This window comes from Hevea brasiliensis, chromosome 18, assembly GCF_030052815.1.
Source record: "Hevea brasiliensis isolate MT/VB/25A 57/8 chromosome 18, ASM3005281v1, whole genome shotgun sequence".
Lineage (NCBI taxonomy): Eukaryota > Viridiplantae > Streptophyta > Magnoliopsida > Malpighiales > Euphorbiaceae > Hevea > Hevea brasiliensis.
In genome coordinates this window covers 27,428,696-27,500,784 of record NC_079510.1, presented here as the reverse complement: position 1 = coordinate 27,500,784, position 72,089 = coordinate 27,428,696, and the positions used below count along the sequence as shown (strand labels likewise).

At 37.5% G+C, this 72,089-nt stretch overlaps 1 protein-coding gene, 1 long non-coding RNA gene and 1 other non-coding gene across 3 annotated transcripts; 1 reads left to right on the top strand and 2 right to left on the bottom strand.

Annotated features, from left to right (window-relative positions):
- Positions 1-30,878: 30,878 nt before the first annotated feature.
- Positions 30,879-31,770, bottom strand: LOC131175961 (uncharacterized). The gene is made up of 2 exons (XR_009146070.1): positions 31,713-31,770; positions 30,879-31,144 (listed from the first exon to the last, which is right to left on the bottom strand). It is a non-coding gene; the product is annotated as an uncharacterized LOC131175961 (long non-coding RNA).
- Positions 31,771-36,196: 4,426 nt separating this feature from the next.
- LOC131175838 (uncharacterized) lies at positions 36,197-38,526 on the bottom strand. The gene is made up of 2 exons (XM_058140511.1): positions 38,472-38,526; positions 36,197-37,202 (listed from the first exon to the last, which is right to left on the bottom strand). The coding sequence occupies exon 2, from the start codon at positions 37,196-37,198 to the stop codon at positions 36,197-36,199; it is 1,002 nt and encodes a 333-aa protein (XP_057996494.1). The 5' UTR covers positions 37,199-37,202; positions 38,472-38,526.
- Positions 38,527-64,359: 25,833 nt separating this feature from the next.
- On the top strand, positions 64,360-64,466 carry LOC131176224 (small nucleolar RNA R71). The gene has a single exon (XR_009146348.1). It is a non-coding gene; the product is annotated as a small nucleolar RNA R71 (small nucleolar RNA).
- The last annotated feature ends 7,623 nt before the right edge of the window (positions 64,467-72,089 follow it).

The following is a 72,089-nucleotide window of genomic DNA, read 5'->3' as shown; positions in this document are numbered from 1 at the left end:
TGTTGTTTATATATGAGAACCCTGAGAAAGGGATGTTTGAGAAATGAAAAAGGTTGTTGAGACCTGAAATTGAAATATTGTTGAGATCTTGATATTGAGTTTTGTGATGATATTGGAGTTGAGAATGAATGAATTTGTTTATTGGAAGTGTTTTTAACAGGTTCCGAAGAACTGTTTTCTCCATTTTTAGCCGGTATTCCGCCGGATTTTCTATAAAATTTTCGGAACCTCAAATAAATAAAAAATTTTGCTAAATGGCTTAAATAAAGTATATTTCTTAAATTATATGCAAAAGCATGATATAAATTAATTAAGGTATATTAGAGTGTGCCAATATACCGTGTGACATTACTTACTTGGGTATACTGTACACGGGTAAGGGGTGTCACATTTAGTGGTATCAGAGCACGGTTTAGGCGTTTCTGGGCCTAGATTGAGTCCATACCATGCATTGCATTTGTAAGAGTCGAGGTGACACTAATGCAGATCTGTTTATCTTTCTTATTTTAAATAGGATATGGACCATTCATCTCAGAGGGCAGTTGAGGAGGAAGTGAAGAGTCATGCTCCACCTGCAGCAGCTGAGACTGGGGGTATGGGAGAACCTGCTCGCCCGGCTCAAGCGAGCACCTTTCGGCCTCCACAGGCCATGTTCCAGCAAATGGCCGATTTCTTTAGACAAATGGCCGGGGTAATGCCAGCACCACCACCACCACCTCCACAGCAGAAATCACACCTGGAAAGGTTAAGAAAGTTTGGAGCTGTGGACTTCAATGGCAAGAGAGAAGATGACTCATTGCGGTAGAAATTGGTTGAGCAGAGCAGAGTACTAAAACAACTCCACTGCACTCCAGAGCAAAACCTGGAAGCTGCCATATCTCTGTTACAAGATGATGCCTATGAGTGGTGGGACACGGTATCCAGTGAAGTGCAGCCAGAAGTTATGACATGGGACTTCTTTCTCTCTGAATTCAAGAAGAAATATGTGGGTACTGTATACCTGGAAGAGAGAAGAAGAGAGTTTATTAACCTGAGGCAGAGACAGTTGTTAGTGGCTGAGTATGAGAAGGAATTCATCCGATTAAGCCGCTATGGAAGGGAGATAGTCCCTAATGAAGCTGAAAGATGCAAGAGATTTGAAGAGGGACTAAATGACAACATCAAGATCCAGCTCACTGCCTTGGGAATCATAGAATTTACCAAGTTAGTGGAAGCTACAATAAAGGTTGAAAAAGTAAGAATCAGTGAGCAGACTAGAAGGGAAAGACAGCAGAAGAGGGGCCCAGGTCAGTCTAGTTCAGCTCCTGCGTTTGGGAAGAAGTTCAAGGGTCCTCCTGCTCAGAGTTCAGCTCAGCCACAGGGTCAAGGTCAGTCTCAGGGGCCCAGGCCACAGTTCACCCCTAGGAGAGGTCAGTCCACACCATCAGTGGGTAGCTCTCCAGGGATGGGGTTCAGGACCAGCCCGGCAACTTCGCATGTCCACCGTCGAGAAATGGCATAAGGGGAGTGTTGGAGAGTGGCGGTGCTGCTTGAGGTGTGGGTCAACAGAGCATCGATTAAGGAACCGCCCACGCAGAACTACTACAATGCTCCAACACAAGCGACATGCACTGCTCTGCACCACAGAGGGTAGAAAATGCGTAAATCGAGGTCATTGGACCATCACAGAGGCCTGCATCTGAGCCAGCAGAGAGGCCTGACAATAGACCACCTGCAAGAGCTTATGCTATTAGAGCTCAGGAGGAGCAAAATGCCCCGGATGTCATCAGGGGTACGTTCTTCCTCTACACTACACCTGTGCATGCATTGGTGGATCCAGGATCCACTCATTCATACATCTGCATCAACCTACCCGTAGAAAGGGGGATACTAGTAGGGGAGAGTGACCAAGACATTCTGGTCACTAATTCATTGGGCCACAGTGTAGTGGTGAACAAGGTATACAAGGGTTGCCCGTTAAAGATTCAGGGGTATGAATTCTTGGCAGATCTAATTAAGTTGCCTTTCCACGAGTTTGACGTGATTTTGGGAATGGATTGGTTGTCACGTCATCAGGCAATGGTTGATTGTAAACTGAAGAGGATTTCTTTGAAAACCCCTGAGGGTAATGAGATCACGGTTGTGGGGGAAAGGACAGATTTCTTGTCCAATGTCATCTCAGCCACAGTTGCAAGAAGAATGATGAGAAAAGGTTGTGAAGCCTATCTAGCACATGTGGTGGATACTAGGAAGGCTAAGCCAAACCTGAGTAACATACCCACAGTAAGGGACTTCCCAGATGTGTTCCCTGAAGAGTTGCCTGGTTTGCCATCAGAAAGGGAAGTCGAATTTGCTATTGAGACAACTGTAGATCTGACACCCATTTCCATTGCTCCTTATAGGATGGCACCCACTGAATTGAGGGAGTTGAAAACTCAGCTGCAAGAGTTGCTTGATAAGGGGTTCATACGCCCTAGTGTGTCACCATGGGGAGCTCCAGTACTGTTTGTGAAAAAGAAGGATGGGACTTTGAGGTTATGTATTGATTACCGGCAGTTGAATAAAGTGACTGTGAAGAACAAATATCCGTTGCCTAGAATAGATGATCTATTTGATCAGTTGAAGGGAGCAGGAGTATTTTCTAAGATTGATCTTAGATCAGGGTATCATCAGTTGAGGGTGAAGGATGCAGATGTGCCAAAGACTGCATTCAGGACCCGATATGGGCATTATGAGTTTCTAGTGATGCCCTTTGGCCTAACAAATGCACCAACAGCATTCATGGACCTTATGAACCGTATCTTCCATCCATACTTAGATCGGTTCGTAGTGGTCTTTATTGATGATATTTTGGTGTATTCCAAGACCAGGGAAGAACATGATGAGCATTTGAGGATTGTTCTGCAAACCCTGAGAGAAAAGAAGCTGTATGCTAATTTGTCCAAGTGTGACTTTTGGTTGAATGAGAGTGCATTCCTTGGACACATAGTGTCAGCTGATGGGATTAGGGTGTATCCCAAGAAAATAGAAGCGATCTTTGGAATGGAAGCCTCGGGAATACAAGCGAGGTCGAGAAGTTTCTTGGGGCTAGCTGGGTATTACAGAGATTTGTGAAGGATTTTCCTTAATAGCTGCTCCAATGACCAAGTTGTTACACAAGAATGTCGATTGTTGGAATGATAAATGTCGGACCAGTTTGAGAAGTTGAAGGCTATGTTGTGAGGCACCGGTGTTAACACAGTCGTCGGGAAAGGACTTTGTGGTCTCTGATGATGCCTCTCATAATGGGTTAGGGTGTGTATTGATGCAAGAGGGGAAGGTGGTCGCTTATGCTTCCAGGCAGCTAAGGCCACATGAACAGAATTACCCTACCCATGATCTAGAGCTTGCAGTAATTATCTTCGCACTGAAGATATGGAGGCACTACTTGTATGGTGAAAAGTGCTACATTTACACAGACCACAAAAGCCTGAAATACTTGCCAACCCAGAAGGAGCTCAACCTTAGACAGAGGCGATGGATTGAGTTCCTGAAGGATTATGACTGTGTAATTGACTACCATCCTGGGAAGGCAAATGTGGTTGCTGATGCTTTGAGCAGAAAATCCATGACAGCTTTGAGATCATTGAATGCTCGTCTAACTTTGATTCGAGATGGAGCTATTTTGGCTGAGTTGCAAGTGAGGCCAAACCTGCTACAGCAGATTTTAGATGGGCAGAAGGTAGATGAGAAGCTAATGGCTATTATGAGCAAAATCCCAGAGGGAAAAGCAACTGACTATGAGGTGAAAGCAGATGGGTGTCTGTATTACAAAGGAAGACTGTGTGTACCAGATGATGGGGAATTGAAAGCCAATATTCTAAAAGAGGCACACACCAGTGTATATGCTATGCACCCAGGAAGTACAAAGATGTATCATGATCTGAAGCTTCAGTATTGGTGGCCTGGTATGAAGAAGGACATAGCTGACTATGTGACTAAATGCTTGACATGTCAGCAAGTCAAGGCAGAACATCAGGTTCCATCGGGTTTGCTACAGCCTATACGCATACCTGAATGGAAATGGGATCGGATCACCATGGATTTTGTAAGTGGTCTACCTCTCACCCAGAAAAAACATGATGCAGTATGGGTGATAGTTGATAGATTGTGAAGTCGACACACTTCTGCCCGATTAGGGTGACTACTTTCGGAGAAGTTAGCGAGTGTATATCAGTGAGATAGTTAGACTGCATGGAATTCCACTTTCCATCATATCTGATCGAGACCCAAGGTTTAGATCGAGATTTTGGAAGAAGTTGCATGAATCCTTGGGTACACAACTCCATTTCAGCACAGCTTTCCATCCTCAGACGGATGGGCAATCAGAAAGAGTAATCCAGGTAAATAATTGAAACCAATGAAATTGATACAACTATTGAATAAAAATGATAATAATAACATGAAATATATGTCAGGTCCTTGAGGATATGCTGAGGAGTTGTGTCATTGAGTTTGAGGGAAGTTGGGATAGATACCTCCCACTGGCAGAATTTGCATACAACAATAGCTACCAAGCTAGCATTCAAATGGCCCCATATGAAGCACTGTATGGGAGAAAATCTAGAACTCGGTGTCTTTGGACTGAATTGAGCGAAGACAACCGGTAGGGCTGGACACGGTGAAACAGTCGAGGAGAAAGTGAAACTAATCAAAGCCAACTTGAAGGTTGCATCGGAAACAAAGAAATCTTATGACTAACATAATATAAAATAAATAGAATATGTGGTTGGCGACAAAGTGTTCCTCAAGGTGTCACCATGGAAGAAAGTGTTGAGGTTTGGAAGAAAATGTAAGTTGAGCCCTAGGTTCATTGGCCCATATGAAGTCATTGAACGTGTGGGTCCAGTGGCCTAAGGCTAGCTTTACCACCAGAGCTGGACAAGATCCACAATGTGTTCCACGTGTCCATGCTCAGAAGATACCGCTCAGATCCTTCACATGTCATCTCCAGAGAAGAAATTGAAATACAGCCAGATTTGACATATGAAGAAGAACCTCTACGGATCCTGGCTCGGGAAGTAAAAGAATTGAGGAACAAGCAGATTCCATTGGTGAAAGTGCTTTGGAGGCACCACAACACTGAGGAGGCAACTTGGGAAAGTGAAGAGACGATGAGGCAACAGTTCCCTCAACTGTTTGCATCAGGTAAATTTCGAGGACGAAATTTAAATTAGAGGGGAAGAGTTGTAACACCCTCCCGATAACAACTCCGTACATTCTACTGTTCCGGTGACCGGTGTCGATCCGGACAGCTAGAACGTCCGGAAAAATATTTAAACTAAAGTGAAGAACCAAAATCAACTCAAATATTAATAAGAAAAATTTAGTAAAAATTTTAGAAATAAAATACAACCAAGTTAAACGAGCCGGTGCCCTAGCGAGGGGTAACCCAGAGGGAAGTTGCGGTTCTAGCAACGAGGAGCCCTAGACCCGGGGGAAAAATTATAAAATAATTTTTGGGACTCCAGAGAAGGGTTACTGAGGTCCCTATGGCATTAGAATGCCAAGAAAATACCTAGAAAAAATTTTCAATCGGTACAGACAATTTTGACCCGTTGAGCCAAACGGAGGGCATTTTGGTCATTTTGCCTTCAGAGGTGATTTTTGGCCGACTTGTCCAGTTGAGTAAATAATTAATATGACTTAAAATATGAAGAAACATTACTAAAAATTAGATTGAAATTGAGTAGTAAAGAAAAGAAAAGAAAAGAAGGTAAATTTGATTTATTAAGTAAGCATGAGGTCATAAAAAAACTCTAAGCCAATCATAAAGCAACAAGGCTTATTATAAAAGTTAAAAAGGGATTTAATTAACCTAAATTCTGCTCCTTCTCCTTTGTTTCTCACCATGGCCGAATTCCCTTCACCATGCTCCTCCATTTTTGGTTCTTGAAAGCTTCAAATTTTCATGCTTTCCTCACCCTAAAACCCATAAGTCTCTTCATCAAAAATTAATCCCACACCTAGACAAAGCTTTTGGCAGCCAAGAAGAAGAAGGAAAGTGAAGTTTTGAGCTTGGGAAAAATCTCCCTACAAGAGGTTAGTGCATATATGTAGTTAAAACTCATTAATTCCATGATTTAGGCTTGTAATGGATGAGAAATTGTGAAATAAATGAAACAAATTTATGTGTATGTCTACCATAGAATTCAGCAGCCCTAATAGAGGAATGGTTTTGATTGTTTTAATGGACTTAAAGTGAGCTAGAAATGGCGGTTAAGGTATGAATATGCATGGATGTTGAACTAGTGTGCTAATTGAGGTTTATGGGTATAATTAGTTGGACATTAGGGTTTTGAGAAGTGAAACTTTGACTTGGCTTATCAAACTATTAAAGAACACTCTAATGGTCAATAAGTGACCATTTTAGGTAAGTTGACCACAATTTGGACTGAAAAATAGTATGGCAAAGTGAAGGTGTAAGCTGCCCTAGGACAGCAGCAATGGACTGAAATTTCAGTCCAATTACACAGCCATAACTTTGGCTGTGTTGATCCAATTGGTGTTTGGCCAATTGGACATGAAACTAGGCTTATAATGGCACATTTTTGCTGAAGAAACCATGCCCAAAAGACCAAAGCAAGAGGACCAAAACTTGGCCCCAATCCGGATACCCTACAACTGATTCTGCAGAATTGACCAAATGAACAGTAACTGTTTATTTGGCCATAACTCATTGTAGATATGGTCAATTGACCTGAAATTTTTACACCAACAAGTTAAGACATAGACAAACAACTTTCATGAAGGAACCTACCCCAAATTATGGCCAGAACCTAACCCAAATGGCAGTGGCAATCACTGTTCATGTTACTGTAGATATGGTAATTTCTGCAGAATGGTAATCCGGCCAGCTGTGGTTTTTGGACCATATCTGGAGCTACAAAACTCCAAATGGAGTAATTCAAAAAATGAAATTCAACTAGACAAAATAAGGAACAACTTTCATGTTTGCCATTTCCTCAAATTCCCACAGCAACAGGGCCCAATGGAATAGTAAAGTTGGGTCTCAAAAACTGAAATTTCTGCCCTCCTAGATTTAAGTTGAGAAATGGAAATGGCAATCAATTCCAACAAGTTTTAAATACAAAATGTGGTATGTTTGGGGTGTTAAAACCAATACACCTATTTTCTATCCAAAAGTCAACATTTTTGTTGACCAATGAGGTGAATAGTGACACCAAAACTTGAAATTCACAAATTGAAGAATTTAAAAGTTTCAAATGCCCTAGTATAGCTAACAAGATAGGTTTGGATAGTTTGACATGCCAATAGGGTTCAGTTAGCAGTACTGCACATGGCAATATGCCATTCTGTGATTTTATGGCTTTTAGCCATTCTGACTTTGTGTTGAGCTTTGGCCTTGTGCCTGATGTTATCACAGCTTGTTAGCTGTTCTGTTGCACACCTGGAGATGCATATGTGACCGATGGTGTGACGGCCCGAGGTACTTGATACCCAGTGCCAGTTTACCCGTTTATCCAGTCCAGTCATCTAGTGTAGGTTACTTGGGCAACTACATGAATGAAAGTGGACAAAGTTAACGAAATGAATGGATATACAAATACAAAACAAACAAAACATGCACATGCAATACATATTTAATTTCTGTTATTTCTTGTTATTTTATTATTGCACCACTAAGCATTATTGCTTAGCGCGTTGCTTTTGCCACGCGTAGGTTCTGGAGATACAGATCGTGAGCCCAGTAGACCGCAGACTGGGTGAGTCCATCCTGCAGTTCTGCACAGTGTCCGTGTCACCTCGTCACCTGCAGTGCATTGGTAGGACACTAGATGTCATTTTGTCATTTTGTAATTAAATTTTTATTTTCTCATATGTATTTGGAATTTATGTAATGTATTTTGAGGTTCATGTAAATAATAAAGATTTATGGTTATGTATGGAAGTAATTTGAGTATTTAATTGTTGTTTATATATGAGAACCCTGAGAAAGGGATGTTTGAGAAATGAAAAAGGTTGTTGAGACCTGAAATTGAAAAATTGTTGAGATCTTGATATTGAGTTTTGTGATGATATTGGAGTTGAGAGTGAATGAATTTGTTTATTGGAAGTGTTTTTAACAGGTTCTGAAGAACTGTTTTCTCCATTTTTAGCCGGTACTCCGCCGGATTTTCTATAAAATTTTCGGAACCTCAAATAAATAAAAAATTTTGCTAAATGGCTTAAATAAAGTATATTTCTTAAATTATATGCAAAAGCATGATATAAATTAATTAAGGTATATTAGAGTGTGCCGATACACCGTGTGGCATTACTTACTCGGGTATACTGTACACGGGTAAGGGGTGTCACACCAATCACATTGGTCTTTTATAATCCATGATCATCCATCATGCATATCACTATTTAACAATTAAATAAAACATACATACTTAAATTAAATTGAATATCTTATATTCAACTTAAAAATCTAGATTTGAATATGATTCAAACAAATTTAAAAATTCAGATTTGAATCACATTCAAACAAATTTAAAAATTCAGATTTGAATCACATTCAAACAACTTTTAAAAATTCAGATTTGAATCATATTTAAATAAATTTAAAAATTCAGATTTGAATCACATTAAAACAACTTTTAAAATTCAGATTTGAATCACATTCAAACAACTTTTAAAATTCAGATTTGAATCAGATTCAAACAACTTTTAAAATTAGGATCTGAATCAAAATTTAATTATGTGATTAAAATACCTAATTAAACATTTTAATTAGTCATAGGATGAACCTTAGATTATACAACAATTGTAGATTCAAAAAAAAAACAAAATCTTGCGCACACCATTGGAGACCACAAAGTATGCGCACCATTGGTGTTCATCACCATGCCGCCACTTTTCCATTGCAACCAGCAATGGATCTATCATCTCATGATCAAACCATGCAATTAAATAATAATCAATAATCTAAATGGCAAACATAGTGGCTCTGATACCAAATAAAGGAGCAAAAGCATGAAAACCATAAGTTTATATCATTCAATTAAAAAATTTTTCACCTAGGGTCACATGCATCATGCAAGATTCATTTTTATCTATTTTATTTCAATGATAAAAAGTATATTAAAACTCTTTTAATATGTTTTTGGATCTACATTTGCTATTTAAGATTTTAGAATTAATCAGATTAATTCATTAGAACCCTAGATTAGATCAAGAACAAGTGCACTAACCTTTTAATGCACTGCAGTGTGTTTGGCACCTTTGGGATGCGCCTTAGGACACCAGGTGTTGTCCCTCTAGCTTGTCCACACCAAGATCACCAATGGCAGCCCTTGAGCAGCTTTAAAAGCTTTCCCAATCAATTGGAAAATTAAGTTTTGCCTTTTAAGAGATTACAGATGTAAACAGGACACTAGAAACGATTTCTAGTATTTTTAATTCAAGAGATTGTTGTCTAATCTCTTTGAATTGATGAGAGATGAAGAAGAAGAGAAGGAGAGGCAGCCAAGGGTGGCGGCACCAAAGAGAGAACAACAGCTTGTTATTTTTTCTTTTCATAACAACACATTATATAGCTAGGTCACCACTTAAAACCCTTGCCACATGTCACCTTTTGATTAGCTCTAGGTTTAATTGACCCAATCACATTGTGCCAAGTGTCAAACCTATATTTAATCTTGACTTTGATTATCTTACATGATTAAAAGACATATGGCAAGCTTATGTGTAGTGCCATGTGTCACCATCTCATGGTGTCACATGTCACCCTGTGAAATGACCAAAATACCCCTGTATCTTAATTTTGAGTTTTCAACCCAAAATAATTATTTCTCTTCTTCTAATCAATTTATATCAAATATAAATTAATTAATTAATCTTTATTAATTAATTTCTCATTAATTAAATTCATATTTAAACACTTTAAATATAAATTTAACTTATATTATACATCCAATAACCTAGATTTGGTTTCAAGCCATGCTAGGGACTTTGCAATCTAATTGCAAACCAAACCTATTTAATTAATCAATTAAACTCTTTAATTAATTAATTAAATCATATTTAATTTGGTGATTACTTGTGTATGTGTGTGACTTACTAGGCTCATCACTAATTGACAATGAGACATGATATCAACTCTTAATATCATCAGAACTCTTTCTTATCATAAATGATTTCTCTAAATCATTTTATGCATCTCATAGACCATGGTTAACACCTAGCATAGCATGCCATGACCACCCAATTAGTAATAAGGTTTACCTTAAATGAACCTATAATCATATGTTACCATGCACTAGAATCTCTCTGTTACAAAATCCCAATTCGAGCTGCAGTCATGGTTTATGTCAAACCCCATTTGCTATGAATATTATGTTCTCTTTTAATTCCAGTTCTTGATTAAAAAGATTTTTCTCATGAAAAACTCTTTTCTGATTAAATCTATCTGTCCTTGCTAGGAACTTTAAACATCAAGAACAATTAAATGAATATAGGATTTTATCCCTATTTACTTAGAGGAACATATTCCATCTTGATCAACACCTACCTCCATATATAACTAGTAGGAGCAAACACATGCCCATATACCCATACACAGTACAAGTATGAAAGTAGTATCAAACTCAAACCACCTATATACAAGATAACTGTGCTATCTCAGGTCTAAAGATTATATGCACTAATATGATTTATAATAATAAATTGATAAGAGTAAACTCCATGTACTTGTCATAAATGTCACTAGTTCGGCCTACTTTTCATGTATAAGTGCCTATCATGTTTGTTATATGGCATGAGACTCACCATTCCATCTTATTTACATCTTATATAAATAACTTGAGAATAAACATGATTACAATCTTTCTGGATAAGTCATGTCCTTATTGTGAAGTATCCTCGATTGTGAACCAATTTATGATACTTTGTGCTAGAAATACTGTTACTCATATTCTTAACAACTTAATAATAGAATTTTTAACAAAATATCAATAGACCTTTTCTATTACACATAAATATATTATGTAAATGAAAAATTGAAAATGCCTTTTATTAATAAAATATGTACAAGATACATACTAAATGATATGCTCTAGGGCATACTACTAACAGATAATCTTGTGTATGTGTGTGACTCACTAGGCTCATCACTAATTGGCAATGAGATATGATATTAACTCTTAATATCATCAGAACTCTTTCATACCATAAATGATTTTTCTAAATCATTTTAGGCATCTCATAGACCATGGTTAACACCTAGCATAGCATGCCATAGCCACCCAATCAGTAACAAGGAATACCTTAAATGAACCTATAATCATATGTTACCATGCACTAGAATCTCTCTATTATAAAATCCCAATTCGAGCTGGAGTCATGGTTTATGTCAAACCCCATTTGCTATGAATATTATGTTCTCTTTTTAATTCCAGTTCTTCATTAATTAGATTTTCATGTCAGAAACTCTTTTCTGACTAAATCTGTCTATCCTGGCCAGGAACTTGAAACATCAAGAACAATTAAATGAACATAAGATTTTATCCCTATTTACTTATGGTAACAAATTCCATCTTGATCAACACCTATCTCCATGTATAACTAGTAGGAGCCAACACATGCCCATATACCCATACACAGTACAAGTATGAAAGCAGTATCAAACTCAAACCACCTATATACAAGATAATTGTGTTATCTCAAGTCTAAAGATTATATGCACTAATATGATATATGACAATGCATTGACAAGAGTAAACTCCATGAGCTTGTCATATGCGTCACTGGTTCGGCCTACTTATCATGTATAAGTGCCTATCATGTTTATTATATGACATGAGACTCATCATTCCATCTTATTTATATCTCATATAAATACCTTGAGAACAAACATGAATATAATATTTCTGAATAAGTCATGTCCTGTGTGAAGTATCCTCGATTGTGAACCAATTTATGATACTTTGTACTAGAAATACTATCACTCATATTCTTAACAACTTAAGAATAGAATTTCTAACAAAATATTAATGGACCTTTTCTATTACACATAAATACATTATATAAACAGAAAAGTGAAATTGCCTTTTATTAATAAAATATGTACAAGATACATACTAAATGATATGCTCTAGGGCATACTACTAACATGACAATCACTACTATTCTGATGCAAACTTTAATGATTTACTCTCTCTGTACCCTCGGCTTCAGTACCTGCACAAGGTAAAACCCATCGTGCTAAGCCTATAACTTAGTAGTGCATGTCTTGCTTTAGATGACCAATTAATAGTCGTTTATAACTATACATATTGTAAGCCTTTAACAATTAATTAAAATAATTTCAAACAAGCAACAATTTAAAACAACTCTTGCAAAAATGAATAAAGCATTCCACTGTAACTATTTAATTGAAATTAACTGATCTTGATCATGAAATATGCATATAGAAACATGTTATCCATTAATAGAAATATTATTTAAATTTTCAAACAATTGAAAAACTTATCTAACAAGGATGCTTGTCATTCTATTATTTCCACATTTCCATTAATAACCCAATTCCTACCTAGTATAACTTTCCTTATTCCAGATACTAGGGTTTTAATGTGACATCTTCTTTCAAATGTCGTCTTACATTTTCTTTTACCACTGCAACATCTTCTTTCGGATGTCGTCTTATGTGTCCTTTTTACCACTACATCACTTTCTTTTAAGTATCATCTTACATGCCCTGTTTAGAACCAAAACATACATTGTAACACCGTCTTTCAAATGCCATTTTTAAATTATTATAGATATAGATTTAATTCAGTTTGCAGATTTGCTAACTTATCTCCTTATTTGGCATGCCAAACTGTCTGATTTCTATTTTCAATCTAGGTGGAACTTTGGGCCTTAACTATTTTATAACATGATCATATATATTTCCAATATTCTTATATCTACAAAGGATTGGCATTCATCATTTTAACATCATTTGTCATCATCATATAATTGTTTATATATTCAAAATAAGGAAGGATTGACATTCATCATTTTAACACCAATTGCCTTCATCATATAATCACTTGCATGTTTAGAATAAGAACATAACAATGTAACATGTCATTTCATTTAAGCCAAGTAGTGACACCTTATCACATAGCTTTTAGAATCAATTATATTACTTTCCAATAAGGCAGATTTTTCAGCTCATTTTACAATCATAATTAGACCTAGAGAAAGACATTTTCAAGACCAATTCCTTTCATAAAACATGTTAGTTTATGTCTTAACTTTATTAGAAATTAATTTAATCTAATTTAGACACGTAGGAATTCATTTATGGCCCTTCATTTATAAACTGTTCAAAAAGGCAAGTTACCATTTCAGGATGAATGCCTATTTGGTACCTTATTTTCCATCAATTCTTTGAGTACCCTTAAGACAGAATTAGCTTTTATGGTCTTCATACAATTTATAGCTTGAGGTCTTACCTTTCATTTAAATCAAGAATCATCCCATTCCAAGGTCTAAATCTCAAGTTATTCTCCAATTTCTATACACTGTCTAGTTTTTACCTAACTAGTTTCAGCTATAGACAAGATTCATAGTTCCTGTTTATAGGCTAATTTTACCATTTTAAAGCCAGATTCAATTAAAGTAGTCTCCATAAGATATCTTTCTACATGTTTTAAGTTTTTAACAGTTCAAGAATCACCTAATTTGGAGGCCTACATTATGAGTTATAGCTAAATTATCAACTACTATTCCCGAATGCATTTTCCTAAAAATTTCAGGTTTCCAAATTACCAATTCAAGTTTGCACTCAACATTTAGGTACTTTACACTCATAATTTGTATAGGGTCTCTAAAGTAAGATTTTAGGCCTATATCTTATGTTTGCAATGCATCTTATCGCAACTCAATTGGAGGTGTATGGAGGGAGATATTCCCTATTTACTACAAAAAGGTCACAGGACTAAATTTGCTAGAATTCCTAAAATTCCAGATTTCCACACCAATTTCCACTAAAATTTCAACCACTCTACCCTTAAAATTAAGTCCAGGTCAAAATATAAAAATTGTAAATCTATGTCTTAAGAAAATTTTGATTCAAATTGCTTCTCAATTGGAGCTCAAGAATTTGACTTATAGATAAATTAGTATAGGCTAGTCACTAGATTCACTAATCCTAGTAGTTCACAATTCAATAATTCATAATGTAGCAATTTTGACAACAAGCTTAGATAAGTACTTTCCTTAACTTAGTTCCAGTGATTTACTCCCAATTACAGTAAATTTTTACTAAAAATTCCAAGTTCAATTCAATATATAGGTGTTAGTTATCCACACCAATAATTTCTGCCTCACCTAATTTGCATTCAGCATCACTTTCCCACTAATTCCTACACATAATTTCCTTAAATTATCAGCCTGCATTGCACTCCATGTCCTATTTAACCAAAATCCTAGCCAATTACCTCAACCTCCATGCAATTTCTAGAGTGAATTCTGTTTGCTAGTTTTTCAACCTCGCCAGTGCACGAATCGCTAACAAGTAATAAAGTAGTGAGAGAAGTATCGTCTCATGAGGAATTTAGTTAGTAAGTACCAGACTACAAAGCAATTCTGACTGTTTAGGCTACCGAATATGAATGAAGAGCATATTAAACTTATTTTGGATGCTGAAAATAGACTTTGAATAAAACTTATCTATTGAAATAATCCTAGAATTAAGATTTCACACTGTAATATTATTATGGATTTTAATCTCATCTATTCGTTAGATTAAGGATTGTCACTTTGATGGAAATTAATCCTAAGATATCCTAGGTCCTCTTTCAAGGCACCTAAGCTGTGGTGTGATGAGAGCCAAACCCTACTTTCGTTGGTGATTAGTCCTAATAAAACCCTTTAAGATTTATGATTAATTTTGGAACTCCACAAAGGTCATCAGCCTATCTCTAGGTCAGATTTCCTAGGCTCAAAATCCTGATTTTCTAATATTAATTTTCACTTTATAGTCCTTCAATTAATATTTGTAATCAATACTAAGTGGGTACCAACACATAGCATGCATTAAAATCACAAGAAATTGAATGAAATAGCAAAACTCAAATCCAATAAATAAAACTCAGTATTCATCCATAATAATAATTACAAGCGTTACTCTCCCAATTTCATAATCAAGGATTTACTCACTGTAACACCCCTCACCCGACTGCAGTGTAGCTGAGCAAGGCATGCTATATTCGGTGCCGGAGAACCCTAACTTATCTTACTTTATTCCTTTAAAAATTTTGAATTTGTTTAATTTAATATCAATTATTTTTCGACGGAGAAATTAACGGAATTTCCCCTATTTTATTATCATTTGACGTGTTTTACTATTCACCTATTTGAAATTCAACAATATTTTCATAATAAAATCTTATCTATACTAATCATAATTACCTCATCAATCATTCTCATAGTCATCTCATATTTCAAATCTCATCCATATATTTCAATTTCATAATCATTTCCGTACATTTTCATTCATACTCAAATTACATAAGCAAAATTTTCAAATTTCATTAATTTACATAATTTGCAAAATTATTACATAATCTCATAATTTACATGATGTATAAATTGATTACATATGAAATAGCAAAACTAATGTGAGCCTTATCTACATGCATTGCTGAGGAGGTGACAACCTTGAATACTTCAGACACTTCTGCAGATCAGAACTCCAAAATCTCTGTTTAATATTCGCTGGGCTTTACCTTTAGTACTTGCACGAAGGAAACAAATCCATCGCGCTAAGCATTTCTGCTTAGTGGTGCAATAATATAACAAATAAAATAATATATACAAAATACAAATGGAAATAAAAATTAATTTGCGTAATCAAGAATTATTTTCATTTCATATGGAATTCCTAATATTAATTATCTTTTGTCATATTATATTGTTCTTTAGAATCGCTTGTTTCCTAAATTTACTGTAGTCATATACAAAATACGAAATATATTAGTATATTACTGTGACACCCCTTACCCGTCTACAGTATAGCCAAGTAAAATATGTCACACAGTGTACCGAAACACCCTATTTTATTTTAATCCTTTTTATCCTCCCTTATTTATTTTTATCATAGTTATGAAGTACAATTGGTGAAGTATAATTTATTTAAGTCATTTATGGAAAACATCAATTTATTTGAGGTTCCGCAAATTTTATAGAAAATCCGGCAGAGTACCGGCTAAAAATGGAGAAAACAGTTCTTCGGAACCTGTGAAAAATACTTCCAAAATTTTCAATCAATCCCAAACTCCATTTCATCAACAAAATCTCAATGTTTTTCAACAACATTTTCATTTCTCAATCATTCATTTCATATGATATTTATGTAAAAGTCATCAATAAATATTCACTTTTTCATTCAAAAGCACAATTTCCACTATTTACATTAATACCAAAATACATTACATAAGTCTTAATTACACATGAGAAATAAAAGTTAATTACAAAATACCCAAAATGAAACCTAGTGGCCTACCAATGCACTGATGTCGGTGAGGTGACACGGACACTATGCAGAGCTGCAGAAGGTCTCACCCAGTCTGTGGTCTACTGGGCTCTCAGCCGGTCTCTCCAGAACCTACACGTGGCAAAAAGCAACGCACTAAGCAATAATGCTTAGTGGTGCCAATAATAGAATAAAAAGAAATAACATAAAATAAATATGCAGAGCATGTTCTGATGTTTTATGCAAACAATTTTTCGATCATTATTGGTAATCTTTTTTATTTTGTACTTGTTATATTCATAATTTCATTAATTTTATTCACTATCATTTTTGGTTGCCCAAGTAACCTATACTGGATAGTAGGCTGGATAAGCGGGTAACCGCCTTTGGGTATCAAGTACCTCGGGCCGTCACACCATCGGTCACATATGTATCTCCGGTGTGCAATGAGCGACTAATGAGTGTAATAAATATTAGGCACAAGGCCAAGTATCATCACAATGTCGAATGGCTAAAAGCCATAAAATCAGAATGGCATAATGCCATGTGCGATCGCTAACTGAACCCTATTGGCATGCCAACCTATCCAAACCAATCTTGCTAGGTGTACTAGGGCATGTTACACTTTTGAATTATACAATTCTTGAAATTTAAGTTTAGGTGTTACTATTCATTTCATTAGTCAACTAAAATGTTGACTTTTGCATAGGCAATAGGTACATTGGTTTTAATACTCCCAACATACCACATTTTGCATTCTAAAGTTGTTGGTATTGGTTGCCAAAACCATTTCTAAGCTTAGTGCTAGTTGTTCAAAATTTTCATATTTCAAGCCTTGTGTTTACTGTTTCATTGGTCATTTTTACAGTAGGAATTTGGCAAAGTTTTCAACATGAAAGTTGTTCCTTATTGTGTCAAGTTACATTTCTTCTTTTGAATCACTCCATTTGGAGTTTTGTAACTCAAGTTATGGCCTAAACACCATAACTGGCCGGATTGCAAACTTTCCAGATTTTCTAGACTGACCAAATCTACAGTGTTTTGTGTAGTGACTGTAGGTCACTTTTTGAATATGTTATGGTTAAAATTTGGGTTAGGTTTCTTCATGAAAGTTGTAGGTCTATATCTCAGATTTCTGATGGTAAAATTGAGGTCAATTGGACCTTTCTACACTGAGTTATGACTAAACGAATAGACACTGTTCATTTGGTCATTTTGCCTAGGCAGAATGCAAGTCACCCGGATTAGGACAATTTTTAGGTTAACTTGGTTTGGTTTTCTAGGCAAGGTTTCTATACCAAAGTTGTGCCATTATGTGTCTAGTTTCATGTCCAATTGGCCTTGCAACAATTGAACCTCTACAACTCCATTTATAACTGCCCAAACCTGCTGGACTCATGCTCAATCCTGCAGGTCAGCCAAGGCAGCTTATCCACACTCAAATGCCAAGCCTCAACTCACTTCATTTCCTCATCATACACATTCAAATGGTCACTAATTGACCATTACAAGGTTAATGAACCATCACATGAGTTGAGGGAACTGTTGCCTCATCGTCTCTTCACTTTCCCATGTTGCCTCCTCAGTGTTGTGGTGCCTCCAAAGCACTTTCACCAGTGGAATCTGCTTATTTCTCAACTCTTTCACTTCCCGAGCCAGGATTCGTATGGGTTCTTCTTCATATGTCAAATCTGATTGTACTTTAATTTCTTCCATGGAGATGACATGTGAAGGATCTGAGCGGTATCTTTTTAGCATATATACGTGAAACACATTGTGGATCTTGTCCAGCTCTGGTGGTAAAGCTAGCCTGTAGGCCACTGGACCCACACGTTCAATGACTTCATATGGGCCAATGAACCTAGGGCTTAACTTACCTTGGGCTTAACTTACCTTTTCTTCCAAACGTCAGTACCTTCTTCCATGGTGACACCTTGAGAAACACTTTGTCGCCAACCGTATATTCTATTTCTTTTCTCTTCAGCTCAGCATAAGATTTATGTCTGTCTGAGGCAACCTTTAGATTGGCTTTGATTAGTTTTACTTTCTCCTCAGTCTATTTCACCAAGTCTGGCCTTACTATTTTATCTTCGCCCAATTCAATCCAGCACACTGGAGTTTTACATTTCCTCCCATACAGTGCTTCATACGGGGCCACTTGGATACTAGTTTGGTAGCTATTATTGTATGCAAATTCTGCTAGTGGGAGGTATCTATCCCAACTTCCCTCAAACTCAATGACACAACTCCTCAGCATATCCTCAAGGACCTGACATACATTTTATGTTATTATTATCATTTCAGTTCAATATTTGTATTAGTTTAATTAGTTTCAATTATTTACCTGGATTACTCTTTCTGATTGCCCATCCGTCTGAGGATGGAAAGCTGTGCTGAAGTGGAGTTGTGTACCTAAGGATTCATGCAACTTCTTCCAAAATCTCGATGTAAACCTTGGGTCTCGATCAGATATAATGGAAAGTAGAATTCCATGCAGTCTAACTATCTCACTAATATACAATTCTGCTAATTTCTCCAGTGAGTAGTCAGTCCTAACTGGCAGAAAGTGTGCTAACTTCGTTAATCTATCTACTATCACCCATACTGCATCATGCTTTTTCTGGGTGAGAGGTAGACCACTTACAAAATTCATGGTGACCCGATCCCATTTCCATTCAGGTATGCGTATAGGCTGTAGCAAACCCGATGGAACTTGATGTTCTGCCTTGACTTGCTGACATGTCAAGAATTTAGTCATATAGTTAGCTATGTCCTTCTTCATACCAGGCCACCAATAATGAAGCTTCAGATCATGATACATTTTTGTACTTCCTGGGTGCATAGCATAAACACTGGTATGTGCCTCTTTCATAATATTGGCTTTTAATTCCCCATCATCTGGTACACATACTCTTCCTTTGTAGTACAAACACCCATCTGCTTTCACCTCATAGTCAATTACTTTCCCTTTTGAGACTTTACTCACAGTAGTCATTAACTTTTCATCTACCTTCTACCCATCTAAAATCTGCTATAACAGGTTTGGCCTCTGTAACACCCCTAATTGTATAGCCTGGTATATTTCACTGTTTCGGTAACCGGTGTCGGTCCGGATAATTAAGGGGATTAGAACCACGTCTAAGACACCTAGTTAAGCCCTGAACACAAATAATTAGAAATTGTCAAATAGTTAAGTATAAATAAGAAAAACAGAACATAAGAGGTTAAATGAGCCGAGAGTCACAGCGATGGCTAACCTTCTCGGGAAGGACTGCGAGGTCGATTTAAACTCAAATTTCGAACTGTAAAATATGACGCTGCGGTCCTTAGGATTATTGCGAACACAGTGGAAAAGAGAAAATCACAAAAAAAGAATTGTTAACCTAGTCAAATAATTAGGTCAGGGATCCGAAAGAAATATTGAATTATTTACAAACCGGGTCGAACCAGCAAGGGGCAATTTGGTCAATTGACCCCTAGAGCTGACTCCTGACCTAACTGTCAAATAAAATTAGAGAAAAGAAAATTTTAGAGTCGGGAATTAAATTAAAGAACTAAAGAAAAATAAGTGAAAAAAAAAAGGAAAAAAAAAGTGAAAAAGTGATGACATCATGCATGATGCAATAAACATTATGATTAAAAATTTAATTTTTGGATAATTTGTGGTCTTCCTAAAGGTTAAAAACATAAAAGAAAAAGAAAAAAAAAAGAGTTGTCTTCTTCAAAACCGTGACCTCTCTCTCTCATCCCTCCCTCACCAAAACCTCCATTGAAGCTCATTTTTGAGCTTGAAGAAAACCAAATCCTACCATAGAAACTTCATTTACCATAACTAAACTTTGTTTGGGCAACTAGAAAAGAAGATTAAAGGGGAAAAAAAGAAGAAAAAATTGAAGGAAGTGAAGATTGGGAAGCTACCCCAAGGTTAGTAAGTTAACTTGAAACTTTTAGTTTAATCCTTGTGTTTTTAGCTTAATGAATTTAGAAATTAACATAAAATAAAATAAAAAAACAAGTGTTGGGGGATAAAAGGGAATTTTGGCCAGCTAGGGTTTAAGTTGAGAATGCATTAATTGATTGAATTAAATATGTTAGGAAGCTTGATTGAGTTGAGGAAGTATGTTTATATGTATTGAATTAGTAAAATGTAACAAATTATGGGAATTAGGGTTTAAACCTAGGGTTTGAGAGACAAAATTTTGAGAATTGGTCAAATGGAGTGTTTGACCTTGTTTGAGCTGAAAAATGGTCATATGTGACCAATTGTGGTATGTTGGAAGTATTAGAATTAGGTTTAAATTCGAATTGCTTAGGGACATTCTGCAAGCAGCAGGACCAAGGTCCCTTTTAGGGATAAAAACTAAAAATTTACCAACCCAATTAGTGTGAGGTCAATTGGAAATGAAACTAGACACAAAATGACACATTTTTAATTCAGGAATCATGCCTAGAAAGTGACTAAAACCTAGTGAACAAATTGACCAAATCCGGACTTAAGTATTCTGCCCTGTACAAAAATGACCAAATGAACAGTATTTGTTTATTTGACAATAACTTGAGCTAGGCAGGTCTAAATGACCTGAAATTTTACCAGTAGAAAGATGAGATATAGACCTAAAACTTTCATCAAGAACACAAACTCAAATTATGCCCTTAACCAAGTCATTTAGCCACCCAAAATTGGTGACCTAAAACTGCCAGAACCAGTTTGGTGCCCAGAAAATCTGGGTTAGGCCAATCCGGCAGCCATGTTCAAATGGCTATAACTTGAGCTACAAAACTCCAAATGGAGTGATTCAAAAAGGAAAATAAAGTTAAGACAATAAGAAACAATTTCTATGAAGAAAACTTAGCCAAATTCTAATAGCAACATGACCAATGGAATAATGCAAAATAGGACACCAAAACTGAAAATTTGCAATTTTGCCTAAAGGACTTAAAATTTGAGAAAACAACCAAAACTAACAAGTTAGGTAACTAAAATGTAGTATGTGGATGAAATTATAATTCCCATACCTATTAAGCCTTAGAAAGTCAACAAATTGACTTGAATAGTGTAGTGAATAGTAACCCTGAAATACAAATTTTAAAGAACGCCAAGTTTAGCATATTAAAGCTAGGTAAAAGTCAATTTGAATTTATTTTTGGATTTATGATAAGTTATGATACTGAAACACTATGAAACTATGTGTTTCAGTTGAAAAGAATACCGAGAAAGAACCCGAGGAATCGAGTTAAGGCCAAGAGGCGAGTCGTATAAGGTTTGTGCACAACATTAATATTCTTTAAAATTCATTCACAAAATGCATGTAATGAATTACTTATATTGCAAAATGTGTATTATGCTTTTGACTTAAATTGTTGAAAGTTTATTTGTTTGTGTTTGAAATGGCAATAAGTGTTTGATAAATTGTTAAGATAGTTTTGAAACCATAGTGTCATGACCATATATTTGAATGCCTCACTAGCATGACTAGTGGAGGAAATCAGTTTCGAATTTTGATTCCTTCTTTGACTGAAGTGTTGAGGTGTGTGTGCCAGTAGAAGAAGAAAAAGAATGGGTTCCCATATATTTGAGCTAGCTAGCCTTGTGATGTGACTTCTCCTTAGCCTCTAACTATTGAGATGATATTTGTTTCGAATGGCATGATATAACTGTGTATTTTTATGAAATTTGTTTTGAGACTTTTGAAATGAAATTGTTGGAATAAAATCTTATAAATCATGTTTTGAATTTATATTTCATGTTCAGATTAATTTTTGAATAAGTATGATTTAAATTCTGCATAAAGGTTATTTTAGTATGTTGTGCACCACTGAGTCATAGTACTCAGCGATGGTTGTTATTGCTATCGCAGATATTGAGACTAGAGGAGCAGCAGAGTGAGCTGCTAAGGATTGTGGAGCCACATCCCTGAAGTTCTATCGGGTATATTTTATACCCTGATTGTAATATTTATTTTGATGTATGTAAACGTATATACATGTATAAAATGGTCATGAGCAGTTGTATAAAGCTTGTATTAAATTTTAGTTTGGATTTTTCCTAATGTAAATTTTTAGAATGGTGTATCTAAATTGTTTTATCTTTATTGAAATATGAATAGAAATATTTTGTTTTAATTTGAATGAATTGAATTATAGTATTTTGATGATGTTGAATTTTGGAAATTGAGAAATGGTGTTGAAATTGATTGGGATGGATGTTGAATTGATGAAGTTGTTGAGATAAATCATTTGAAGTGCTTTTTACAGGTATTTGAAGAACTATTTTCTCAAAATACAAACGGCACTCTGCCAAAATTTTTATAAAATTTGTAGAAAAATAAAATGGGATAAAGATTTTAACTAGTTTTCAAACTCTAATTAAATGTTTTAATACCTAGTAGAAAATGCTCACCACTTATGAAAGTAAGAAAATTGTTTTAACATCCCTTGTAGGATACTTAATGAGTTATCAGTAGGTGAAGTTCGGTATTTCATTAGGTATTCTACAGAATCATGTTATGCCTTACAGAGGGGTAAGGTGTGACATGTTTTAGTGGTATCAGAGCAAATTTTTGAAGTATATTTTAACTTATGAATTTGTGTCTTTTCTTTGCTAAGTACAACTGCTCAATGTCTTTATTTGTTACATACAGTGCATTACATCATAAATATGAACTAACGGAGGAAAATCTCTGTGTTATTTGTTCAGGAGATATCCTAACTTTAGACTGAAATGGAAGAAGGGGATCGCTCAGTTGAGCAATCTGTTGAAGCTGAGGCACAAGGGAAAGCCCCAGCTCTACAAAATGTCAGTGGGTCAGTGGCACTAGCCCCACAAATGCTGTAGTTTCCTGCACAGTTCGCACAGCAGATGATGGCAATGTTTCAACAAATGGCTGGAAGCATGCCTGCTCAAGCTCCACCCCAGAAACCTGTGATACAACCACAGCCTCCAGCTAGACAGTATGACAAGCTATTGAAGTATGGGGCTACAGAATTTAAGGGTACAGTAGACCCTTTAGAGGCAGAACAGTGGCTAGAAAGGATGGATCGAGTGTTCAAGAAGCTGCACTACCCTGATGAGCTAAAATTTGAATACTCAGTATCGCTACTACAAGGGGATGCTTATGATTGGTGGAAGACCATCCCCCACAGCTTGGCTAAACCACCAGTACTGACCTGGGATGACTTCATCAGAGAGTTCAGACAGAAATACGTTCCAAATGCATATGTTGATCAGAAACTATAAGAATTTTTGAGTTTGATGCAAGGTAACAGAACAGGGGCAGAATATGAGAGGGAGTTCTCCCGCTTAAGCCACTATACTGGGAGTCTCCTTTCTACCAGCAAGGAAAGGTGCAAGAGATTTAAGACTAGTTTGAAGCCCAGTTTGAGGATGCAAGTAGTGGGATTCAGACACAGTAACTTCTCTAAGCTCATCTCTCAGGCACTTGAGTTGGAAAGAATTGAATTAGAAGCGACCCCAGCAAAAGAAAAATCAGAAAAGATTGAGAAATCAGAGAAAGATAAAGGGGAAAAATCAGTTGAACAAAGTCCTAGTGGTACCTCTGGAAAGAATAAGAAATTTAGGGGACTTAGCAGAGGTCGAGGAGGAAGGTTTGGAAGGGGTAGATTCTCTGGACAGAGACCCCCTAGGCCTGGTCAGCAGTTAGGCAGGGGTTCACAACCTCCCCGCCCCTATGAGACTTGTGACAAGATTCATGGGGGAGAATGCTATTGGGCAACAGGAGCCTATTTTAACTATGGAGGCAAAGGCCATGTTGCTAAAGACTGGACTAGTGCTCTTAAATTTGGTCCAGCTCCTACTACTGTAGAAGGATCTATTCAAAGTCCTGCTACTAGAGGTTCACAACCGGTTGGCAGAAGAAGAGGCAGAGGTAGAGGTAATGTTTCGGGCAGTCAAGGTACTGTTGTTCAGTCAGCACAAGGAAGTGCTTCAGCCAGGGTTTACACGATGAGACAACGAGAAGAGGCTGAGACTTTCGATGTTGTAGCTGGTATATTCTCTATCTCTGATCAAGATGTATTTGTACTATTTGATCCGGGTTCAACCCACTCGTATGTTAGTGCTAGCATAGTCAGTTCACTTGCTATTCCGTGTGTCCAAATGGGTTTTGAAGTGCTAGTAACTAGTCTGTTAGGACAAGAGGTTTGGGTCAACAGAATCTATAGAGACTGTCCTTTAGTGATCCAAGGATATGTTTTTCTGTCAGATTTGATTGAAATGCCCTTCAAAGATTATGATATTATCTTGGGCATGGATTGGTTAGCCAGGCATTACGCCATGATTGACTGTAGACTGAAAACAGTCACTTTTGGTCTCCTTCTGTACAGTGATGTGGTAATACATGGGGAGAGGTAGTTACTGCCATCAAACATCATTTTGGCTGCACTAGCCAGAAGAATGATCAGAAAGGGGTGTGAAGCATACTTGGCACATGTGATAGACACCCAAGTGGGGAGTCCAACACTCAGGGATATCCCTACAGTATATGACTTTTCGGATGTGTTTCCTAATGAATTATCGGGATTACCTCCAGAAAGAGAGGTGCAGTTTGAGATTGATGTTATGCCTAGTGTGGACCCAATCTCCATAACACCATACAGAATGGCACCTGCAGAATTGAAAGAGTTGAAAGTGCAGTTGCAAGAGCTGCTTAACAAGGGCTTTATCCGCCCTAGTGTGTCACCTTGGGGAGCGCAAGTGTTGTTTGTCAAGAAGAAGGATGGCACTCTCCGCTTATGTATTGACTATTGGCAGTTGAATAAGGTGACAATAAAGAATAGATATCCATTGCCCCGCATTGATGACTTGTTTGATTAGTTGAGGGGTGCAGCTGTGTTCTCCAAAATTGACTTAAGATCAAGTTATTATCAGCTAAAAGTACAAGAGCAGAGTATTCCTAAAACTGCCTTCAGAACCCGCTATGGCCATTATGAGTTCTTGGTCATGCCATTCAGGTTAACTAATGCTCCGGCTGCTTTTATGGATCTGATGAACACTATCTTCAGACCATACCTCGATCAGTTTGTGGTGGTATTCATAGATGATATATTGGTCTATTCGAGGAGTGCAAAAGAGCATGATAGACATTTGCGGTTTGTACTACAGACTTTGAGGGAGAAACAGCTATACGCCAAATTGTCGAAGTGTGAATTTTGGCTGAAAGAAATATCTTTCTTAGGGCATGTAGTATCAGTAGAGGGCATCAAGGTAGATCCAAGTAAGATAGAAGTTGTCCTTAATTAGAGGCCACCCAGAAATATCACAAAGATTCACAGTTTTCTGGGTTTAGCTGGATACTACCGTCGTTTTGTGAAGGGATTTTCTATGTTGGCATCTCCATTGACTAAGCTACTTCGAAAAGATGTGAAATTTCAGTGGACGGATAAATGTCAACAGAGTTTTGAAGAATTGAAGAGGTGTTTGACTGAGGCTCTGGTCCTGACTTTACCTACTCCGAGTAAAGAATACACAGTTTACAGTGATGCTTCTCACAATGGGTTAGGCTGTGTATTGATGCAAGATCGAAATGTCATTGCCTATGAATCATGCCAGTTGAAATCGCATGAGAGGAATTATCCAACACATGACTTGGAGCTTGCAGCTATTGTGTTTGCTCTTAAGATCTGGAGACACTATTTATATGAGGAGAAGTGCTACATCTACACAGATCATAAGAGTTTGAAGTATCTGGGCACTCAAAAGGAGTTGAATTTGAGACAGAGGAGATGATTAGAATTGATAAAAGACTATGATTATCTGATAGAATATCAGCCAGGGAAAGCTAATTTGTGGCTGACGCCTTAAGTCACAAGACTATGGCAAGTCTACTGGTTACTCCTTTGTCTATGGTACATGAGTTGAGATCATTACATGCCAGCTTAGAGATTAATAATGAGGGGCAGACAGCAGTTGTATGGCATGTATAGCCAGTGTTGATTGATCAGATCGGAATGGCTACTCAGAATGATCAGAAGTATCAGAAGAAGTCAGAATGGGCAAGAAACCAGAATTCTCAGTAAGAGATGATGGTCTACTGCTACACCAGGGCAGAATGTGTATTCCTAATGATGTTGATTTGAGGCAGATCATTTTGAAGGAAGCACACAAGTCTCCTTTTGCCATGTACCCTGGTGGCACAAAAATGTATAGAGGGCTAAAGGAGCATTACTGGTGGATGGTTATGAAAAGAAATGTGGCAGAATTTGTTTCCAAATGCCTAACTTGTCAGCAAGTGAAGGCAAAACATCAAGTACCAGCTAGTTTGTTACATCCACTACCAGTACCAGAATAGAAATGGGAGAGAATAACTATGGATTTTGTGATGGGACTTCCGAGGACATAGAAGAGTCATGATGTAGTATGGGTTATTGTTGACAGACTGATCAAGTCATGATGCAGTATGGACTACAGTTTAGAAAGATTGGCCAAGTTGTACATTGACGAGATAATAAGACTGCATGGAGTGCCAATATCCATCGTATCAGACAGAGATCCTAGGTTCACTTCTAGATTCTAAGATAGTCTTCAGAGAGCCCTAGGAACTAGATTGAACTTCAGTACAGCATTCCACCCACAGACAGATGGCCAGTCTGAGAGGGTAATTCAGATCTTCGAGGACATGCTACGGGCTTGTGTGATTGAATTTGAGAGCAGTTGGGACACACACTTGCCTTTGATTGAGTTTGCTTACAACAACAGTTACCAATCAAGCATTGGGATGCCTCCATATGAAGCTTTGTATGGCAGAAAGTGCAGAACTCCCCTGTGTTGGGATGAGGTAGGTGAAAGAAAGATGATTGGGCTGTAAATTATTCAAAGAAATCAAGAGAAAATCGACATTAGAAACCTCGACTGCATCAGACCGTCAGAAGTCCTATATTGATTTGAAGAGAAGAGATATTGAGTATACAGTGGGTGAGAAAGTATTTCTCAAGATTTCCCCTTCGAAGAAATTTATGAGATTCGGCGAAAAGGGGAAACTGAGTCCTCGTTTTATTGGGTTATATGAGGTTCTAGAAAGAGTGGGTTCTTTGGCATATCGATTGGCACTGCCTCTAGAGTTAGAAAAGATACATAATGTCTTTCATGTGTCTATGTTGAGGAGGTATTGATCAGAACCATCTCATGTACTACTAGCAGAAGAAATTGAAGTGAATCCAGACCTCACATATGAGGAAGAACTCATAGAGATTCTGGCTTATGAGGTGAAGCAGCTACGGAACAAATAGATACTGTTAGTGAAAGTGTTGTGGAACCTTCATTTGGGCCAAGAAGCTACTTGGGAATGAGAGGAGGATATGAGGAGACAGCACCCACAGCTATTCAGAAATTGATGCCAGGTAAAATTTCGAGACGAAATTTATTTTGAAAGGGGAGAATTATAACACCCCTAATTGTATAGCTTGGTATATTTCACTATTTCGGTGACCGGTGTCAATTCGGATAATTAAGGGGATTAAAACCACGTCTAAGACACCTAGTTAAGCCCTGAACACAAATAATTAGAAATTATCAAATAGTTAAGTATAAATAAGAAAAACAGAACATAAGAGGTTAAATGAGCCGAGAGTCACAACGATGGCTGACCTTCTCGGGAAGGACTGCGAGGTCAATTTAAACTCAAATTTCGAACCGTAAAATGTGACGTTGTGGTCCTTAGGATTATTGTGAACACAGTGAAAAAGAGAAAATCACAAAAAAGAATTGTTAACCCAGTCAAATAATTAGGTCAGGGATCCAGAAGAAATATTGAATTATTTGCAAACCGAGTCGAATCGGCAAGGGGCAATTCGGTCAATTGACCCCTAGAGCTGACTCCTGACTTAACTGTAAAAAAAAATCAGAGAAAAGAAAATTTCGAAGTCGGGAATTAAATTAAAGAGCCGAAAAAAAACAAATGAAAAAAAGGAAAAAGAAAAAGTGAAAAAGTGATGACATCATGCATGACATCATGCATGATGCAATAAACATTACAATTAAAAATTTAATTTTTGGATAATTTGTGGTCTTCCTAAAGGTTAAAAACATAAAAGAAAAAGAAAAAGAAAAAAAAAAGAGTTGTTTTCTTCAAAACCGTGACCTCTCTCTCTCATCCCTCCCTCACCAAAACCTCCACTGAAGCTCATTTTTGAGCTTGAAGAAAACCAAATCGCACCATAGAAACTTCATTTACCATAACTAAACTTTGTTTAGGCAACTAGAAAAGAAGATTAAAGGGGAAAGAAAGAAGAAAAAATTGAAGTGAAGATTGGGAAGCTACACCAAGGTTAGTAAGTTAACTTGAAACTTTTAGTTTAATCCTTGTGTTTTTAGCTTAATGAATTTAGAAATTAACATAAAATAAAAAGAAAACAAGTGTTGGGGGACAAAAGGGAATTTCGGCCAGCTAGGGTTTAAGTTGAGAATGCATGAATTGATTGAATTAAATATGTTAGGAAGCTTGATTGAGTTGAGGAAGTATGTTTATATGTATTGAATTAGTAAAATGTAACAAATTATGGGAATTAGGGTTTAAACCTAGGGTTTGGGAGACGAAATTTTGAGAATTGGTCAAATGGAGTGTTTGACCTTGTTTGAGCTGTAAAATGATCATATGTGACCAATTGTGGTATGTTGGAAGTGTTAGAATTAGGTTTAAATTCGGATTGCTTAGGGACATTCTGCAGGTAGCTGGACCAAGATCCTTTTCAGGGACCAAAACTAAAAATTTACCAACCCAATTGGTATGAGGCCAATTGGGAATAAAACTAGACACAAAATGGCACATTTTTCATTTAGGAATCATGCCCAGAAAGTGACTAAAACCTAGTGAACAAATTGACCAAATCCCAACTTAAGTATTCTGCCCTGTACAAAAATAACCAAATGAACAGTGTTTATTCATTTGGCCATAACTTAGGCTAAGCAGGTCTAAATGACCTGGAAGTTTACCAGTAGAAAGCTGAGATATAGACCTAAAACTTTCATGAAGAACATAGACCCAAATTATGCCCGTAACCAAGTCATTTAGCCACCCGAATTTGGTGAACTAAAACTGCCAGAACCAGTTTAGTGCCCAGAAAATATGGGTTAGGCCAATCTGGTTATTTTAGTATTTGAATTTATATTTCATGTTCGGTTTAATTTTTGAATAAGAATGATTTAAATTCTGTATAAAGGTTATTTTAGTATGTTGTGCACCACTGAGTCATAGTACTCAGCAATGGCTGTTATTGCTATCGCAGATATTGAGACTAGAGGAGCAGCAGAGTGAGCTGCTAAGGATTATGGAGCCATATCCCTGAAGTTCTATCGGGTATATTTTATACCCTGATTGTAATATTTATTTTGATATATGTAAATGTATATACGTGTATAAAATGGTCATGAGCAGTTGTATAAAGCTTGTATTAAATTTTAGTTTAGATTTTTCCTAATGTAAATTTTTAGAATGATGTATCTAAATTGTTTTATCTTTATTGAAATATGAATGGAAATATTTTGTTTTAATTTGAATGAAATTGAATTATAGTATTTTGATGATGTTGAATTTTGGAAATTGAGAAATGATGTTGAAATTGGTTGGGATGGATGTTGAATTGATGAAGTTATTGAGATAAATCATTTGAAGTGCTTTTTACAGGTATTTAAAGAACTGTTTTCTCAAAATACAGATGGCACTCTGCTAAAATTTTTATAAAATTTGCGAAAAAATAAAATGGAACAAAAGTTTTAACTAGTTTTCAAACTCTAATTAAATGTTTTAATACCTAGTAGAAAATGCTCACCACTTATGAAAGTAAGAAAATTGTTTTAAAATTCCTTGTAGGATACTTAATGAGTTATCGGTAGGTGAAGTTCAGTAGTTCATTAGGTATTCTATGAGATCATGTTATGCCTTACAGAGGGATAAGGTGTGACAGCCTCACTTGCAACTCAGCCAAAATAGCTCCATCTCGAGCCAAAGATAGACGGGCATTCAATGATCTCAAAGCTGTGATGGATTTTCTGCTCAAAGCATCAGCAACTACATTTGCCTTCCCAGGATAGTAATCAATCACACAATCATAGTCCTTCAGGTACTCAATCCATTGCCTCTGTCTAACATTGAGCTCCTTCTAGGTTGGCAAGTATTTCAGACTTTTGTGGTCTGTGTAAATGTAGCACTTTTCACCATACAAGTAATGTGTCACGACCCAACCTATGGGCCGGACCGGCACTAGGACCTGGGCCAGCCTAAAGCCCCCGAGGCCCGTAGTAAGCCTTAACTGTTCATTTACCCAATTCTGAGGCCCATTGGGCCCAAATTCAAGAAACCAAACGGACAGAGTCCGGCCATAAAATGGACTTTCCAACGGGGAGTTTTTGACTCACCCGACCTGTAAACACAATAAATACTCAATTGGGGAGCTCAGCTCACCCTCCACATACTCATCAACATAAAATAAATGGGAGCTCAGCTCCCTCATCCAATCCATCAAACATACATAACATATTTAAGTTTACAGGTCCAACATGATAAAAATATTACAGACCAAATTCAAATAAATACTGCTAACACATGCGAAAATTCTAGGAGTAATTAAAATTACACAAACATGGATAAACAACCTGCGAAGGATAAAAGCAGGTTAACCCAGAACAAAATATCCTCCTGTGGCCTGTAAAAATTTTTGAACAGGAGTGAGCGTTCGACTCAGAGAGTAAAATATCAATCTTAACTATAATCTCTATAACTATCTGAAACTAATGCAACCTGTAGAGTGAAATGCAACATTAACATCATATTCACATCATAGCATCAAAAAGGTAATTTGGAGCACTCACACACCCTGTAACATCATTCATAGTATATGGGAGCTGATCCCCTATACAGCTCTCTTAAATCCAACTGTGCCGTGAAGAACTCATTTCGGACTTCCACTTAAATACCAAATCGGGGTCCCTGAAGAACTCAAGCCGTGTCTACCCCGAAGGACCGGGTCCCAGCGAAGAACTCAAGCCGTGTCTACCCGTCCTATCCATAGTCCACACCACATCACACGCACGCCAACGCACGCACACTGCTCCAAATTACCACAACAACACTCATGGCACATTAACAGTTATCAATGCAACATAATTCGTGCCTAGAGTTTAACTACATAAATATATGCATATAAGTGATGCATGGGCATGCTGAACATATAATAATATCGAAATTACAGTTAAAATTAATATTTTACTCACAGACTTGACGACAAATCACTGTGGTGGCTGGGCGGAGGAAGAAGGCTGTCCCGACTCACCTGACAATTTTATTACAATCATTTAATAAATTTGACTCCATACAAACAAGGAAAAAGACCAAATACGTCCTAATTCGTGCCGAAAATCCGGCAGAGTCTCCCCTATACCTAGGACCTACCCAACCTGCAAAAGGGCTTAAAACACACTTCTATATCCACATATCCACAACTCAATCACGTCACACAGCCCCTCCTGGGCCCATTAAATCAATCATTCATCACAATATGTAAAATTTCAATTTAGTCCTTATAATTGATCATTTTTGCAAAAACTGCTCAAATAAGCTCTAAAAATTATAAAACTCGCCATGTCCTTAGAAATATTACTAAGCTATTGCAAAAAGAATCGTAATTTTCTAAGCTACCACGAATAATTTATGGATTTTTAATAATATTTAAGCACTAGAATATTACGAAAAGCAAGGTTCGGGTTTACCTTTGCCGATTCCGACTTGAACGCTCGGGATGCTGACAATGGTGAGGTAGCCAAAACCTCGGTCCAATTCGGAGACTTTTCCGGTAACGGGTCGGTCTGGCCGGAATTTCGCAGATCTGGACAACTGTCGAATTTCCGCGAATTGAAGATACCTACACGAAGCCCAATAATAATATATAAAAAATCAGGGGTGTTACATTCTTCCCCCCTTAACGTAAATTCGTCCTCGAATTTTACTCAAGGCTGAATATAGCACATGATTTTACATTGAGCAGATAAGCGCATTTGCTACGCATGTCCCGTTCTAACTCCTGTGCACTCTTCCACCGATCGACTCTCCACAAAACCTTAATCATAGGGATCTGCTTTTGATCTCACTGTCTCACTTGGTAGTCCACTATGGCTACAGTCGCTCCTCAAATGTCAAGTTCTCTTTTAGCTCTATCACATCCATTGCAGTACATGAGAAGGATCGGGAATGTATTTCTGAGCATGGAGATGTGAAACACGGATGAACGTGAGAAAGGTTGGGTGGTAGCTCCAACCTGAGGCAAATCGCTCCAACTCTATCAGTAACCTCAAAAGGTCCAATATACCGAGGTGCCAACTTGCCCTTCTTTCCAAATCTCATGACTCCCTTCATTGGAGAAACCTTTAGGAATACATAATCGCCCACTGCAAACTCCACATCCCTCCGTCTGGGGTCTGCATAACTCTTACGCCATCTTGAAATTGTTTGATCGTTCCCTGATTAAAGGAACTATCTCTGAAGTGTACTGCACTAGGTTTACATCATGCACCTTCGCTTCCCCCATTTCTGTCCAACACAGAGGAGACCTACACTTTCTTCCATATAATGCCTCATAGGGTGCCATCCCTATGCTGGAGTGATAACTGTTGTTGTAGGCAAACTCCACCAAAGCTAGCTGCTCATCCCATTGACCTCCAAAATCCAAGACACTCATGCGGAGCATGTCTTCCAGTGTTTGGATTGTCCTTTCGGACTGCCCGTCTGTCTGAGGGTGGAAAGCCGTACTGAAGTTCAACTGTGTGCCAAGTGCCTCCTGCAACTTTCTCCAAAACCGAGAAGTGAACTGGGGCCCTCTATCAGATATTATGGAAGCCGGAATTCCATGCAATCTGACTATTTCTCGAATGTAGAGCCGCATCTTGTGCTACGTAGTATGTAGTCTTTACAGGTAAGAAGTGAGCTGATTTGGTCAAGCGGTCCACAATTACCCATATCGAATCATATCCTCGCGTGGTACGAGGCAACCCAGTCACAAAATCCATAGTGATCATTTCCCACTTCCATTCTGGGATAGGGAGCTCTTGCAGCTTCCCTGACGGTCTCTGGTGTTCAAACTTCACCTTCTGACAAGTCAAGCACTTGGACACAAAGTCTGCTATGTCTCTCTTCATGCCATTCCACCAATAGCTATCTTTCACATCATGGTACATCTTGGTGGAACCTGGGTGGATACTGTACAGTGTGTAGTGTGCCTCTTGCATGATTTCATTCCTGAGATTGTCCACATCGGGCACACATATTCTAGAACCTTGCACTAGGGCGCCATCATTGGCAAATCCAAACTCACCACCTTCACCTTGCTGTACTTTTTCTACGATCTTCATCAATTGTTGGTCTCTGTGCTGGGAAACTCTAACTCTGTCCCTCAAGTCTGGCCTCACTGAAAAGTGAGCCAACAATACCCCCTCATCTGAAAGATCTAGGATTAAACCTTGATCCATCAACTCATGTACCTCCTGAATCAGTGGTCTCTTTTCTGCTGAAATGTGCGCCAAACTACTGTAAGATTTTCCGCTCAAAGCTTCTGCTACAACATTGTCCTTCCTAGTGTTGTACTGGATGGTGCAATCATAGTCTTTCAGAAGCTCCATCCATCTCCTCTGTCTCAAATTTAAATCCCTCTGTTGGAAGATGTACTTCAAACTCTTGTGGTCGGTGTATATCTCGCACACTTCACCATACAGGTAGTGTCTCCAGATTTTTAGTGCAAAGACTACAGCCGCCATTTCCAAATCATGGGTGGGGTAGTTCTGCTCATGCCTCTTCAGCTGCCTTGAAGCATAAGCCACTACCTTTCCATTCTGCATCAAAACACACCCTAGGCCAACTCGAGGCGTCATAATACACGGTGTATCCTTCACCACTCACAGTAGTGTCAACACAGGCGTGGTTAGACACTCCTTGAGCTTCGAAACTCTCCTCACAAATATCATCTGTCCAAATGAATGGAACATTCTTCCTAGTCAATTTAGTTAGGGAGCCGCTATCACGGAGAAATCTTGCACAAAACGCTCAGAGTAGCTAAACCCAGAAAACTTCGCACCTCAGTGACTGTTGTAGGCCTAAGCCAATCAGTTACAGCTTCAATTTTCTTGGGATCCACTTGAATGCCGTCACTAGAAACCACATGTCCCAAGAATGAGATGCTTTCTAGCCAAAATTCACATTTTGAAAATTTGGCATATAGCTGGTGCTCCCTCAAAGTCTGCAACACTTTTCTCAAGTGCCACACGTGTTCTTCCTCGGTCCGAGAGTATACCAGAATGTCATCAATGAATACGATGACAAAACGGTCCAAAAATGGCTTGAACACCCTGTTCATCAAGTCCATGAAGGCTGCTGGTGCATTAGTGAGTCCAAAAGACATCACCAAGAACTCATAATGACCATACCTTGTCCTGAAAGCCGTTTTGGACACGTCCTCATCCCTGATTCTCAACTGATGGTAGCCTGATCGCAGGTCTATCTTGGAAAAGAATCTAGCCCCTTGGAGCTGATCAAATAGATCATCGATCCGAGGAAGTGGATACTTGTTCTTCACAGTCACTTTGTTCAGCTGTCTATAGTCAATACACAACCTCAACGACCCATCCTTCTTTCTCACGAATAGAACAGGAGCACCCCAGGGTGAAGTGCTCGGACGTATGAAACCCTTGTCCAAAAGCTCCTGTAGTTGCTCCTTCAGCTCTTTCGCTCACTGGTGCCATCCTGTAAGGTGGCATTGAAATGGGGTTTGTACCGGCACAACATCGATGCAAAACTCTATTTCCCTTCCCGTGGCAACCCCGAAGCTCCTCTAGGAAGACATCCATATATTCTCTGACAACAGGAACATTTTCCATGCTGACACCTTCTACAGATGTATCTCTCACCAATGCCAAATACCCTTGGCATCCACGCCTCAACATTTTCCTAGCACTAATTGCCGACACCAAGTTATATGGAGCCACGCTCCTGTCACCATCAAAGCTAAACTCTTCCACACCAGGTATGTGGAAGTACACCTTTTTGTTCCTGCAGTCTAAGGTGGCGTAATGAGTTGCCAACCAATCCATCCCCAAAATTACATCAAAATCCATTACTGGTAAAGGAACCAAGTCTGCTGGGAGGATCTTTCCATCCACTACTACTGGGCTACCCGGAAAAACCATATCTACCTCTATGTTGTCACTAAGTGGGGTAGCTACAGACAAAGGGCATTCTAAAGTGGCAGGGTTTCTACCCAATCTCATGGCAAATACAGGGGAGACAAATGAGTGCGTAGCACCCGGATCTATTAAAACACGAGCCTCATAAGAACAGACCAGAAGAATACCTGCCACAACTGCGTTTGAGGCCTGAGCATCCTGGTGGGTCAGGGTGAAAACCCGAGCTTGACCCCTACCCTGAGTGGCGTAACCACGATCGACTTCTACCTCTCGACCGCCTCCAAATCCACGTCCCCCTTGTCCTCGGCCCTGTTGGCCACTGAACTGACTGCCTGCCATGTTGGAAGCACCCGGATACAATTGTCGAGGAACATTTGCAACAGAACCCTGTGACCCATCTGTGGCTCACTGAAAACGGGGCATTCCCTAGCAAAGTGACCTGGTTGGCCACACCTGAAGCACACTCCTGATCCCATCAAACAAGGTCCTGAATGCCCTCTTCCACATTGTGCACAAGGTGCCAAAGAGGATCATGATCCAGACCCAGAACTACTGTACCCTGAACTCTGACCACTGCTGGATCCGTACCCTGGTCTGAATCCTCGAGGTTTATGCCTAAATCCACTTTTCTTATTTCTACTCTTTCCTCTGTAATTACTCTGGCCACCACTGTCCTGAGTACCCATGGGAGGGACACCTGAGGAACCTTCTGCTTTGTTCTTCTTTGCTCTTCCGCTGTCATCCGCAGCGTAACTGATCTCTATCTGTCTGGCTCGGTCAACCACCACGTCAAAAGACTGATCAGACATCATGGCCAGGTTCGCATACCTCCTGTCCAGCCCCTTTAAGAACCTCTTCACTTTCATAGTTTCTGTAGCAACAGCTGTAGGGGCATATCTGCTCAATTCCAGAAACTCTGTAGCATATTCATCTACAGACCGGCCATTCTGTCTTAAGGCCTCAAAAGCCCACTGTTTCTGATCTCTGTAGCTTTCTGGCACAAATCGATTGATGAAAAGTTCTACAAACTGAGCCCATGACAAACCCTCCATCCGGGGTAACACGTAGTCATTCATCCATTGCCTAGGCATAGGCCCCATGACATGCTGTACACACTCTATCAGTCTTCTATCAGTCAACTGTAGTTCTGTTCCTGCCTGTCTGCAGGAATCCAAAAACCGATATGCGTCATCTGACACATCAAAAATACCAGGCACCAACTTCTTGAAGTTTACAATCTGTTTGTAAGGTTCTTCTCTTGGTGCGGTGAACTGCTGCTGCTGTGGGGGGCGGACCATATATTGAGCCATCATGTCGATGGTTCTCTGTAACCCAGCTAGGGTAGCTGCCATTGGGTCCATGGAACCCTGTGCCATAAAGGACTGATCCTGTACTGGGGGTGGCTGCTCCTCTACTTGAGCAGCTCTAGGCCTCCTACCCCGCCTCCTTGGGGCAGGTGCCTCATCCTGTGCCGACACCTCGTCAGGCACATCTGGTTCTGGTGCAGTGGCAGCTCTCCTGCTTCTACGCATTTTCCTGAAATTCAGCAGCATTAGCCCACAACATTCAAAACTGCACATTATACAGCTCTATAGACTCATATTTATACATAACATATGGAGCAGAAACTAGAAGCAAAGATGACAATGCAAGACGAATGTGGACCCTATATTTCCGCATGTGACTCCTATTAGACTCTTCCCAACACTTTAGACAACATTCCCTAAGAATCTGGAGCCTAAGCTCTGATACCACATTTGTCACGACCCAACCTATGGGCCGGACCGGCACTAGGACCTGGGCCAGCCTAAAGCCCCCGAGGCCCGTAGTAAGCCTTAACTGTTCATTTACCCAATTCTGAGGCCCATTGGGCCCAAATTCAAGAAACCAAACGGACAGAGTCCGGCCATAAAATGGACTTTCCAACGGGGAGTTTTTGACTCACCCGACCTGTAAACACAATAAATACTCAATTGGGGAGCTCAGCTCACCCTCCACATACTCATCAACATAAAATAAATGGGAGCTCAGCTCCCTCATCCAATCCATCAAACATACATAACATATTTAAGTTTACAGGTCCAACATGATAAAAATATTACAGACCAAATTCAAATAAATACTGCTAACACATGCGGAAATTCTAGGAGTAATTAAAATTACACAAACATGGATAAACAACCTGCGAAGGATAAAAGCAGGTTAACCCAGAACAAAATATCCTCCTGTGGCCTGTAAAAATTTTTGAACAGGAGTGAGCGTTCGACTCAGAGAGTAAAATATCAATCTTAACTATAATCTCTATAACTATCTGAAACTAATGCAACCTGTAGAGTGAAATGCAACATTAACATCATATTCACATCATAGCATCAAAAAGGTAATTTGGAGCACTCACACACCCTGTAACATCATTCATAGTATATGGGAGCTGATCCCCTATACAGCTCTCTTAAATCCAATCTGGTGCCAGCGAAGAACTCAGCTCGGACTTCCACTTAAATACCAAATCGGGGTCCCAGCGAAGAACTCAAGCCGTGTCTACCCCGAAGGACCGGGTCCCAGCGAAGAACTCAAGCCGTGTCTACCCGTCCTATCCATAGTCCACACCACATCACACGCACGCCAACGCACGCACACTGCTCCAAATTACCACAACAACACTCATGGCACATTAAGAGTTATCAATGCAACATAATTCGTGCCTAGAGTTTAACTACATAAATATATGCATATAAGTGATGCATGGGCATGCTGAACATATAATAATATCGAAATTACAGTTAAAATTAATATTTTACTCACAGACTTGACGACAAATCACTGTGGTGGCTGGGCGGAGGAAGAAGGCTGTCCCGACTCACCTGACAATTTTATTACAATCATTTAATAAATTTGACTCCATACAAACAAGGAAAAAGACCAAATACGTCCTAATTCGTGCCGAAAATCCGGCAGAGTCTCCACTATACCTAGGACCTACCCAACCTGCAAAAGGGCTTAAAACACACTTCTATATCCACATATCCACAACTCAATCACGTCACACAGCCCCTCCTGGGCCCATTAAATCAATCATTCATCACAATATGTAAAATTTCAATTTAGTCCTTATAATTGATCATTATTGCAAAAATTGCTCAAATAAGATCTAAAAATTAAAAAACTCGCTTGTGGTCCTTAGAAATATTACTAAGCTATTGCTAAAAGAATCGTAATTTTCTAAGCTACCACGAATATTTTATGGATTTTTAATCCTATTTAAGCTCTAGAAAATTACGAAAAAGCAAGGTTGTGGTTTACCTTTGCCGATTCCGACTTGAGGCAGCGCTCGGGATGCCTGACAATGGTGAGGTAGCCAAAACCTCGATCCAATTCGGAGACTTTTCCGGTAGCTGGTCTGTCTGGCCGGAAATTCACAGATCCGGACAACTGTCGAATTTCCGCGAATTGAGGATACCTACACGAACCCCAATAATAATATATAAAAAATCAGGGGTGTTACATAATGCCTCCATATCTTCAGTGCGAAGATAATTATTGCAAGTTCTAGATCATAGGCAGGGGTAATTCTGTTCATGTGGCCTTAGCTGCCTAGAAGCATAGGCGACCACCTTCCCCTCTTGCATCAATACACACCCTAACCCATTATGAGAGGCATCACTGTAGACCACAAAGTCCTTTACCGACACTGGCTGTGTTAACACTGGTGCCTCTATCAACATAGCTTTCAACTTTTCAAAACTGGCCTGACACTTGTCATTCCAGTCAAATCTGACATTCTTATGTAACAACTTGGTCATTGGAGCAACTATTAAAGAAAATCCCTTCACAAATCTTCTGTAATACCCAGCTAGCCCCAAGAAACTTTTGACCTCAGTTGTATTTCTGGGAGGCTTCCATTCCATCACTGCTTCTATTTTCTTGGGATCCACCCTAATCCCATCAGCTGATACTATGTGTCCAAGGAATGCAATTTCATTCATCCAGAAGTCACACTTGGACAACTTAGCATACAACTTCTTTACTCTCAGGGTTTGCAGAACAATCCTCAAATGCTCATCATGTTCTTCCTTGGTCTCGGAATACACCAAAATATCACCAATAAAGACCACTATGAACCGATCTAGGTATGGATGGAAAATATAGTTCATAAGATCCATGAATGCTGCTAATGCATTTGTTAGGCCAAAGGGCATCACCAGGAACTCATAATGCCCATACCGGGTCCTGAATGCAGTCTTTGGCACATCTGCATCCTTCACCCTCAACTGATGATACCCTGATCTAAGATCAATTTTGGAAAATACTTCTGCTCTCTTCAACTGGTCAAACAGATCATCAATTCTAGGCAATGGATATTTGTTCTTCACATTCACCTTATTCAACTGTCAGTAATCGATGCATAACCTCAAAGTCCCATCCTTCTTTTTCACAAATAGCACTGGAGCTCCCCATGGTGACACACTGGGGCGTATGAACCCCTTGTCCAGCAACTCCAGTAACTGGATTTTCAGTTCCTTCAATTCTGTGGGTGCCATCCTATAAGGAGCAACAGAGATTGGTGCTGTACCCAATAATATCTCAATAGCAAATTCAACTTCCCTTACTGTGGGTATGTCACATAGACCTAGCTTAACCTGCCTAGTATCCACCACATGTGCTAGGTAGGCTTCACAGCCTTTTCTCATCAGTTTTCTTGCAACTGTGGCTGAGATGACATTGGACAAGAAATTTGTCCTTTCCCCCACAACTGTGATCTCATTTCCCTCAGGAGTTTTCAAAGAAATCCTCTTCAGTTTACAATCAACCATTGCTTGATGACATGACAACCATTCCATTCTCAAAATCATGTCAAACTCAAGGAAAGGCAACTCAATCAAGTCTGCCAAGAATTCATACCCCTGAATCCTTAACGGGCAACCCTTATACACTTTGTTTACCACTACACTGTGGCCTAATGGATTAGTGACCAGAATGTCTTGGTCATTCTCCCCTACTAGTATCCCCCTTTCTATGGGTAAGTTAAAGCAGATGTATGAATGAGTGGATCCCGGATCCACCAATGCATGCACAGATGTATTATAGAGGGAGAACGTACCCCTGATGATGTCTAGGGCATCTTATTCCTCCTGAGCTCTTATGGCATAGGCTCTGGCAGGTGCTCTGCCCTTAGGCCTCTCTGCTGGCTCAGATGCAAGCCTCTATGATGGTCCCACTACCTCAGATTTTCCTGATTTCCTACCCCTTTGTGATACAGGAGCAGGTCTGTCTGCTTGTGTTAGAGCAGCTGTAGCAGTTCTGTGTGGACAGTTTCTCAACTGATGCTCTATTGACCCACACCTTAAGCAGGCACTCATCACTCTCCAACACTCCCCCTTATGCCACTTCAGGCAATGTGGACATGTAGAAGATGCTGGGGCTGGTCCCCTGAACCCCGTCCCTAGAGAGCTGCCCACTGATGGTGTGGACTGACCTCTCCTAAGGGTGAACTGTGGCCTGGGCCTCTGGGATTGACCCTGACCTTGTGGTTGACCTGAACTCTATGTAGGTAGACCTTTGAACTTCTTTCCTGGTGCAGGAGATGAGCTAGACTGACCCGGGCGAAATGACCAAAATGCCCTCCGTTTGGCTTAACAGACCAAAATTGTCTGTACCGATTGAAAAATTTTTCTAAGCATTTTCTTGGCATTCTAATGCCATAGGAACCTCAATGACCCTTCTCTGGAGTCCTAAAAATTATTTTATGAATTTTCCCCCTGGTCTAGGACTCCTAGTTGGGAGAACCGCAATCTCCCACTAGGTTACCCATCGCTAGGGCACAGGCTCATTTAACTTGGTTGTATTTTATTTCTAAAATTTTTCCTAAATTTTTCTTATTAATATTTGACTTAATTATGGTTCCTCACTTTAGTTTAAATATTTTTCCGGACATTCTAGCTGTCCTGACCGACACTGGTCACCGGAACAGTAGAATGTACGGAGTTGCTACAGGTAGGGTGTTACAATTACATTTCTATTCATGTTATTTTAGACGATGCAATTGTAATTATTTATTTAAATGATATCTATTTTGCTAATCTTTTTATCCTTTCACTCAACATTTCCTAGGTTTTGGATCATTTCATAGTAAATAAAATTTTAAAAATAATTCTAGTTTCTTTCTTATTCATTCATTTAATTCACATTATTCTTAACAAATTTCACTGCCCAAGTAACCTATGACAGGCTGACTAAACTGGATAATGGGTCATTGGTACTGGACACCGCGGTGCCTCGGGCCATCATACCATGAGATGCGGAACGTCAACCACGTATGCAGTCAGTATGGCTAAAAAGCTATGATAACATATAATCGGGCATAAAAGCCATGAGTGCAGGCATAAAGCTATGAGTGCGGGCATAAAGCCATGAATACAGGCATAAAGCGTTACACAGTACTACCAAAATAATACTCTATTAGCATGCCAATCTATCCAATCTGACACACATGTCTAGGCAATACATGGGCACATAAGTACTATTAAGTGTTAATATGTATTAGTATATCATTAATTCGTTATAAGTTTTAATTACAATTTATATCACTTAATTATGTTTCCAGTGGGAACATAAATTTTTTGAATCACAATTATACATAAATTATGCATTTCTCAAAATTTATACATTCATTTTATCCTTCATTTTGATCACAATTCACAACAATTGTTCTCATGTACCATTGTACTCAAAACATTCTTTTTGTTTCTCATATGCCATTAATTATGTAAGGTATTAATTTTTAGTTACAAAAGAGGCATAAGCCCTAGTGATAATTTTACCTCATTTTCACATTTAACAGTCCATATATATATAATTCACATTTTATATTCTCAGTTGTATAATGAATATATTATGAGGTCCAGAAGTGAAAATTAAATTTTCTCTAGCAATGTAGTTGAGATACAAACTTATTTATGTATTAATTTTAATTTCTCTTTTTCCTCATGATGAGAACAAGTATTCATAATTCATCTTAATTCCTCTTATGTACCACTTATTGGGTAGGATATTATTATTGTTTTAATTACAATGAAACATAATTCCTCATGTTGACTTCATTTCATTTATACATTTGACAATTCACTTATGCTAATTACAATTTCATATTTCCAATTGTATTACTAATGTATCATGAATTCTATTTGTAATGGGCATATAAGCCCTAACTATCTATTCCTCATGATTTAGATAAATTTTCATTCATATTTCAAGTAATCCATGAATATTTCATGGATTTCAAATTTATCTAAATTTTCCTTAAATCCTAGTCTCACTCAAATTCACCATTCACAATTTACCTACCACATCCTATATTAATAACTACAATGGTTCTTATAGTTTGATTTTCTTCTTTACATAATTTAGTGGTTACTATTCATTTGACTATTTCCATTCAAAGGTTGACTTTTTGATTTATAATAAATTTGTTTAGCCTAAATTCACCAAGAAACCACATTTTGAATTTTATTTTTGTTGGCATTGATTGCCAAACTCAATTCCTAGCCGCCTAGGTTTTATTTCAATTTTTCAGAATTTGAGGTCCAAGTTTACTGCTCCATTGGACCTTGCTACAGTAGAATTTTGACAAAACTTTCTTAATGAAATTTGTTTTTTTATGTGTCTTCTTTAATTCTCTTTTTGAATCACTCCATTTAGAGTTTTGTAGCTCAAGTTATGGCCTAAATACCATAACTGGCCGGATTGGTCTTGTCCAGAAATTCTAGGCAGAATTTGGTTCTTCTAGATTTAGTGTCCTAACTTGGGCTAGAAATTTCAATTGGTTAGGTTCAAAATTTAAGTTTGTGTTCTTCATAAACGTTGTTCTAAATTGTCTAAGCTTTCCATTGATATAAATATCAGGTCAATTGGACATTTCTACAGTGAGTTATGACCAAATGAACAAACACTGTTCATTTAGTCATTTTCCAGGGACAGCTTGTTGGTCACCCGGATTGGGGCAATTTCTAGGTCATTCTAACTTAGTTTTCTAGGTAGGGTTTCTACATGAAAGTTGTGTCATTATGTGTCTAGTTTCATCTCCAATTGGCTTTGCACCAACTGGACTTGCACAATTCTACTTATGGCCTAAAAACCACACTGGACTTAAAGTCTAGAAAATCCTGCATAAACACAACACCACACTCCCTTAACTCAATTGGTATCTTCTCAACATATTTCAACAATCATACATCCCAATAGCAATAATATTTGCTTAATTACAATAAATAAGACATAGATAATAAAATTTCCAAGTCTAATATTCACATAATTTATACATTCGTTATGTTATTCGAATGATCACACATTACAACTTCTTCTTATTGCTAACACTCTTATGTTCACATATCATATTTGATATATTCATAAGACCCATAGTTCTCCTGTAGTATTCTATCAATACATACATATATATATATATATATATATATATATATATATATATATATATATAGTTCTATAATATAATATTTAAATAAAAATTTTCAGTTACTGATAGATTTCATACTCCTTATCATTTTGAATTTACTAGAATCAACAACTACCATAATTGTCACTTACAATCATAATAACATCATGACCATGTTAAGCCAATTCCTCATAATTCAAAAAAAAAAAAAAATCATTGCTACCAAGTATATCCTGATCACATAACTTATATAACTATAATTTTAAAATATATTATCACCAGACGACTTAAATTTTTCCAACTCGTATTTACTTTCTAGTACAGTCTATTACATATTCACATTTTTTTTTACTATCATATTTATACTTGCCAAGATTCCACTTTCAAATTTTCTTTCCTTTTAACATCCTTCACAAATATATTTTAAAGTCTAATCCTCTCAACTATGATTCTAAACTCATTCTTTAATTAAAATAATTTAATAATTAACACACTTCTAATTCAATATAGAGCTTCTAGCTCATAATATCACATTTCTAGAGAAAATTCTAGCTCTTTAACAACTATGATAGACTAAAATCCCAAAGCTCTATTTATCAACAAGTTCCAATTAATCTTTTACTTATGTCCTAGAAGTTACTTATGACTCCTCACTCTAGTCTAAATATTTTTTCGGACGTTCTAGCTGTCCGGACCGACACCGATCACCGGAACAGTAGAATGCACAGAATTGCTACAGTGAGGGTGTTACACTCACTCATGGTGAGTTTAACAAACATAATAGAAATAAAATGAGAGAACATGAATGGTCTTAAAGAAATAGAACAACAGAACCGATGAGGATTTTCTGCAGCCTTGAAATTGTGAAATTTCAGCTGGGGGCTTCCCTCTTGTACTGATGATCTACTCTCCAAGACGGCTGTGAAGGATGTGAATATGAAGGTGAGATTAGGTCTGGAATTAAGATTTCTCTCCTAAAACTTCAAAACTAAAAAAAACTAAAGACCAAAACTCTCTTCTATTTTCTGCGGCTCCTCTATTTATATTGAATGATCTAGGGTTAGGTTTTTAGAGTCCTCAAGGCATTAGGAGTCTCTTCTTTCTGTCAAAGCTAGAGCTGGAACAAATTCAGGAAACTGATTGTCCCGTGATACATGGCCCGTGTGTCACTACACTGTTAGTAGTATGCCCTAGAGCATATCATTTAGTATGTATCTTGTACATATTTTTATTAATAAAAGGCATTTCCACTTTTCCGTTTACATAATATATTTATGTGTAATAGAAAAGTTCCATTGATATTTTGTTAGAAATATTATTCTTAAGTTGTTAAGAATATGAGTGATAATATTTCTAGCATAAAGTATCATAAATAGGTTCACAATCGAGGATACTTCATAATAAGGACATGACTTATCCAGAAAGATTGTATTCATGTTTGTTCCTAAGTTATTTATATAAGATATAAATAAGATGGAATGATGAGTCTCATGCCATATAACAAACATGATAGGCAATTATAAATGATAAGTAGGCCGAACCAGTGACACTTATGACAAGCACATGGAGTTTACTCTTGTCAATGTTTTGTCATAAATCATATCAGTGCATATAATCTTTAGACCTGAGATAGCACAGTTATCTTGTATATAGGTAGTTTGAGTTTGATACTACTTTCATACTTGTACTGTGTATGGGTATATGGGCATCTGTTGGCTCTTGCTAGTTATATATGGAGGTAGGTGTTGATCAAGATGGAATCTGTTCCTCTAAGTAAATAGAGTTAAAATCCTATGTTCATTTAATTGTTCTTGATGTTTCAAGTTCCTGGCCAGGACAGATAGATTTATTTAGAAAAGAGTTTCTGATGAGAAAATCTTTTTAATCAAGAACTGGAATTAAAAGAGAACATAATATTCATAGCAAATGGAGTTTGACATAAACCATGACTCCAACTTGAGTTGGGATTTTATAACAGAGAGATTCTAGTGCATGGTAACATATGATTATAGGTTCATTTAAGGTAAACCTTATTACTAATTGGGTGGCCATGGCATGCTATGCTAGGTGTTAACCATGGTCTATGAGGTTCATAAAATGATTTAGAGAAATCATTTATGGTAAGAAAGAGTTCTGATGATATTAAGAGTTGATATCATGTCTCATTGCCAATTAGCGATGAGCCTAGTAAGTCACACACATACACAAGTTATCACCTATTTAAATATAATTTAATTAATTAATTAAAGAGTTTAATTAATTAATTAAATAGGTTTGGTTTGCAATTAAATTGCAAAGTCCCTAGCATGACATGAAACCAAATCTAAATTATTGGATGTGTAGTATAAATTAAATTTTTATTTAAAGTGTTTAAATATGAATTTAAGTAATGAGAAATTAATTAATAGAGATTAATTAATTAATTTATATTTGATATAAATTAATTAGAAGAAGAAAAATAATTATTTTGGGTTAAGAACTCAAAATTAAGACACAGGGGCATTTTGGTCATTTCACAGTGTGACACGTGGCACCATGAGATGGTGACACATGGGATTACACATAAGCTTGCCAAATGTTTTTTAATCATGTAAGATGATTAAAATCAAGATTAAATATAGGTTTGACACTTGGCACAATGTGATTGGGTCACTTAAACCTAGAGCTAATCAAAGGGTGACATGTGATAAGGGTTTAATGTGTTAACCTAGCTATATAAGTATTGTTATGAAAAAGAAAAGCAACCAGCAGCCACTCCTCTCCTTTGTCACGCCATTTTGAGGCTCTTCATCTATTCTTCTTCATCTCTCATCAATTCAAAGAGATTAGCCATCAATCTCTTGAATTAAGAACACTAGAAATTGTTTCTAGTGTCCTGTTTACATCTTTAATCTCTTAAAAGGCAGAACTTGAATTTCTAATTAATAGAAAAAGCTTTAGAAGCTTTTCAAGGGCTGCCATAGGTGTTCTTGGTGTGGACAAGCAAGAGGGGCAACATTTGGTGTCCTGAAGATGAATCTCAAAGGCGCAGACACGCTGCAGTGCATCAAGAGGTTAGTGTAATCGTTCTTGATTTAATCTAGGGTTCTAAAATTATTCTGATTAATTTTAAAATCTTAAATGGCAAATACAGATCCAAAAACATATTAAAAGAGTTTTAATATGTTGTTTATCATTGAAATCAAATAGATAAAAATAAATCTTGCATGATGCATGTGACCCTAGGTGAAAATTTTTAAATTCAATGGTATAAACTTGTGTTTTTCACGCTTCCGTTCCTTCAATCGGTATCAAAGCCACTATATTTGCCATTTAGATTGATGTTTATATGATTTAATTGTGTGTTTGATCATGAGATCAAAAGTTCATTGCTGGTTGCAAAGCCAAGGTGGCGGCACAAATGATGAACACCATGGTGCGCATGGTTGATGCACCACAATGGGTTGCAAAGGTAAATGGATGGTGAATGTGCAATTGTTGTATGATCTAAGATCCATTTTATGTCTAATTAAATTGTTTAATTAGAATTTTTATCACACAATTAAATTATGATTCAAATCGGAATTTTAAAAATTGTTTGAATGTGATTCAAATCTGAATTTTAAAAGTTGTTTGAATGTGATTCAAATCTGAATTTTTAAAGTTGTTTGAATCATATTTAAATCTGATTTTTTAAAATTAATTGAATAAAATTCAGATCTAATTTTTTAAAAAATGTTTGAATGTGATTCAAATATGATTTTTTAAAAAATGTTTGAATGTGATTCAAATATGATTTTTTAAAGTTGTTTGAATGTGATTCAAATCTGAATTTTTAAATTTGTTTGAATGAGATTCAAATCTGAATTTTTAAATTTATCTGAATCATATTCAAATCTGGATTTTTAAGTTTAATATGAGATATTCAATTTAATTTAAGTATGTATGTTTTATTTAATTGTTAAATAGTGATATGCATGATGGATGATCATGGACTATAAAAGACCAATGTGATTGGATTTATTTCTTTTATGTTTCTTTGGAATTGTAAATTAATTAATTTATTTTAATTTATTTTGGGCATGTATTATTAAGTTTGTAATAATTTTTGGGTTGTAATTTCATTTATTTAAGTTCTTGTAAATTCGCCTTGGTATGCGAAGGATTACTATGTAATATTGGATTGCAAGAAGTTCAAGGAGGTCAAGAGCATTGGTGGGACCAGTGGGAGGAATTCAAGATCAAGTGTTGATTATGTACTCCTTCAGCAACTCTTGTAAAATGAATAAATGAAATGCACATAGGAATGCCCTGATTCAATTCTTGGTGGCTCAGAATTGAATCCCTTAGAAAGTCCATGATCATACCATATTTATTGCTTATCCATGAATGCATAAGATGTATGGGAATGTATGCTATTATATGATATATGTATGCTAATTGGATAATGTGCAAAGTGAGACCTTAATAGTAATTAGAATGACCATAAAATCTTCCAAACAAATGATTAAGTTGGATATGCTATAATTAAAGTAATTATAACATAGGCCCTCCATTGGGGCAATTATTTTAAGAAATTTTAAATAGTTGCATAAGATGCAATTAATTTAAGAGATTTTCTTAAGAATAATTGTTAAGCATAAGATGTTGTAAATATGTAAATGGTTTGGTAGCCAATATTGGATGTACCTGAGGACATTAAAATTATTTGCATAATTACTGGCTCAATGGGATCAACTTAACTAATGCAAGATAAGTCAATAATGGATGTACCTGAGATTTTGAGCATTAGGGGCTAGGTAAAGGATTGAATCTCACATGAGATGTGATGGGCAAGGAGTTGCTCACTTATAGTTTATTGTAATTCCAATAACGGATGTACCTGAGGATGATTAATAGAATTATAAGAATTCAATCACCCACTAGAAATCCATCCAACTAGGATTTTCGTTTTCTACTTTGGAAGTGTAGGATTCGCTAAGTTAGTGGGAGGACCAATTTGATTAAAAGACCATAATCATTTTGGTTAATTACATGATACATTTACTAAATAATCTGGTTATTTTCTGCAGTTAATTTTCTAATAAAAATGAGCACAGAACAACCACCACCATCCAATATCCTTGCAAGCATACTTGATCGCAATAGGTTGACAGGACCTAATATATCTGATTGGCTAAGAAATTTGAAACTTGTCCTGAACCTTAAACATATAGGATATGTTCTAGATTTAAATGTTCCTGGTCCCTTACCTCCAGAGGCCACACAAGAGGAACATGAAACTTTGGACAAGTGGAAGGAGCATGATATGAGAGCTAAGTGTTACATGCTTGCTTCCATGAGTAATGAGTTCTGACGACATGAAAACATGCAGAGTGCGAGTGAGATCCTCCTTCACCTACAAGAGTTGTATGGTGAGCACAGCAGGAATGCTAGGTATGAGATATCTAGACAGCTATTCTGTATGAGGATGTCTGAGGGACAAAATGTTGGGGATCATGTCCACAAGATGATTCGGCTGATTGAGCAGTTAGAACATCTTGACTTCAACATAGATTTCCAACTACAGACGGATTTGATCCTTCAGTCCCTTCCCAAGTCTTTTGGGAATTTTGTGACAAATTTCCATATGACTAAATAGGAATGCACCTTAGCTGGTTTACTCAACATGCTGGTTAATACTCTACATGCTGGTTAATTCTCAAAAGAATATGTCGGGCAATAAAGGAAAAGAGGTAGCTTTAATTGCATCTTCTTTTGCTGGAAAGTCCAACAAGAAGAAGGGCAATAAGAAAAAGAAACCTCAGATTCCTAGTCCTTCCAAGAAAATAGCTAAACAGAAAAGGAAGACTAAAGCTGATGGAGGCAAAGGAAAGTGTTTCCACTGCCAAAAGGATGGGCACTAGAAAAGGCGCCTGAGTATCTTGCTTCTCTGAAGGACAAGAAGGATACACCTTCAGAAGGTATGTCCATATCTTGTTATTTAGATTCTGATGATACTCATAGTTCATCTACAGCTTGGGTTTTAGATACTGGTGCCAGTTCTCACATTTCTAATGATATGCAGGAACTAGCAAATAGTAGTAGCTTGCGTTCTCAAGATATTAGAGTCCGGGTTGGCAATGGCTCAACTGTTGAAGCTTTAGCCATAGGATCTAAATCTTTTTATATGTTTGGACATGTTTTGTGTTTGAATAATATTTTATATGTACCTGATGCTTTTAAGAACATCATTTCTACATCTAGTTTGACTAGAAATGGCTATGAATTTCAGTTCACAGATGATGTTTGCAATAATTATTTTGGAAATAAATATGTTGGTTCAGGTTATATGAATGATGGTCTTTATTATTTGGATAATAATAACAAACACAAATTGAATGCAAGTGATCTAAAAGAATGTAATGCCATGGTGAAAACCAACTCAAGTTTAAAATATATTTGGCACTTAAGGTTATGTCATGTTGCAGAAGATAGGATTGCAAAACTGGAGAAAATGGGGATTCAATCCTCATTGGGCTCTGAGCCTACTCCAACTTGTGAATCTTGCCTTCAGGGCAAAATGACTAGGTCACCCTTTGTTGGACAAGGGCAAAGAGCTGAAAATATTTTGGAGTTAATACATAGTGATGTATGTGGTCCATTTAAAGAAATGGCTAGAGGGGGCTTTCATTATTTTATTACCTTTACTGATGATAAATCAAGGTTTAGGTATTTGTATTTGATGAAATACAAACATTAATCCTTTGAAAAGTTCAAAGAATTTAAATCTGAAGTAAAAAATCAAACAGGAAAGAGTATTAAAGCTCTTCAATCAGATCGTGGAGGTGAATATTTGAGTACTGAATTTGATGAATACTTGAGAGCATGGCATTGTTTCTCAGCTGACTCCTCCAGGAACGCCACAACTGAATGGTGTATCTGAAAGGAGAAATCGTACCCTATTGGATATGGTACGTAGTATGATGAGCTATACTGATATGCCAATCTCCTTTTGGGGATTTGCATTAGAATCAGCTTTGTATATTCTGAATAGAATTCCATCAAAATCAGTTTCTTCCACACCTTATGAGATATGGCATGGAAGAAAACCAAGTCTTAAGCATGTTAAGATTTGGGATTGTCCAGCTTATATCAAAAAGCTGAACACTGATAAATTGGAGACCAGATCAGAAAAAGGTCAATTTGTTGGATATCCAAAAGATAGTTTTGGATATTATTTTTATTTGCCTACTTCACAAAAGGTTGTGATAAGTAAAGATGCCACATTTCTTGAACAACAATTTGTTCAAGAAGGAGGCAAAGGAAGGCAAATAGAGTTAGAATTGGAGAATTCTGACCAACCAACAGATCAGATGGATATAGATCCATCTAGTCAACCTATACTCGTTGATGAAACATCTACAGCTGTTCCTCGTAGAACAACCAGGGTATCTCGCCCACCAGTGAGATATGGTTTTCTTCATGAAGAAGAACAAGAGTTGTCTACTCATGAAGAAGTAGTATAAAGAAGCTATATCAGATATAGACTCTTCAAAATGGATTGATGCTATGAAATCCGAGATTGATTCCATGTATAAGAATCAAGTTTGGGATCTTGTTGACCCACCTGAAGGGATTGTACCTATAGGGAACAAATGGGTTTTCAAGAAGAAAATTAGTTCTGATGGAAAGGTAGAGACTTATAAGGTAAGGCTAGTAGCAAAAGGGTCTCGCCAAAGGCAAGGAATCGACTATGAGGAGACTTTCTCGCCTGTTGCCAAGCTTAAATCAATTAGGATTTTATTAGCAATAGCTGTACACTATGATTATGAGATTTGGCAGATGGATGTCAAAATAGCTTTTCTCAATGGATACATTGAAGAAAACATTTTCATGGAACAACCTAGGGATTTTGAATCCCAAGATGGTTCCAAGGTATGCAAGCTAAAGCGATCCATTTATGGGTTGAAACAAGCTTCGAGGAGTTGGAACATCCGTTTTGATGAAGCCATTAAATCCTTTGCTTTTATCAAAAATGAGGATGAGCCATGTGTATATAAGAAGGTTAGTGACAGTGCTATCACTTTCCTTGTCTTATATGTGGATGACATACTGTTGATGGGTAATGACACAGGTATGTTGACAACTATAAAGGTATGGTTGTCAAATATATTCTCCATGAAAGACTTAGGGAAGGCAACCTATATTCTTGGGATTCGCATATATAGAGATAGAGTGAAAAGAATAATTGGTTTATCCCAAAGTCTATACTTGGAAAAGGTGATAAAGAGTTTTAACATGCTTAATTCCAAGAGAGGATTGTTACCAGTGAGACATGGTATCCACCTTTCTAAAGAGATGTCTCCAAAGACACCTGAAGAAAGAGACAAGATGGCCAGGATTCCATATGCTTCGGCTATTGGAAGTTTAATGTATGTAATGTTGTGTACTAGGCCGGATATCGCATATGCTGTTAGTCTGACTAGCAGATATCAATCCAATCCAGGTTTGGAACACTGGATAGCTGTCAAGAATATCCTTAAGTACTTGAGAAGAACTAAGATTTATTCTTGATTTATGGAGGTGGAGACTTGCAATTGGATGGTTATACTAATTCTGACTTCCAATCAGATATCGATGATAGAAAGTCTACCTCTGGATATGTGTTCATTTGTAATGGAGGTGCAGTCAGTTGGAAGAGTTCCAAACAGAGCACGACTGCAGATTCCACTATGGAGGCTGCATATATTACTGCATCAGATGCTGCAAAGGAAGCTGTTTGGATAAAGAAGTTCGTGACAGAACTTACAGTAGTTCCTTCCATTGAGTCAGCAGTTCCACTACACTATGACAATAATGGAGCAGTCATACAGGCTAAGGAACTAAGGTCTCACCTAAAATCCAAACACATAGAAAGGCACTACCACATTATCAGAGATATAGTTGGGCAAGGTGATATAGCCATGCAGAAAATATTATCAGTTGAAAATCCAGCTGATTCATTCACTAAGCCTTTGTCACAAGCTCAGCTACACCGACATCTTGAGAAGATAGGTCTAAGATATTGTAATGAATGGCTCTAGTGCTAGTGGGAGATTGTTAGTAGTATGCCCTAGAGCATATCATTTAGTATGTATCTTGTACATATTTTTATTAATAAAAGGCATTTCCACTTTTCCGTTTACATAATATATTTATGTGTAATAGAAAAGGTCCATTGATATTTTGTTAGAAATATTATTCTTAAGTTGTTAAGAATATGAGTGACAATATTTCTAGCACAAAGTATCATAAATAGGTTCACAATCGAGGATACTTCATAATAAGGACATGACTTATCCAGAAAGACTGTATTCATGTTTGTTCCCAAGTTATTTATATGAGATATAAATAAGATGGAATGGTGAGTTTCATGCCGTATAACAAACATGATAGGCACTTATAAATGATAAGTAGGCCGAACCAGTGACACTTATGACAAGCACATGGAGTTTACTCTTGTCAATATTTTGCCATAAATCATATCAGTGCATATAATCTTTAGACCTGAGATAGCACAGTTATCTTGTATATAGGTAGTTTGAGTTTGATACTGCTTTCATACTTGTACTGTGTATGGGTATATGGGCATCTGTTGGCTCTTGCTAGTTATATATGGAGGTAGGTGTTGATCAAGATGGAATCTGTTCCTCCAAGTAAATAGAGTTAAAATCCTATGTTCATTTAATTGTTCTTGATGTTTCAAGTTCTGGCAGACAGATAGATTTATTGAGAAAAAGAGTTTCGATGAGAAAATCTTTTAATCAAGAACTGGAATTAAAAGAGAATATAATATTCATAGCAAATGGAGTTTGACATAAACCATGACTCCAGCTTGAGTTGGGATTTTGTAACAGAGAGATTCTAGTGCATGGTAACATATGATTATAGGTTCATTTAAGGTAAACCTTATTACTAATTGGGTGGCCATGGCATGCTATGCTAGGTGTTAGCCATGGTCTATGAGGTTCATAAAATGATTTAGAGAAATCATTTATGGTAAGAAAGAGTTCTTATGATATTAAGAGTTGATATCATGTCTCATTGCCAATTAGTGATGAGCCTAGTAAGTCACACACATACACAAGTTATCACCTATTTAAATATGATTTAATTAATTAATTAAAGTGTTTAATTAATTAATTAATTAGGTTTGGTTTGCAATTAAATTGCAAAGTCCCTAGCATGACTTGAAACCAAATCTAGATTATTGGATGTGTAGTATAAATTAAATTTATATTTAAAGTGTTTAAATATGAATTTAATTAATGAGAAATTTATTAATAAAGATTAATTAATTAATTTATATTTGATATAAATTAATTAGAAGAAGAAAAATAATTATTTTGGGTTAAGAACTCAAAATTAAGACACAGGGGCATTTTGGTCATTTCACAGTGTGACACGTGGCACCATGAGATGGTGACACATGGGATTACACATAAGCTTGCCAAATGTTTTTTAATCATGTAAGATGATTAAAATCAAGATTAAATATAGGTTTGACACTTGGCACAATGTGATTGGGTCACTTAAACCTAGAGCTAATCAAAGGGTGACATATGGCAAGGGTTTAATGTGTTAACCTAGCTATATAAGTGTTGTTATGAAAAAGAAAAGCAACCAACAGCCACTCCTCTCCTTTGTCACTCCATTTTGAGGCTCTTCATCTATTCTTCTTCATCTCTCATCAATTCAAAGAGATTAGCCATCAATCTCTTGAATTAAGAACACTAGAAATTGTTTTTAGTGTCCTGTTTACATCTTTAATCTCTTAAAAGGCAGAACTTGAATTTCTAATTAATAGAAAAAGCTTTAGAAGCTGTTCAAGGACTGCCATAGGTGTTCTTGGTGTGGACAAGCTAGAGGGGCAACATCTGGTGTCCTGAAGACGAATCTCAAAGGTGCAGACACGCTACAGTGCATCAAGAGGTTAGTGTAATCGTTCTTGATTTAATCTAGGGTTCTAAAATTAATCTGATTAATTTTAAAATCTTAAATGGCAAATACAGATCCAAAAATATATTAAAAGAGTTTTAATATGTTGTTTATCATTGAAATCAAATAGATAAAAATAAATCTTGCATGATGCATGTGACCCTAGGTGAAAATTTTTGAATTCAATGGTATAAACTTGTGTTTTTCACGCTTCCGTTCCTTCATACACGGCCCAGGGCTGTGTAACTTACTGGAGCTTGAATTATTGTATCTTGTATCAGGATATGACTTTACACGGGCCTCAGGTATTTACACGGGCTTGATTACACGGCCCGTGTACTTTTGTACTTCAAGGAAATCTTCAAGCTTGGCCTGGCAGAGACTTACACGGGTCTTCATATTTTACACGGGGCATGGTACATGGCCCGCGTACTTTGATTCTTCCTTGGCTTTTTGTATTTCACCTGGCAATAAGTTACACGGGTCTGTGGCATTGATTACACTACCCGTGTAACATGTATCAGTAACACTTTTCAATTCTTTGGCCTTTCTAAGCTCTCTACTCTGCTCCTATGCCTTGGAACCTCTTCAAAACACCTAGAAACATACAGGAAACATAGAATTCAGAGTTTGGCAATGGAATTTACAAAAGTACTTGAAATTGATGATTATGCATGAGATTACTTATCTAAATGGTATGAAATATTATACAAATGTACTTAAAAACATCTATATAATACAAGTGTATCAAATACCCCCAAACTCAAACTTTTGTTTGTCCTCAAGCAAATTGAAAACCTTTTTAGAATACATTTTAGGGGAAAACTCAGAAGTATAACCATAAATTCAATATGCATATAATTGAACTCCTTCAACCATCATACCAATTCCTTTCCTTTAAGGCGTAAAGGTTTCAATAGCTATCTGCTTAAAACTTCACCCCCCCCTTTTTGTGGTGTTTCAACCAATTGCTCCTCTATGCATGGCTATTAATAAGTCACAAATAACCTATTTTACCAAAATAGACTTATAAAATACTCACTCACCTAAAATTTAGCCTCTATTATAGAAATTACTGAGATTGATTTAATTCCAATTCCATAGGCACATCTCAATTTCCTATCTCCACTAATGTAGCACATACTTTCAAAAGATCAAAAGGTCTTTAAAAAGGTTGTAATGGGGTTAAAGGATGATAATTTAGTTACCAATGAAAGGGTTTTAAGGAATACAAATTTGAGGTTAGCTTTCATGCACAAGGCCTTAAGTATACCAAGTTTGTTCTGTTGATTTATGCATGGTGAAGAAGGGTTTATAGTGCCAACCATACTTGTCATGGTGTTTAATTTTGGGACTCTTCTCTCTCTTTTTTTTTTTTTCATGTCCCTTTTGTCTTTTACCCTAAACTCATTACTTTTGTTAGGCTGGAAAGATAAGTTTTTCTTTTATTTTAATTGTACACTTGCGCTCTTCTTGGTATTTTCATATTCTCCTTCTTTTACATTTGATATACTTATCCTTTATACACTAGACTTCCTCAAAAGGGTGAGGTGAGTGTTTAGACTAGGGAATAGGTAAATATGTGTGAGTAAATAAGGAAAATTATACAGATGAAAATATAGGATCAAGTTGGCTGCAAAGGGTAAATTGTAACTAAGGGTGGCTTAAGGCTTAATGGGGTTGAATGAAAGAAAGCCTTAATCATCTCTTTTTCAAACATATGCTAGGATTTCACCTCGATAGGTTCAAGAGACATTTTCTAGAGTTGGTGAGGCATTTTTAGGTTTGTTTATATTTTAGAAATTTTCTCCCGATTTTACAAGTACAAAGTGACAAATTGATAGCTATGAAGGGGTTTAACTAGTCTAGCTCCACTAAGGCGATAGGTCTTTCACAGACAACAAATTAAAGCCTTTTTGCCTATCATGATACATTCATTCCTCGATCCCATGAAGAACAATTATTAGCTTATTAATATTTGTGGTTATAATTATTAGTTAAAAACCAGTTCAAAATTTCAAAATTTATAAAATTTTCTGGAATTTTGATGCACAAGTATAATATGGATATAATTAAGCAATGCAATGAAATGCAATGATATGTAGTGTATGAAATGCATCTGTACCCCAAACTCAAAGCTGACATTGTCTTCAATGGCAACACAATATACAAAATTAAAGTACAACACATAAAATTTTCAAAAAGCATATTATGTATTAAAATTTAAAAGTTTTGACAAAAAGCTAGAAATAGAGACCTATGAGCACTGAGTAGGACTAAGGCAACTAGGTTTTTACATGAAGGAACCTATCCTATAGTCCTAATTCTAAAAAGCCTCTGATGGGGATGATGGTCCCTCTCCATCGAGTCTCTCCATGATTATGTCAAGCTTGTTGTGGGCCTCCTGGAGACTGTCCTCGAGTGCTTGCATCCTGTTGTTTATGGTAGTCTCCATTCGCTGAAGGTATGCAAGGATGGGGTCTGTCGATGGTGGAGTGTAGGGAGGCACTCGGGCTGGGGACTCGTGGTGGAGTGGCTCTCGGGCTTCCTCTTGTGGCTATGATGGTTCTCCAGGTTCTGCTTGTGCTTTGTCTCTCCTGGGGATGACATCGAGTAGGAAATAGGTGTTTCTAACCTTCTTGCATATCCCCATGGAGATGCAGATGGTCTGGTCGATTTTGGCGGTGCCAGGGATAGAGCCTGTGATGCCCCTAGATAAATCCGAAGTGGAGTGCTATGGCGGTAATGAGTCCGCCAAGCATTATGTGGCCTGTTGGCTGGTGAGAGATACAGCAAAGGTGGTTGCACAAGAAGAAACCCATGCTGCATCGCTACCCAGTGACCATACACTAGAGGAAGAAGAGCTCATTGGCGTTTACCATGCCTAGGCTGTCACTGCAACCCATGATGGTGTGGGGTGGCGAGTCGGTACATGTACCTTAAAGCAGGACTGGTGATGCCAAAAGATTTGGACTTGCTAGAGTTATAAATGTTGGTATTTGGTGTGATGGAGTGCCAGAAGTCCATGTTGTTGTAAATCATTCAATTTTGCGGGATCTCTTAGAATCCGGCGCTGTCAAAGCCAAACACCATGTTGAACTCGTCCATATTCATAACTCGATCAACGCTAAGAAGCCGAAATTCGATCCTCCCCCCATCTTCAAGGTCTGTGGGCCACAGGGTGGCCTTAAAACTGCCAAGGAATTCCAAAGTGGTGTCCTTGTAGGCTAGAAACTGAAGTTGGGCAAATCTGGTCCACCCAATGCCATCGAGTAGCTCATCAATCTCTTCACGCAAGTCGAGTTGCTCCAACAACCCAAAATCCATATATTTTGTAGAAATAATCCTCCGGTTGTTAAGCCGGGCACATAGATCTCTGTGGGCATTATCGCAGAATCCCTAAGTAATGGAGAACTCAGGCTGTGCTAGTTGTGGAGGTTATGGGTGAGGTGCTGATTGTGGCTGGGGTTGTGGTTGTCGTTGGGTTGGCCTTGTTCATGGGCGTTGGGGTGATGGCTGAGGAGAAGGTGAGGAGTCGCGTTCTTGCCTGGAGGGGGAGCCCATTCTTTTGGTTGGTCTCTTTGCAGGTGCCATTAGAGATTTGGGAGAAGGAAAGGCTAGGGTTTTATGAGAGAAAATGAGATTTGAGGGGTTTTTAAAGGGAGGGAAGCTTGGAGAGGAAGAGTTTCTGAGTGGGAGGGAGTTTAATGGGAGTTATGCAGATTTAAAGGGTCGTTATAACCCTTCATTTCACGCGTTTCGCGCCCCAGGTATCACATTTGTGACATGATACACAAGGCATGTACCACTACAGGAGTCCTGACCATTGGACTCGTGTAACTTCCTACCGTGGATTTCCCTTTTCTATAAAGGTACACGATCCGTGTAAAATCATTTAGGACCCGTGTAACTTCCTGTAACTTCCTGCAGTGGATTTCCCTTTTCTATAAAGTTACACAGTCCGTGTAATCTAGTTTTGGGACCCGTGTAACTTCCTGTCTGAAAGCGTCGTTGCTAGCTAAGTTACACGGCCCATGTAAATTGAATTTTGGACCTATATAACTCTCTGTCTCCCTCAAACTTGAAATTTCCCTCTCCATTGCCAAAGCACACACCGTGTAACATTACATGGGGTCAAGTCGTGTAATTTTTTGGAGCTTATGCGGGTATAGTTCAGTGATTCCATAAGGTTACATAGGGCATACAAAGCTTATACACGACCCGTGTAATTTTCTAGCTCTCTAATTCTCTATGTATTAAAATTTCATGCTACTACCACGAATGAAATGAATGTAAAATTTAACACAGAGCTACTTCCTCGATTTTATACAGTCTCCTCTTGTGTGGTTTTGACTTGACGTCTCCTTTCCTTTCTTATTTTCGGTTCCTTGCTTTTCCAAAATTGGGATTTGGGGTACCTACAAAATGAAACATGAACAAACATAAAACAAAAATAAAAGCTAAAATATAAAAAAAAATTAGAAATTTTTAGGTTGCCTTCCAAAGAGTGCTTGTTTATAATCTTTAGCTGGACTGTTCCCTCATTGTTCATGGTCTATCTAGAGGGTTATCGAAGGTGTAGTTGGCTCCCTTCTCTGTGGATTCTCTAGGGAAGTATGGCTTCAGCCTTTACCCGTTCACTTTGAATGCTCCTGAGGTTTCACTCCAAATCTCCACAGCTCTAAGCAGGAAGACTTGCATAACTTTGAAGGGCTCGGACCATTATGATCTTAGCTTTCCTGGAAAAAGTTTTAGCCTAGAGTTGAAGAGCAAGACAAGGTCTCCTTCTTTTATTTCTTTTCTTGCTATGCATCATCATGCCATCTTTTGGTTTTATCCTTAAAGATTTGGCATTCTCAGACCCGTCTTGTCGTATTTCTTCCAACTCATTAAGCTGTATAAGCCTTTTTTCACCAGCAGCTTTGAGGTCAAAATTCAGGGTCTAAATTGCCCAATAAGCTTTGTGTTCAAGCTTGACAGGGAGGTGGTATGATTTTCCATAAACCAGCCAAAAGGGTGTTGTGCCAATTGGAGTTTTATATGCAATGCAAGATGCCCACAGTGCACATCTAACTTCACGGACTAGTCCTTCCTTGAGCATTTTAATGTTTTTTCTAGAATTCGCTTTAGCTCCCTGTTTGAAATTTCTACTCGACCACTGGTTTGAGGATGATAAGGTGTGGCTATCTTGTGAGTCACTCCATACTTCTTTAATAGTGTTTCAAATTGTTGGTTGTAGAAGTGACTTCCTCCATCGCTGATTATTGCTCGTGGTGTACCAAATCTTGTGAAGATGCTCTTCTTAAGGTACTTTGTGACCACTCTGGCATCGTTGGTTGGCATGGCTATTGCTTCTACCCATTTTAACACATAATCAACACCAACCAAAATATACTTATTTCCAAAGGAGGAGGGGAATGGACCCATGAAGTCTATCCCCCACACATTAAATAGCTCTACCTCAAGTATACCGTGTAGTGGCATTTCATTCCTTCTGAAAATGTTACCTGTTCTTTAGCATTGATCACAAGCTAGCACGAAGGATCTCACATCCTTAAACAGATTAGGCCGGTAAATTCCTGCTTGAAAAATTTTAGCTGCTATTTTTGTGGTGCTAAAGTGTCCTCCATATGGTGATGAATGGCAGTGCTGGAGAATGCTCTCTATATCCTCCTCCAGTATGCATCGTCTTATTAGCCCGTCATTTCATCTCTTGTATAGCAAAGTTTCCTCCCATGTGTAGTATCGCACATCGTGCAGAAATTTCTTCCTTTGCTGGTAAGACATGTTGGTTGGTAAAACCCTGTATACAAGAAAATTCACAAAATCAGCATACCAAGGAGCTTGGGATAAGGCTAATGGGCATTCATTCGGGAATGAGTCATCTATTAGCAACTCTTCAGCTTCTTTTACATCCTCCTGTCTCAGCCTTGAGAGATGATTGGCTACCACATTCTCGACCCCCTTTTTGTCCTTGATTTCAAGGTCAAATTCTTGAAGGAGTAAGATCCATCGAATCAATCTTGGCTTCGATTCTTTTTTATTCAAAAGGTATCTGATATCAGCATGGTTTGTGTATATAATGACTTTTGATCCAAGACGATAAGATCTGAATTTGTCAATTGCAAACACTATTGCTAGGAATTACTTTTCTGTGGTAGCATAGTTGATTTGTGTGTCGTCAAGTGTTCTGCTGGCGTAGTAAATGGCATAGAGTTTTCTATCTTTCCTTTGTCCGAGTACTGCCCCCACAGCATAATCACTTGCATTGCACATGATTTTGAATGTTAGCTCCCAATCAGGTGGTTGCATAATAGGTGCTAAGATTAAGGCCTCTTTTATCCTGTTGAAAAAAGCAAGGCAATTTTCATCAAAATCAAAGGAAACATCTTGACTTAATAAATTTGTCAATGGCTTAGCTATTTTGAAAAAACCTTTGGTGAATCTTCTGTAAAAGCCTGCATGTCCCCAAAAACTTCGCACTTTTTTTACTGATGTTGGTGGTGACATTTTTTCAATGATCTCAACTTTCGCCTTGTCAACTTCAATCCCTCTTTCTGATATCAGATGACCAAGAACTATGCCTTCTCTTACCATGAAGTGACATTTTTCCCAATTCAGGACTAGGTTCGATTCTTCACATCTTTGCAACACTTTGGATAAGTTAGCTAAGCAATCATCAAAAGTAGAAAAATCATCCATAAAAACTTTCATGATATTTTCAATATAATAGGAAAAAAGAGCCATCATGCATCTTTGAAAGGTTGCAGGGGCATTGCAAAGACCAAAAGGCATTCATCTATATGCAAAGGTTCCATAGGGGCATGTGAATGTGGTCTTTTCTTGGTATTCTGGGTGAATAGGAATTTGAAAGAATCCTGAATACCCATCCAGATAACAAAAGTAGGAATGTTTTACTAGCCTTTCTAGCATTTGGTTGATGAAAGGGAGAGGAAAATGGTCTTTTTTGGTGGTACTATTCAATTTCCTATAATCTATGCACATGTGCCAACCAGTGACTATCCTAGTAGGGATCAGTTCATTATTTGCATTCTGGATGACAGTTGTCCCACCTTTTTTAAGCACTACATGTACTGGACTATCAGAAATTGGGTATATAATACCTGCATCTAATAGTTTTAGAATTTCTTTGTTAATTACTTCTTTCATGTTTGGGTTAAGCCTTCTTTGGTGTTCAATAATGGGTTTACTATTTTCCTCCATAGGTATCCTATGCATGCAAATCGAGGGATTAATCCCTTTCAAGTCTTTTATTTTATACCCTATAACCTTGCTATGGGTCCTAAGTACTCTTAGCAATTTTTCCTCTTCTATATCAGACAAGCTAGCATTGATAATAATAGGATATTTAGAGTTTGAGTCCAAAAATGCGTACCTTAGTGAGGAGGGGAGAGGTTTAAGTTCTATCTGTTCAGTGTTATTCTCTGGCTTGCTTTTGGGTTGTACCTCCTTTAGCTCCTCAACCTCGAAAGCTTAAGCCAAGGGTAGGGATAGATGAGCTACTAAATATTGTGCGCAAGCTGCAATCTCTGTGTTTTAATTATCAGCAGTGTGAGTGTGCAATAAGCATGCTTTAAGAGGATCTTTAGGATATGCTTTATGCAATTCCTCTTCAACTTGTTTGTCAACCATGTCTATTTTAAAGCATTGATCAGGTTCAAATTTGTGTTTCATCATGTTGAACAAGTTGAATTCCACTTCTTCATCCCTTACCTTGAGAGTTAGCTGCCCATTTTTTATGTCTATGATTGCTCCAGTGGTTGCCAAGAAAGGTCTTCCCAAGATAATAGGGATTTGAACATCCTCTTCCATTTCAAGGACAATAAAGTCAAATAGAATGAAGAATTTACCCACCTTGATAGGGATGTTCTCAAGTATGCCCACAGGATATTTAACAGACCGGTCAGCCAATTGTAGTGAAATTGTTATGGGCTTTAGTTCTCCGATCTCTAGCTTTTAACATATTGATAGAGGCATTAGATTCACACTTGCCCCAAAATCATAGAGGGCCTTGTCTATTTTCTTATCGCCGATGAGACAAGGTATGGAAAAGCTTCCTGGATCCTTCAGCTTTAGAGGCAGTTTTTTTTGCAGTATGGCATTGCATTCCTCTATTAGAGCAACAATCTCATAGTCTTCCAGCTTTCTTTTCTTTAACAAACTTTTCTTAAGGAATTTGGTATAGGATGGTGTCTGAGAAAGTGCTTCAGTGAAGGGAATGTTGATGTAGAGTTTCTGTAAAACCTCTAAAAACTTCTCAAACTGCTTGTCAAATTTAACTTTTTGGAATCTCTGACGAAAAGGTAGGGGAGGCTGATATGGCTCAGGTAGCTTCTTTCTCTTCCTCGCTTCCTCTTCCCGATACTTCTTGGCTCTTCCTCTTTCTTCTCTGCTTGGCTTTAAGATTTATCAGAGGTTTTCTCAGTTGGTTCTTCTTCTGACTGTTCTAGAACTCTTCCACTCCTTAATGTAACTACCCTACAATGCTCCTTTGGGTTCATCTCTAGTTGACTAGGCAGTTTACCAGCAGTTTTACTTAAAGAACTTGCTTGCTGAGCAATTTGATTTTCAAGCATCTTATTGTGAGTAGCAAGTTGGTCCATTCTAGAAGTCAGCTGCTTGATCATTTCATTCTATTGTTGTTGAGCTGCTAGGAGGCCTTCCATCATGGATTCCATGGTCATCTTCAGTTCAGGCTGTTGAGGTTGAGGAGGTGGTGGTGGCTGTGCAAAGTTTTATCCTCTGTTCTGAAACCCAAGGGGTGCTGGCAGTCTGTACCCTTGCTGTTTGCTCATTGACTGATTTTGGGAATTTAACCATGAGAAATTCGGGTGGTTCCTCCATCTAAGGTTGTAAGTATTTGAGTACGGATTGTTGAGTTGCCTCTGGTTGAAGTTTCCTCTGTTATTCACATAGTTCATCTGTTCTATGGAGAGTTCATTGAAGTTGTTATATTTCGAAGTCGTATATCCTCCTCCACAGTCGTTGCTGTGCTGGTTGCTTATACCAACAGTGTTGGCTTGCATTATGTCAAGCTGCTTCGTGAGTTGATCAAATTGAGCATTTATCATGCTTAGGGCATCCACTTCCAGGATCCCTGCTATTCTCCTTATGTTTCCTCTTTTATTTGACCACTCGTAGTTGTGATATGCGACCCTCTCTAGAAGTTCAAGTGCTTGTGTCACTGTTTTCTCCATTAAGTCAACTTCTGTAACTAAATCTACCATGCTCCTTGTAGAGGGTAGTAGCCCATTATAAAAATTCTGAACTAGGAGCTAATCTTCTATGCCATGGTGTGGATATTCCCTTTGCAGGTCCTTATATCTTTCCCATGCGTCACAGAGTGATTCACCTTCCTTTTGTCTAAAGGTGTTGAGTTCAACCCTTAACTTTGCAGTCTTTGTAGGTGGGAAATACCTTGCTAGAAAAGCTTGTGAGAGGTCTTCCCAAGTGGTGAATGTTCTAGCTGGTTGAGAAAGTAACCACTTCCTTGCTCTGTCTCGAAGGGAGAATAGGAATGCTCTGAGCCTTATAGCTTGATCAAATACTCCATTCATCTTGAATGTGTCACATAGGGCAAGAAAGCACTGGAGGTGGTAATATAGATCTTCTGTTGGTGAATCCCAAAACTGGGTCTGTTGGATCATCTGGAACTATGCCGGTTTTAATTCAAAATTGTTGGCTCCATTATGGGTCTTATAACACTAGGTTGGAATTCTTGTATAGATAGAGCTTTGTAATCCTTCAAGAGTCTTAGCCTGTTGTTGTTGTTATCAGCCATGATTGGAGTTTTCTGGATTTTCTTGATCTTGTTCTTGGTGTCTCCTTTCTCTCCTAATTGCTCTCAGAGTTCTATATATCTTGAGATCCAAGTCCAAAACTTCTTCTTCTGGCTTTGCTCTGGTCATGCATTAGACCAAATGCCTGAGAGAAAATAAAAGGAATAAAACAAATTAAATAAAACTAAATAATAAATACAAATTCCTAAATCAGCTAAATTGTCTATCACTTAATATTACTAAAGCTAAAATCCCCAACAGCGGTGTCAAAAACTTGTTTGCTGGTTTTTCAACCCCGCAAGCGCACAGATCGCTAACAAGTAATAAAGTAATGAGTGAAGTATTGTCCCACAAGGAATTTAGTTAGTAAGTACCAGACTACACAGCAGTTCTGACTGTTTAGGCTACCGAATATGAATGAATAGTATATTAAACTTATTTTGGATGCTGAAAATAAACTTTGAATAAAACTTATCTATTGAAATAATTCTAGAATTAAGATTTCATACTGTAATCTTATTATGGATTTTAATCTCGTCTATTCATTAGATTGAGGATCGTCACTTTGATGGAAATTAATCCTAGGATATCCTAGGTCCTCTTTCAAGACATCTAAGCTGTGGTCTGATTAGAGCAAAACCCTACTTTCGTTGTTTAATAGTCCTAATAAAACCCTTTAAGATCTATGATTAATTTTGGAACTCCATAAAGGTCATCACCCTATCTCTAAGTCAGATTTCCTAGGTTCAAAATCCTAATTTTCTAATATTAATCTTCACCTTTCAGTCCTTCAATTAATATTTGTAATCAATACTAAGTAGGTACCAACACATAGCATGTATTAAGATCACAAGAAATTGAATAAAATAACAAAACTCAAATCCAATAAATAAAACTCAGTATTCGTCCATAATAATAATTACAAGCGTTACTCTCCCAATTCTAGAATCAAGGATTTACTCACTCATGGTGAGTTTAACAAACATAATAGAAATAAAATAAGAGAACATGAACAGTCTTAAAGAAATAGAAAAAAAGAACCGATGAGGATATTCTGTAGCCTTGAACTTGTGGAACTTCAGCTGGAGGCTTCTCTCTTGTACTGATGATCTACTCTCCAAGACAGTTGTGAAGGATGTGAATATGAAGGTGAGATTAGGTCTGGAATTAAGATTTCTCTCCTAAAACTTCAAAATTAAAAAAAAACTAAAAAACAAAACTCTCTTCTGTTTTCTGCAACTCCTCTATTTATATTGAATGATCTAGGGTTAGGTTTTTAGAGTCCTTAAGGCATTAGGAGTCTCTTCTCTCTGTCAAAGCTGGAGCTGGAACCAATTCAGGAAACTGATTGTCACGTGATACACGGCCCATGTGTCACTACACGGACTAGGACCGTGTAACTTACTGGAGCTTGAATTATTGCATCTTATATCGGGATAGGACTTTACACAGGCCTCAGGTAGTTACAGGGGCTTGATTACATAGCCTGTGTGTTAGTAGTATGCCCTAGAGCATATCATTTTGTATGTATCTAGTACATAATTTATTAATAAAAAGGCAATTTCACTTTTCCATTTACATAATGTATTTATGTGTAATAGAAAAGGTCCATTGATATTTTATTAGAAATTCTATTCTTAAGTTGTTAAGAATATGAGTGACAGTATTTCTAGCACAAAGTATCATAAGTTGGTTTACAATCGAGGATACTTCACACAGGACATGACTTATCTAGAAAGATTGTAATCATGTTTGTTCCCAAGGTATTTATATGAGATATAAATAAGATGGAGTGGTGAGTCTCATGCCACATAACAAACATGATAGGCACTTATACATGATAAGTAGGCCGAACCAGTGACGCATATGATAAGCACATGGAACTTCACTTCATGGAACCAAGATTTAGTCCACTATATTAACTTTAACGATAAAAATCCTTCACTATACTTTTATTTCTTAGCTCATTTTCATATCTTCCAAGATCCAAGGCTACTCCTAATTTTTTTTTAACAAGGCAATTTTCATAGAAAACATGCCAAATGCTGGAAAAGTAATTCTCAAGTCACACTACAATTCAACTTAGCTACCGAAATCACTTCCAGTCATTCAACCTTAATGCCTAATACTAGGCATACTCTACCAGAAACTCATTTCCAACTACCTCCGCAGCCTTGCTCATAGGAAACCATTTTAACAAAACTATATTCTTGAGTAATGAAAACTTTAATGCAGACATGGTACCCTTCAAGCCTCATTATTGTTTGCCCTTGTACTTTAGCATTTAGAGTTAAGTTGGCACCACACTTAAACACTCGAGAGATTTCTTGCTACCTCCAATGTTGCCATCATGGATAGGCCTTCATCCACCAACCCTAGTGAGTATCAACATCCTTCTTGAGCACATAAACTAACTTTCTTGCTTTGAATTGACTTTCCATGGACTATTCAGGTTTCCCCAGCATAATAATGGTAGTGTTGGCGTCCCATACTACCACAACTATTACTCCAAGTAACTCCATTAATCTCTACTACATGCAGTGTACTTAATGGGAACTATTCTAACTTGTCCTTTGCTTACAGTGACTTTATTATCTGCCTTCACTCCATTTGCTCTAGTTAACAACTCTAGAGCTTTTTTATTTGTTTAGGTATAACACATATCTCTTTTTTTTTTTGACACAACTCATCTTGTTTGCAGGAAGCACAGGGCACCAGCTCCCTATTCTTAGCACCACATGATAGTTAGACAAAGTGGGTTGAATGCCTTCCCCCTAAATATAAGCAAACTTGGAGAGATATGAACCTGATGAGGCTGATAGATTTAAGTTTGGTCGATATTGTCTATGATGAACATTGCTGATAGCTCTATTACCATTTTGGTCTCGACACTATAACTATTTCATACTTCCACTAAGACCTATGTTTGTGACTTTGAGAGATGTAGCAACTCTTATTAGTTTATCCATCCCTAGAGAGACTTCACCAGCTTTAGCTGCTGAGTTAGCATCCATCGGGCCTGCTAAAAAATCTAGGACATCCTTTGTCATTTTTATCTCATTGAATGCTGGGAAAGGAGACATTATCGATGAAGAACATGTCTTTTTCCTATGGGGCCTTATTAGCGAGTTCATCTTCTGCTCCTCTGTAAGTAAACCATCCTTGGAGTTATTGCCCATAGCTCAAGCATTAGCTGATGGTGTACCTTTAAATCTTTATGAGATGTTATTGGGCCATCTGTGCTCCTCTCTAGGCTCACTAGTCAGAGATAACACTACATTTATTAGTGGCATCTCTAACTCTGGACTTTCGACTACTATCCTGATCTTTGGCTACCTTCTTACACTGTCCTAACACACTGTTCTTTATATAATATAGTTGTGGCTAGTTTTTGAACCTCATTTACACCTTCAGACCTCATTCACTTCTTTCAGACCCTAGACTTAGATTGTCTGACACAGTAGTTTTATCTCTTCACTAAACATCCTGACTAGGTCCCTAGCTACATAGATCTTGATGTCATGATGGCTACTATTAGTTTAGTTACGACACTGTTGCTAAGGCATGGGCTAGATTTGCTGTTAGCTGGCGGCTACATGGTAGAGTTTCCATTAGCCGAGCTCATACACCTCCCTGTGGCTGTGATTTTATCTTTCCTTCTTATTTGCACGTTAGCTAAGATATGTTCTAGTTATCCCTTACCTTACCACTTTACTTTCTAGTGCGAAAACCTTGACTGACAGGATGAGATGGACTTTACTAAATGACATCCCCACACAACTAATGAGGTTAAAAGAGCACTTAAACACTTTTCTACTCGTGACATGCCTGCTGGGGTTCTTGGTTGTACTCTCAAGTTTTATGAATGTTAGAAGATCTGGGTGGAGACTTTCCTTGTTCCCTAGTCAGGTGTGACTTAAAACTGCTCTATTCTTCATTTATTTTCTATTATTGTGTACTAATAATGTTCTTACAGGTCATGCATCAAACTCCCCACCCCCGAATAAGGCAAGACTAACTATCACTCCATTTAGGATTAAGATCATGATGCCACAAAGTTCTACCAAAGCTACCTCACCTTCTTAGCAATCTCTCTGCATTACAGGATGTCCACCTCCAAGTAAAGTTAGCCCATCAAAGATTATTGACATTACTAGCTGCGATAGTCCACTACAAACCCCCCCAACTCATAAGATATCTCAATTATAAAGCCACTAGCTACACCTGCCTCTTCTAACTTTTGGTCCTTCACTAGCCAGGATGATAGTCCGATGAAGTTTATAAAAGAAATCCATGCCATGCTCCAGGCTAAAAGACTGAAGTCTAATTCTACATCTATTGAGGAGGATCCTATAATGCCAACCTATGAACACAATAAGAGTTTTAGAAAGGAACCTTTTGGCTCTACTGTTATTACCCCTTAAGTATATCCTCCACTTTGTTAGTTTTCCTTATTATAATTAGCTGCTAACTCAGTCTTTGTCCATTTCAAGTCTCGATGATGCCTTTCTTTCCATAGTTTACCTTTAGGTTACTAGAGTTGTTCAAGTTCAAAAGTCCATTGGCTAGATTAGACCTCTCGTTCTTATCCACCTTGGTAGTCACTTCACCATCTTTAACCTTGTACTTGATCCAGCTAAGGTCTGGGAGGATTAGGAGAGCCTTTATCAATTTTTGGCTTTGTTATTGGACTGGCTATTTGCTAATGACCTTGCTCATGCTAATAGCTCAATTGCACTTTTACTTCAAACTTCCTTATCTAACAGTGATAAAGTCCATCTGTGAACTCTCTGAATAAATCTAGCACATCTCTTTAAGAGCTAGCAAGGAGTCACTTCTGAGTATAGCTCCTTGGAATGGCAATTGAAAGAGTTCCAAGACTGTATGGTAGAAGCTAATTAGACAGAAGCTACCATTCTTGCTTACAGTGACACAACTGCCCAACTTAGAACCACACTCTAAACTAGAGAATAGAAGATCGCATAGGTCATTACAGAATTATAGAAAAAATACGTTGAGACTCATAACACCATGGCTAGGCTGGTCAACATCTCTAGGCTTTGGTTAGAGGAAGAAACTCATCTCCAGAGCTTAACCACATCCCTGAGTTCCAATTGCTAGTAAGCCAAGGAGTGGCTTATACGAAGGTAACATCTAGTCAGACAGAGAAGAGAGCACAGAGCATTTGGATCACCTCCAGACTTCATCAAATGTCAACTTCCTATTATTGTACCGAGGTCCACCTTTTTGACACCCTTGTTTATGTTTTTCCATCTCTGTTAGAGACTTATACAATCGTGTGATCAACTTTTAGATTTTAACTTGATTTTTGTTTATAGATGGGCTAAGCCCTAATTTTTCTTTTGTTGTGAACTGCTGAGTAGGGTTGAGCCCTTTGCTTATGATTGTTATTTAATGACCAGGGCTGAGCCCTTTGATGTGCCATTACCACCCACTTCATTATATATGAACTATTTTTCATCAAGTACCAAACAGGCTGAAAAGCCCTTCTGCATGTTTTGTCAAATTTGTCTATACATGATAAGAATAGTAGAACAACTACTGAAAATTCTTCCCACTTTACTATTGCCTTGACTTTGATGATTCCACAAGCTTAGCGGCTTTGGGGCCTACCCCATGTAGGCCACCTTAATGGCCTTACACCATTTCTTTTTTAGCTTAAAATTGTGCTATCTCTAGGATAATAGGGTAGTACCTTTTGAGATAGTGTCCATTGATGCATTTCTTATGGGGAATTCCATCTAGGCTAGCTAGCTAGTATGCATCACATTTTAGAATTGCGTGCACGTTGAATTGTTGCTCCCAATTGGGTGACCATTTTTCCCTTTCCCTATCTTTTGTTCTTAGAGGTAAGATGACCTCTTGCACCAACTCGCCTTCCATAAAACTCTTCTTCTTCACCCTTGTAACACCCCTATTTGCATAGCCTAGTATATTTTACTGTTCCGGTGATCGGTATTGGTCTGGATAATTAAAGGGATTAGAATCACATATAAGACAACTAGATAAGCCTTAAACAAAAATAATTAGTAATCACTAAATGTTAAGTATAAAGAAGAAAAATAAAGCATAAAAAGTTAAATGAGCTGGAAATCACAGCGATGGGTGACCTTCCTAGGAAATGACTGAGAGGTCAATCATAACCTGAATTCTGAATCGAAAAATGCGACGCCGCAGTCCTTTGGACTGTTGTGAACACAGTGGAAAAGAGAAAATCATGAAAAAGAGTTGTTAACCAGGTTAAATAATTAGGTCAGGGATCCGAAAGAAATATCAAATAACTTGCAAACTGGATTGAACAGGCGAGGGGCGATTTGGTCAATTCACCCCTAGAGCTGACTCCTGACCTAACTGTCCAATAAAATCAGAGAAAAGAAAATTTTGAGATCAAGAATTAAATTAAAGAACTAATGGAAAAATAAATGCAAAAGAAAAAGAAAAAGGAAAAAATTTATTACATCATGCTTACATCATTGGATGACATCATAAATGATGTCAAAATACAATTTTAATTTTCCTACCTAAATTGACGAACTCAAAAGCATTTTTAAAGACATAAAATACCTAAAAAAAGAAAAGAAAAATTATTTCTTCTTCTCCACCCAAGTAAGCCGGCCTCCTCCCTCTCTCTCTCCACCATTGTAGTACCACCATGAAAGCTTGAGTTTAAGCTTGCTTCTAACCACTAAACCTTACCTTGACCCCAAATTAATCCATTAGAACTTGATAATCTCACTTGAGAAGAGGATTGAGCAAGAAAGAAAGAAGGAAAGAGGAGTGGAATTGAAGATTGAACTTCAAAGTTTAAGGTTAGTGAGTTAAATTGAAAATTCTAGTTTATTACTTGCGTTCTTGGTGTAAGTAGCTTAGATCTTAACTTAAAATCAAAAGAAAACTTGTTGGGGGACCAAAAGAGAATTTTGACAAGCCTTAGTTAGGGTTTGAAATGAATGAGTTTGATGTGTTTGATTGGTTGTTTAAGTTGAATGATGTATGTAAAGATTGAATGTGTTCTTTGAATGCATTAGATTTGAACTCTATGTAATTAGAGTTTTAAGCTTGTGAAAAATTGGAGAAAAGTTGAGAACTGGTCAATTGATGTAAATGACCTTATTTGAGTTGAGAAATGGTCAATTGTGACCATTTGTAGTGTGCGTGAATTGTTAGAACCAAGTTTCAATTCGGATTGGTTAGGGTCAATATGCGGACAGCTTG

Bases quoted from the DNA above. Each gene is read 5' to 3' on its own strand.
- LOC131175838 (XM_058140511.1), bottom strand. From the start codon at position 37,198: ATGCGTAGAAGCAGGAGAGCTGCCACTGCACCAGAACCAGATGTGCCT.